Below are 72,089 nucleotides of genomic sequence, written 5' to 3' on the forward strand. Positions count from 1 at the left end.
CAGCTAATATTGTCAGAGTTAGCAAACACCAGTGTATTTTTCGTTACTATTGAATGTACTTTGTACTATACTTTGACATATCCAACTATAGGCAGTGTATAGCATGCTGAGTATGGCTTCTGATTTGTGTAGCTATGTGATCATAATAAGTCAAGTACACAGTGGTACACAACAACATAGTTGCTCTGGTATGAACTTAATATACTGTGGTTAAATATAGGTAGGGTTTCCAAATGAACTTGTTAACATAAATAGTTAGGATATATATTAACACAATTAACATGTTGGTTACCCTTACAGAAACTAAGTCAGAAGATTACTGACAAAACTTGAGAATGGGTGTTATCATTGTAATATACGTTTAAAAATATGTCATGGACGTGAAGAGAGACACAGGAAGGAAAGTTGTGTAGTTTTTATCCCCAAAAAGTACTCACATTTGCTCTAGCCCTGTGGAAAAAATAATAAGAAAAAGATGAACAAAATGGCATATTTCAGAAATTTTTAAAAAAGTACTTTTATTCATTCCTTTTGACTTCCAGTGGACCTAAACTTCTTCCAATTAACTTCTAAGGCTTCTTTTGTGATTGGGGAGCTTCCTAAGGTGGTGTTTAGGTGTGTGTTCTATTAGGATTTTGGCAAAAAACATAGGAAATCTCTATTACACCGTGGTTCATGATATGTACTTATGTGCATGCTTAACACTTATGTCATGGTTTGTCATAGCAATTAACATGCCACCTGGTATGGGCATAGCCTAGAGCTAACATACATGCTCATCGTCCATAGAATTATTTAGGGGGTTGTTTAATAAGAATAGCAATGGCACAGACCCTTAGTAGATAACTTTGAAGTAACTTAGGCTTTTCTTTCTTGATTCTGTCAGGTAAAAGGTGCAAGAAAAGCTGTGAGAATGCAGTCAATGCACTATATAGACAATCTGGGAAACACATCCAATGCTATATATGCATCATATATAAGTCTAAATTATTTTCCACCCATTGCAAATATATGGTGGTAAAGAGCTTGTAACTTGGGTTAGGGGTGTTATAGTATTCTCCTCATTGTGTCCTCAAATGTTTTCTATGTGGGAAGGTACGTAGTAGAAACAAGAAGTGTATATAGGCAATAGAAAGATAGAATTCACTAATGCTCTGTAAGACTGTAAGAAAAAGTAGAAATTGGACCTCTTCTTCTTGAACTTTGCACTTGTTACATCACCACCGTGCCAAACATCCTGCCATTCCATAATTGATATTCTGTACTTATTCATACAGTGATCCATAAAAGATCTCACAACTCAATTGGGGCTTTTGAAACCTAAAAATAACTCCTTGTAGCTAAATGTGAGCAAGTCTAAAACTGTGTTTAAAATTTGTATGCTTAGTTGCGCATGAAGAAATTTTAACACAAACATCATGCAAGTTTGCAGCTTATAACCAAATGTGTACTACCTACCCTACACAATGAGAGAAGAAGGATTGCATGAATACCTACACAGTAAGATATCAACAGATTGTATAGAAAGAAACTCATAACTGAAAAGAAAATTTTGTATTTTATATTTTGGTGCTCAATTTATGTGTGTGAGTATCTCTCCAGGGGAAGGCAGGCCAATAATGAACTTTATATTTGTCCATCATGTTCTCAGATCCCTCCTCTTCCAAAAACATTTACCTTCACGTGAAGAGAGTAATTCATCTAGTGTGGTATGCTGATGATGCCACTGCGGGTGGACAACTTGCTTCTTTATTGCATTAGTGGAAACATCTTTTGGCCTATGGCCCTATGTATGGCTACTTTCCAAATGCTGCTAAAACATGCCTCATAGTGAAGCCAGATCAACTCAATTTTGCTCAAACACTGTTTAATGGCACTAATATACAGATTTCTTGCGAGGGTCAACGTCACTTGGGTGCTGCTATTGGAACTAGATCATTTACAGAAAGCTATGTCTCTAACAAAGTAAAAATGTGGTCTGAGGAGATTTTATCTTTATCAAACATTGCTGAAACTCATCCTCATAGTGTGTACAGTGCTTTTACCCACAGTATCAAGCATCGCTGGAATTATGTAATGTGTAACATCGAATCAGTGGGTGCATTCTTTCAACCACTTGAAGAAGCTATTCACCAACACTTTCTTCCTGCTTTAACAGGTCGAATTCCCAGTTCTGAGGTGGAGAGGGAACTACTTTCACTCCCTTGTCGCTTTGGTGGACTGAACATTACCAACCCCACCTGCTGTAGTGATTCCCAGTTTTCATCATCTAGGCTGCTGAGTGCTAGTTTAGTTACTATGATACAACAGCAAACTGAGAACTTTCATATCCCTTGCCTTCAACAGGCTCACTCTACCATCCGTCAGTCCAGACAACAAATAATGACTTCTAGCTTAGCCAATATCAAGTCTCGTGTAGATCCTCCGCTTCAATGAACCATTGAATTAATCAGTGTTAAATGCTCTTCACTTTGGTTAACTGCTCTTCCACTTCAAGAGCAGAGGTTTCATTTGAACAAACAAGAATTTAGAGATGCACTGTGTCTGAGGTATGGCTGGCAACTAGCAAATATTCCAAGTCACTGTGTTTGTGGAACTTCATTTAGTGTTGATCATGCCATGATTTGTCGACATGGTGGCTTGACTTTCATCCGCCATAATGAACTTCGAAACTTAACAGCAGAATGGTTACAAGAAGTGTGTCATGATGTTACTGTTGAACCTCCATTACTGTCACTTAATGGGGAACTAATTACACCATCTTTAGCTAACTGCAGTAATACTGCAAGAGCTGACATCCATGCAAGGGGCTTCTGGGGCAGACGACAAGGTGCATTGTTTGATGTCAGGGTTTTCCATCCCAACGCACCAAGTTATCGTCAGACCCGGGTTGCTTCCCTTTTTCGTCGACATGAGCTCGAGAATATGGGGATCGTATACGCAGTATTGACTGTGAATCTTTCACTCCGCTAGTTTTTTCAACTTTTGGTGGTTTGGGCAAGGAGGCTACTGTTTTCTACAGCTGTTTGGCAGATCTTTTATCGCAGAAGCACAATACGTCTTACAACCAGACACTCTGACTCCTGGATGTGCTGTGCTTTATCATCTTCCCTATTACGTTCCGCTGTACTGGCCATTCGTGGGAGCAGAAAGCTGCAGTCAACCGAGCTCTCTGCTGTCTCCACTGAGCTGCGCTTATAGTACGTTCACGTTGAGCTGAATCCTGAAAAACGGCTAAAAATTAAAAGTGGATTTTTTCTCAACAGAGTTAACATTTCAACCAACCAGATGATTATTGCATGGTAACAGCAAAGGTGTCAACAACAGACACATACGGTTTGGCTCCATTACAAGTTCGGGAAAGGGCTGTATTGGACACTGTACTTATATGGCTTCCCCATAGGAAATGTATTGTGAAAATTTTGATTGACCATAAATACTATGTCTAACATTTGAACAATAAGATTTTGAAATATTTTTAGCGGGTCAAGCAGTACTACAATTGAGCCAAATTTCAAGATCGTGTGTAATTGCATCCATGAGTTATTACATGTTTTTGAGGGTTCAGCTCAACGTGAACATACTATAGTGCAGAGCCATATTCTTACTGATTAGAACAATTGTTTTTATGTGTTGTTAAAACGTGTTCATTAATAATGAATGAATTCATCTAGTTCTGAGGATACTGCTCGGGTTTTTGCCAGACTCATGTTTCAAGGAAAAGTGAAGGCAGCACTACGCTTTCTATCTGACCAGTCTCATGGCTCTTTTCTACCGATATCTGCGTCTGTTGGAGATTCTACTGTTTTGGAAGAACTTGTCAAGAAACATCCCTGTCCATTACCTGCCACGCCTGCCAGCTTGATAGTCACTGATTCCACCAACTACAGTAGTTGTCATCTTTGAACAACTTGATGAGCATGTCATACACCGAACCGCACTTCACCTGGGTGGTGCCGCTGGACCATCTGGGGTGGATGCTTTAGGTTGGCGCCGTTTATGTACTTCTTTCCGAGCAGCATCTACAGACCTATGCTGTTCTCTGGCTTTGGTTGCTCGACGTATTTCCACGTTGATCCCATTGCTCTTCAACCTCTCCTGAATAGTCGCCTGATTGCTCTTGACAAAAATCCAGGGGTTAGGCCTATTGGTATTGGGGAGACTTCTAGATGCTTAATAGCTAAAGCCATTCTTGCTGTGTTGAGACAGGATATTCTGAACACTTCTGGCTGTCTTCAACTGTGTACTGGCCAGCGTGGTGGCTGTGAGGTTGCCGTTCATGCTATGAAAGAGTTATTTGATGATGCTGAGTCTGAAGGGCCTTGCTAGTCGATGCATCTAATGCATTCAATTCGCTGAATCATCGCTCTGCCCTTCTGAACATGTTTGAGTTGTGTCCGTCTTTTGCTACCATTTTGACCAATATATATCATCGTATGGCATCCAACTTGTTTATTGATGGAACTTCCTTGTTGTCACGTGAAGGGACCACCCAGGGCGATCCCCTGGTAATGCCAATGCATGCCATAAGTTTAATTCCAGTAATTCAGCACTTGAGGGGTATTGCCAAGCAGGTGTGGCATGTGGACGATGCTGCTGCAGGGGGTCGTCTTTGTCAGCTTAAGAACTGGTGGGATAAGCTTTGCTCTGTTGACCATCCCTTTGGTTACAATGTTAATGCAACAAAGAGCTGGCTGGTTGTTAAGGAAGGATCTTTGCAGCCAGCTCGGTGTATTTTTACAGGGACTGGTGTTCAGATCACTTCAGTAGGTCGTCCTTATTAAGGAGCAGCTTTAGGTTTCATCTCCTTTATCAATGACTATACTTAACAACGTGTCAGTGAATGGATTGCCAGGGTATCATTTTTGTCATCTTTTGCTAACACCCAGCCTCATGCCTCATATTCTACATTCACTCATGGATATGTTTCTAAGCATTCGCACCAATTCAGGTATCTCAGCCTTGCTTTCTCCACTTGAATCAGCTGTGTGCAATCATCTACTTCCAAAGTTGGTTCCCCATGCTGTTAGTGACATAGAACGGGAGTTGTTTTCCTTTCCTGTGCGCTTTGGTGGTCTTGGGATCTGTAACCCTGTGTCAACTTCTGAGGAACAGCATGGTATTTCCTAGTGGTGTGCGATATCAGGATTTTTATTTCGATATGATATCGATACGATATTGGGGTAAATATCGAAATTTCGATACGATTTTCGATAATTTTTTATTGTGTGGGTGGTGTAATTGCGTGGGCGTCCGATATTTATAAATATGCTTGAAATACAATTTACACACAAACTATTGCACAAAACTAATAATAAGCCTAGAATACTGGTAGACAAGTTTTTAAAGTGGCTAGATAGTACAGAACCAACCTTCATTTCTAGCGTGATTGCGCAATCACACACTAAATGCTGTAGATTTATCGAAATATTCTTCGATATTTCGATAATTATCGCAAAATATTACCATTTCGATAAATATCGAAATCTGCTAAAGCAGTATCGAAAATCGATACGATAACGATATCGACAAAATTATCGTGAAATCGATATTTTTTCGATATATCGCACATCACTAGTGTGTGGTAAGGATTTTACCTTGTCTCATGCCTTTAGCTGCCCACATGGTGCCTTTCCAATTATCCGGCATAATAAAGTACGTGATTTGACTGCTAGTTTGATGACAGAAGTGTGCCATGATGTCCAGGTGGAGCCTCACTTACATGCCCTGTCTGGTGAGGTTATGCATCACCAATGCCAGAATGGATATCAGAGCATCTGGTTTTTGGAGGTGCTTACATCATCGCACCTTTTTTGATGTTCGCATATTTAATTCTTTTTTTTTAAATTAATTAATTAATTGAAATATAATAAAAAAGAAAAATCAAACAGTGGGCGCAAAGAGGCAGACTCTGCCCAATCCTGTGATGAAGGAATTGTTGCCATCACAGAAGCAGCATTGCCACGCTGAACATCGATACAACCTTCTGAATTAAAAGTTGGGTTGCCCTATTATCACCAGACTGTTCCATTACCCGGGAACAATGGTGGCCCTATAGGTCGCGCCATGCGCCAATATCTAAGGCCACTCCAAATAAATTCTCTGTTACCCGTCCTGGACTCAAGCATATTTGCATGTGGGCGGGCGGACTATTTCCATTATTCATTATAATATTGGCAGCTTTTCAAACCATTATTTGCCTGGTACAACCATTAAAAAAAGTGCATAAAAGCTCGTTCATTCCTTTTTAAGTTGCAAAAATAGCACAAACGTGAAGTTTGTGCCAACTTGATAACACTGCTGACACGTGAGCTGACATGGTTTCAAGTGAGCCTGTCAGTATGCAACAATAACCGGAAAATAATGGAAGAATACGGATTAATGGAATATCTAGAGCTGACAGTAATTAGATGCGGGCGGTGGTCGGGAAACAGAGAATTTATTTGGAGTGGCCTAAGCGACAATAACTATGCGACGATAGACGTCTTCTATGTGACGATAGGCAATAACGATGTGACGATAGAAGATAAGCGAGTAACGCTGTGCCTAGAGTCACGGCAATCACGTGAATAAAAAAAAAACTTAGACAAAAAAACCTAAGAAAACGAAAAAAAAAAGTTTGGCTAAAGCGAGGATCGAACCCAGGACGTCCCATACTCTAGCCCAGCGCTCTACCAGTGTATCACTGCGGTTCCAGCTACCCTACTCCCTTAGTTTGTACCTTATATATGTCATTCATGAAGAAGCCTATATAAATAACACCAGTAAAGAAGAAACTAAACCTGAACCCTTACCCTAACCCTAACTCTAAAGTACAAGGCGCTTCCCCTAAAGTCGAATGCTCGGGGCATACTACCAGGCGCATCCCCTAAAGTTGAATGCTCGGGGAATACTACTAGGCGCGTGCCCTAAAGTCGAATGCTCGGGGAATACTAGACTCTGCCAACCCTAGCTCGCCTCAAACACAACAAAAACTTACCTTCATACAACTACTGTGTGAATTCTGGTTGACTGCACCGTGACTTTAGCACGAGTCACGGTGCCGTGACTCTAGGCACAGCGAACAAGTAACGTTACCTATGCGACGATTGATGATAACTAAGTGACAATACAGATGTGGCGATAGTTCATAACCAAGCACTGACATACCAGGCATAAAACATGTGCAAATTATGCAGTGTGCATTAATTAGTGGTAGCTGTTGTGTTGGAAGCATTACGATGTTAAAGGAGGCTTTAATTTCGTCGCTGGTGGTGCTTATTCTTTGTAATCCTTGTCATTCTCTATCAAAAACGGATCCTAAAGTTGATGGTAATATATGTCATTAAATAATTTTCTCTATATTCCTTTTAATGCTCAACCATGTTTACAGTCGTACATGGATTTTTTGATAATGAGTAATGTTTACTTTGTCAGGGCTAATTCGGAAATACTGTTCCAGTATAAGAAAATCACAGTAATACTTGCTTACCTGCAGATTGTGCATCGTGTTTCAGTCGGGTAGAGTCACTGTTGTATGATATTTCATGAGATACACACAACACTTCCGTTGCAGTCTGACATGGTTGAAGAAGAGACTTCACAGCCTGGGATTGCACCGGAAGGGACCATTAGTTCGTTATTCAGCATTGTCCCTTGTGCAGACAGCAATTGAAGTAAGATTTAGGGAAGCTATATGTACTGATATAATGTACTACTAATACTCTTTGTTCTGTAGGTTTCTGTTTTATAGTTGTGAAGGTTTAGGTCATAGGCAAAACCTATTTTTATAGAAATCTTAGCATAGAGTTACAGTGCAGTGGATGGGTGTGCCATTAAAGCCGGTTCTTCTAGTCTATAAAAATGTGCTACTAATATAATGTACTATTTTTATGTTTGCGTTGCACTATTATTGCAGAGAGAGTTAGAAGGCTGTAGAAATAATGTGGGATACAGGCAAATGTGGATGATCCTGAAACAAAAACATCACTTAGTAGTCAAAAGGTACTCGCTGCTAGTTACTTTGCTAACTAATTATTGCTATCTGCCTTTTTCAGTGGATGGGGTATCTGCGTTTATCCATCTTGCTGTCAGAAATATTCCACATGAACCCAATGGTTAAGTGCATCTTTATTTCTGAGGTAGTATAAGAAAACTGTGTCATCAATCAAAACAATAATGATGATGGTTACAGACTTCCCATAATCACTCAGTACTGGAGAACTGTCCTTGCCACCACTATCAGTACAAAGATGGCATGTGCTGGAAAACTTCTAGTCCCTTTACCCAATAATGCAGCCTACTTCACCTGAGGCAGGTCGTGGACCTAGCTAATACCCGTATGCTCACTGCCATAGATCTTCATATTGAAAACTGCAGTGTGTATCAAATCCAAGCCAAATGCAGTGTTGCCATGGTGAGACAAGATTGGCAAAATGTCAGTAGAACACCTCTCAGCCACTTGTACACATAATCCACCTCCCAGGGTTGTTATTACTTGTGTATTGTGTGCCATATTCCAAAGGTTTTCACGCAAAGTGATATGGCTGAAAGTGATGACAACTAACAATGATCCCAGTGTCATCTTACTTCCGTACCTGTTGTCTGTGCTACAAAATAATGGTGCGGCAGGTTATAGCTGAACAAATGTATTACCTTTATTTCTTGAACAGGTTGTCCTAGTATTGTACGATCTGATCATGGCACTGAGAACACTACCTTGGCTGCATGTCATATGGCTTTGCGTCATAGTCATGATGATAAGTACAGTGGAGACAAAAGCTTTCGTTTTGGACCTTCAACAACAAACACAGTTGAGTCAATTAATTGTAGCAAATTATAAATATCTGATTGTCTAGAGAATCGAAAGCTGGTGGGCTCAGTTGCGGAATTCTGTCACCGATTGGTGGATCAACATGTTTAAGGTAATTTTAATGTATATTTAACACTCTGCGTGGATAGATCAAAGGAATTTTCAGGGCTACATATGTGATATTACCCTGCTGCCAGGGCAATATCAGTGTATTGCCTTGACCACAGAGCATAATGCCCTGATAGCCACCTTGAGCCAGTGCAGGCTGATAGCCCGTGCCACACTGAATGACTAATCACTCCAGCCAACAAGAGGGTTACCACTGGATTGCTTTTATAGACTTGGCAAAAATACCTCGATGATGGGTAGCAGAAAGTGATGTTGCTATCACGTTTGTCAAAATAAACGGGCAACTCCTGAATAATTTACGGAAATTTTTCCTCTTGTGCCACAATCAATTCGATTGTGGGTTACAAGCAAAAGTTACCCGTCCAACTGATGAGCGTCTACGTGGCTAAACTACATGCGAGTTACTTTGTTATATTAGTTTGTGTATGTACGGCTGCTAATGATTAGTGCAATTCGTGTTAGCTACCATCTGTTGCGCACATCTCCAACTGTATAGCACTCATAACAATGCTCTTAATTAACGTCTATGGTGTTACATAGCAGTTGTAACATGGGCACTTGTGGTCTACCTGATATGTACACCCTCGGCCGTGCCCATGTTACAGCTATATAATAACTTTAAAATTACTGCCAACTTGTAGGATCTTATACAAGAAGGAAACTTTAACCCACAGGATATTATTCACAGGTGAGTATATTATAAAATCACTGTGAAATCATCTCATGTGGACATACAAGTAGGCATTGCATTGGATATGTTTATGAGCCTCTGCTCAACAAGGCTCTTGAAGACTTTAAAGAACGATGGAACTCTCACCGAATCCGTCAAAATAGAGTAGCTGGGTGTCCACCGGACATTCCAGATGATCTTTATCATCTTCCTCAAATGAATGGTAAGGGAGCAATAAATGACTGATTTTATTGCTCGCACAACAGGTGTGAGATCTTATAAGTAACCACTGGATATATTGTTGTTTGGTCTCATTGCTACTTGGAGCATGCATACCTACCTCTCCCTTTTTTCCTGCTGAGTTTGAACATGCAGTGAATGCTATATTATTTACCCAGCTAAATATGAACCAGGCTGATATAACAGTTGCTAACTCTAAATTGGTATATTTACTTTTGTGTAATGTGATGTCATCTTGATGTTTAATGTTTAGTGCCGGACACTGGTTGGAGTAATAAATTGTAAAATTCTATCTGGTTCCTTAATCCAGCACTTTGACAATCCAGATGAGAATCAGACTTGCGGTTATGACACAGATTGCAGATACTTCATTGTACATTCCCTACATATCCTACATCACAGGTTAATTCAATTTACCAAACTACAGAGACTGCCATCACACTAAAATGTAGTACAGAACTAATTACTACAATTCTCCAGTGTTTTTACAATGGCACAAATTTTTGGACGCTTTAAAACATCCAGTTGGCAGCAATCTCTACAGAAGTCTTGCAGATGCAGCGGCAGGTGGTTTACATTCGGTGGTTGTGGAGCAACGTTGAAAGATCCACAAACTTTCTGCATTATTTGAGCTGTTACTAGCTCACCCCACACCTTCTTCTGGCCAAACAACTCAATCATAAGGCACCCGAAAGCATACACATCTACAGCAGTACCCCTACGGTTGGGACCGTACATTTCAGGGGCCATATAGGGGTATGTTCCCTTCATGTGAATTGTAGCTGTTGTGATGGTTGCTTCAGCTTCTCTTAGTTTGGATATTCCCATATCACAAATATAAACGCCTTCCAAGTTTGCAGTGACCTGTATGATTACGTATAAGGGAATACATTATGAAAGGTAAAACCTTACCATGATATTCAGAGGTTTGATGTCTTGGTGGATTATCACAGGATTATGGGTATGCATGAATTCGAGACCATAAGCCACCCCCTTTGCAATGTGTAACCTTTTCATGTTGGATGTCTATTTGCATCAATACGTAAAACAATAATTTAGTTTAGCACACTGCAACATACTCTGCTGATGATCTTATCCTTTCCAAAAATCATTGTGTGCAAGTTCTTTCCATTGATAAACTCCATAATAATTACGATCTCTCTTTCAGCTGTTGAGTAGCCAAGGAGGCTTACTATATTAGGATGTTTCAGTAATCTGCCAACATTAGAATTTACCACTTCAACTAGAAGCAAACCTACGTACTTTAGTGCTTTTATTTCTGCACTATTGGCTATTGTACAGGTATCTTCACCAGCAGAAATGTTAATCTTTTTCAAGGCAACTTCTCCTTTCCATACACCTCTATAAACCTCTCCAAATGTCCCTCGGCCTACGATTTCTTTAAATTCCAATTCTTTGTAAGGAACCATAAGACCTTTGAAGGGATCATACTTACAACAATAGTGGAGTACACAACTTACTATCTGATTTGCTCTTTCTTGGATAACCTACAATTCATTGCCACATAATTGTAGTAAAGTACACCACGCTCTAAAACATACCCTTAACGTCAAAAGTGATGGTCACTGCTTCAACTGTACATCTGTATTGTCCAACAGTACTGGCATACAATACACAAGTCCATGGTGGAACTCGTATAGTCTTCCACTGGTCCAAGTAGTATGATAACCTTTGTTCCCACGTGTACTGTACACTTCCGTGATTTGGAGAAATCACAACCAGAGGTACTGATGTGTTTTCTAGTATGGTAAGATACTGCTTGTTATGGACAACTCCTTTCTCTAAAGGGGAACAATTATATGTCAACCTTGCCCAGAAAGATGCAAAATAGGTAGGAAGGTAGTGAATTTGAACTATATACAGCAAAACTATTCTACGTAACCATAAATGTGAAGGAAAAAATAATTTGTGTGAGAAAGGACTACAATAAAAAGCACTGAAACCAGCAGCCGAGATGATATTTGACTGCCTTTTCAGAAACTGATCCAAAAATGTACATTAAGGTATCTGAGGTCAAAGATTTTAGCACATAGTAACTTGCAAATGGGAGACATGCACACAAAATTTACACAGAAGATGCCAGTATAGTAACTGCCATAAAGTGCTCACAAATGGACATGCAAGGGGTTGGACTTCACAATGCAATCTGAGGCTCAAACACAATATTTCCACACAGAAAATGGTATCTCCCAATACACAACAAAACCACACAGAGAAAAGGTTTGGTGAACTGCTTGAGGCCATTCACTTGTGAACCACTGTTCTAATAAAGCAAAAGACCAGCAACTACTGCTGTACACCACCCAGAAAAAAATCTATTTTAAGCAATACCAAGAGTGAATAATAAATTTCATTATTCACTCTTGTCAATACCGAGGGTAAAAATTAATAGGAAGAATCACTATCTACTGGTAGTGTTAGTGTGATTTTGCCTGATGGGTGGTAAAGATGCTGTCTAAAATCTGGTGACATTTTGGCTGATTTATTTTCATGGATCACACTTTTGTCATCCTTGCTATACAATAATGTATGATATACCCTTAAGACATAGGCGGCGGAAAGGGGGGGGCTAGGGGGCTAAAGCCCCCCCTTGGTCTGCTGAGGGGGGGCTTAGCCCCCCCTCAGAATAATATCACACCGAAATTATCTTTCTTGGAGTGGGGCTGAAAACCGTGATAAAGATCGAGATACTCTAATAGAGCAGTCACTCTAATAAAGTAGTCAGTGTGTAGCGAGCTATGAAAGGATTTTTATGTAGTTTATCAGCTAGAAATGGTAGCTGGTGAGGTGGAAAGCTCTTGTCAGTTGGTTGCGACCTTTTTTTTTTTGGTCTCACCTTACCAAACTATAGAAATAAGTCTGGGTCAGCCAGCCCCCCCTCATATCAACTACTTCCTCCGCCGCTGCCTTAAGATGAAAGGTGACTTCTTCACACAGCACTTCAAGTTTTGTATTCAGCTGAGCTTGTAAATACGCAACACCATCTACAGTATACAGATGATTCTAGACAATATTCGTTACTTCAGTTAATAGCTGAATACAGCTCTGTCAAAAAATAATTCTGTAATTCTGGCTGTTCAATCAATTCATCACTTAAAACGTCTTCATGGATTGCATGAAATTTGCAAGAACCCAGACGCCATATTCCTTCTCTGTCCTTTACAGTTATAGCTGGAATTACTTTCCCAGAAACAACAGGACAATAAGTACCTATAAGAACATGATACACAACACGTATACAAAGTATATACACACACACACACATATCTGCACACAAACACAAAAGCAAAGAGTCATACCTACAGAGTTAAACACAGGGCATCTGTGCATTTCTTAAGTGCTTGGAATTTAAGGCCTGCATAACTGCTACACAGTAGGGTATATAAGTATAACATATCTGAAAATGCTGACAGCTCCTATTCACTACCAATGCATTTCTTGCCATAAACTTACATTAGGCAAATACTTCCTTCATCAAGCTGCTTTATAAAATGAAGTTCCTCACAATACTTTATTGTTACCAATGCTTTACACTGCCTCAGCACAAGCCAACTCTTAAATCTGTTGTCTCACAGCAATAAATTTTTTGCTGCATTCCTATTGGAATTATTAAAGTTTATATGCCTAAATGGTGTTAAGGCATGAGTAGTGGAGCAGGTTAAAGAGTGAGGGGGCCAACTTGGGTGTTGAAAGCTTTCGAAAGTACAGAAAAGTGATGCATTTTAATTAGGGATTAACTTTTAGAAGCTCTTAGATTATACTTTACTGCGAATTGTTGTGAGTGATAAAATTGATGATTTTTAACACTACCGTACTTTACGATATGGTAATGCCTTACAGTAAGTAGTGTGTCCAGTCTCATCAAAATAAATCTCCATAGGATCTTCAATACTCTGACTAGAATCCAGAGGAATGGGGTTTTGCATTAATCCAGTAGCCATAGCATCATCAAACCTATGCTGTTCTAAAGTAAAAGTAGATTAACAAATGGATGAAGTCCAAACATTTAAAATCAAGTAGTTTGGCTACATAGCTAGTCTGGGTAGTGCTAAAAGCCAGAACGAACCAATTAGGGTGCGACAAACAAAACCTATATACCGTAATAAGGTTTTTACCACTCCTAACCATTACACATTGTGTAGAACTAACAATTCCTTTGCCCACAGCTGCATAGTAAGTCGCCTACACCGTGTTTTTGATGAATACTAACAAGATTTAATACCCACCAACATTTCAGAGCTCTTCTACATTTTGTTCCGTGCCTATAGCTACACCTTAGCCTACGCTACAAAACATCCTATTGACGGAATCACTCCACATAGCTAAACTGCAGCTAGCTTAAGCTGAAATAAATGTAACTACCGAAAACCAGCCTATTAGCTACACATAAAACGCTTGGATACACTCTGCAACATCTAAACACTACGGTATTTTACCTGTTGAGATCACTAAGAAATAATTTCACAATATGACTGTTTACTGGAAGGATTAAACAAAGAACACGTTCAAGCTGGCAAGCATTAAACAGAATTTTCACAAGGTATTTAATAGAAACACGGCATTACAATGTAGCTGTAGACAAAGTAAACGTTAAGCTCTGCTTAATTTTATATGGTTAGGAGTGATGTACAAGTCTATTAAGGTAGGTTTTGTTTAGTACGCACCCTAATTGGTTCCGTTCCTATTCCATTCTGGCTTTTAGCACTACCTAGCTAGTCTGTCTACAAAACCTTAGATTCTTTTTTTGATTCCATATAACAGGCAATATACATAGCTACAGAGATTTCGTACAGCCAAATTATAGCAAATACATTGAGACTAGTCACTAGAATTTATATAATACTTTGTGAACTAATCCATAATAGTGACAAACTTACTTGCAACAGATCCACTGATGATTGGATCACACTTACGTTTGTATCGCTGACTGGAAAGCTTAGGCTGAATAGATACATAAGAGTAAGATAATTGTGCAAGAAAGTAAGTAGCATACTAGTGCTCCACTTGTACTGTCCTTTCTACTATCATGATCATCATTGCTACAGGCATCTTCTTCATCCACAACAACATACGGCATATAAATGCCAAATGTTCTCTTTCCCCTAGCCTGGACACCTCCAAATTCATTCACATAGTTTCCCAGGGTCCATGGTAGATCACTAGGCAATGGGGAGTCTCTTATCAAGCCATTTGAAACAATTAAGAATAATCGCTGATGACGTAGTCAAGCCCAATCCATGAGCCCCTTTTGTAACTACTTCTTGGTAAGTGTCGATACTCGCAAACCCTGGCACCTAAACCTTTCCAGGAGGAACCATCTTGTAGCCAAAACGTCCAGACCTCTCATACTTTGCAAAATTAAGCTGCATATATAAAGGCGACATAAACAAGCAAAACATGTGGTTTTCCTTACACAAAACAAATCAGATTTCTTTTTAACTTCTCCTTTTGTTCCCTTGGTTCCTTTGCCTTTGGTTCTACTTTCTAATTGCTTGCTCTGGTAGTGCTTTACCAAGTCACTCACATCCTCAAAAGCTAGAAGAGACAGCTGTTTTGTTGCTTAACAACTGTAAAGTTTTACTTGGTTTTTCAGGCTTCTTACTACAGCAACACTACTTATCTCCTTCTGATAGATAAAGTGTTCCAAAACCTTAGCTAGCCTCTCTGCCATTCTGAAATATAGAATATAGTCCGCTAATACGTAGATATATTCGCTACCTCAAGTTTAACAATACCTTTAAGGATTGGCAAAACAAGCGTGCTCATCTCCACGTGTTCACACGCTTGGCGCACGTGCATGCTAATAAATTTGGCGCACGTGCACATATGGCTACTGTCGCTTGGTTATGTACTATCGCCGCATCACTCACCTATCATCAATCGTCGCATAGGTACCGTCACTTGCTTATCTTCTATCGTCACATCGGTATTGTCTATCGTCACATAGAATACGTCTATCGTCGCATAGTTATTGGCGCATGGCGCGACCTATAGGGCCACCGTAGGGAACCAATCCGTCTCACTAATGAGCGTGCACATGATCCCCAAGCACCCAGGGCCAGTGGCGTATCTACACCCGGGGCCTGGGCCCTAGTTAATTTGAATCGTGCCCGGGTAAATGCTATTCATCATCAATGTTGAATAACCATTTATAGCAATGATGATTGTAAAGAACAACTAGCACAACTTACGTAGCTCTAATCCATGTCAACTCAAACCTTTTTTCCAGAGGAGAACGGCGATCTTGCATTGGTTTCGATTGTGGTATATATTGCCAATGTAAGGTAGTGATGGGCGATATCAAGATTTTCAGAACGATACGATATCGATACGATATTGACTAAAATTGACCGATATTGATACTTTTCGATACGATATTGTAACATTATTTGTTCATGTAAATTGCCAGTTTTCTTACATAATTTGATAGTAGGTAGCTATAGCTATACACAATGGAGATTCCCCGCCCACATACACAAGAGTAATAGTAATTTGAAAATTGCTGAAGGTAATGGAAAGCTACAATTAACAATTAAATAAGCTAAAATACATTTTAAAAGTAAATTCAGATCACGTGATGTATCGTATCGAAATATCGGATTCTTAAAAATATATCGATACTTTTCGATATCAGCAAAAAATCTAACGATACGATATAATATCGATATATCGCCCAACACTAATGTAAGGCACTTAATAGAAGGAAGATCACATGACTATCAACTGCAGCATCGTGACAGCCAAATGAATGTGTGGTGAATAGTGCCCATTCAAGACGAAGATGTGAACAGACAAGATCAACTTTTGAGATGTGGCTGTGTGAAACTATCAAAGTTTCCTCTAGCGTACTGTGTGTGAAGAAGACGATAGTAGCTAGCGTTTGTATCAAGTAGGGTGTTATTAGTTATCCTGCATGCAGTTAACAGTGGAGTCATTCCGTGTCAAATCAACAAGGAATTTAGGGTCACCTCTCGGATTTTGACGAAACTTGGTGTGTTTGTAGTACCTATGGTGCTTACCACTCATGCAAACTTTTAGCCCCATACATTCCATAGTTTCTGATATATGACCACAAATATTTTGAATATTTCATGAAAAATTGGTCCATCTCTAGTTACAAAGTCAATTGCAACCTTACACTGTGTAAATATTTGTAAGCACAATTTTCAGTGATGGAAGACTGTTGATTGGCCTTTCCAGTGATCCCTAAATTATGGGATATCTACTTAATTATGGTTCAAAAGTACTTCACTGAAAACTTTAATCCCTTATATTTTGAAACATGCTGCTTGAAATTTTTCGAATTCTTTTGTGAATAATGATTGGGTCATGTTCTATGTTTGATAAAATTTTTGTGGTGGGACCACAATGGGCTCAAGAGATATAATGAATTATGTTGTGGTATGCGGTGGAATTTCTAGTCTATTATTGCTGTATTGGAGTGTACACCTTCAATGACCACTCGCAACAAGGCCATGCCAAGTTTGTCTTACAGAGTGAAGGTGTCTAGGTACATTGCAACTTATATTAGTGACCACCTGTATTGAAAGGCCATCTATGTGCTGCAGTTAAGTTATACTTCTTTAATGTATAGCACCAAAGCATCAACTCTTTCTAGTAAATCCAAAAATGGTCCTAATTATACAGGTTGACTATAAATTACAGATCTGACCACCATGTGTCCATGAACATCATGTAAATGTACCATCTCTTCACAAATACCTTCTTTATTAAGTTGAATACCACTGTAGTGGACTTAGCCATATTTAAGTTGTGTACGTGGCTACATAGATACATAGAACAGAACTCCTCAGAAGGGATACCTGGGTACCTTGATAACCAGGACACCTGTTTATACACTGTACTCCCACTCTAGCGGTGCACATACATTTAGACCAAGATACTTCTGTGGCTTCTGTAATATGAGCACTTTATTATGGTCCTAGCAATGGAGGGGTTTTACTATATGCATGTATTACTTGTGCCTTAATGTGTGAAATTAATTGCTACATTACTTTACATTCATGACCACTTTGAAGATCAAGTCATAAACTCATACACATACTCATATAGGACATGCTGACCACATACTTAACATTTGCCTGTACTGATCTTCAAAGCGTCAACCCAAAATACTTTGAAAAACCATTTTAGTAATTACAGTGCTATAAATCACACATTGAGGTGCAAGCAAGTATTACTAATATAAAAACTCATGGTACAAGTAATGCATCTACCGTATATAGTGTAACTATTCTATTCCCTGGACCATTGATGAAGTGTTCATTTTTGAGAAACCACAGACTTGTCTTGGGTCCAAAATGTATGTACAATTATAAAGTAAGATCATGAGGCTATTAAGGTACCCAGGTATCCTTTTTGAGGAGTACCTATGCAGCCATGTACGTAACTTGATTAGTGTAGAGTGGGGATATGTATATGAGTGCACTACGGTGAGATTTTACTTAATAAATAAGGTATAACAGAAGAGATGGTACAACATTAATGTGTTTATGGATGCATGATAATCTCATTTATAGTCAACCTGTCTATTATATATATAAGGACTATTTTTGGATTTGCTAGAAAGGGTTGATGCTTTGGTGCTATACATTAATATCCAATTAAAGTATAACTTAACTGCAGCACATAGATGGTCTTTCAATCAGCGTTGAAACCGGGTTGGGTCATCCGGGTCACATTTTCTCCAGGTCATCCGGGTCTGACCCGGTTTACAATTTATCCGGGTCTGACCCGGATTGGATCACGTGAGAAACGAAATTGTTCGTTTGACGACGTGGAAACTTATAAACGCTATCGCGTTTTTTTTTGTTTTTTTTTTTTCTCCCGGGCTTGATGGACTGCCCTTGCCTACCACCCCCAGCACATAAATGGCCTGTGCTGGACAAACCGGGACTTTCTTAGTTCACGGCAAACTGAGACTCCGCCCGAATCAGCTCCACAATTGGGGGAGTCTTAACATAGTGACCGATGGATGAGTGGGCTCCGCGGATGCGATGATATCACTGCTCTTTTAACTTGGTCAAGGGATGTTGATTTGGATTTTAGTTTAAAGAAATTTATTCATTTATCATTCAAACGTAAACTCGACACCTCTTATTCTATGTCCAATTCAATTATACCTCATGTCGATTCTCATAAAGATCTTGGATTAACATTATCTGAAGACCTAAGTTGGGATAAACATTACAAAGACATCACTGCTCGAGCATACAAAATGCTTGGACTAATTCGCCGTACTTTTTCCCCCACTCATTCACCTTCTACATTGGTTAGACTGTATGTATTATTGGTAAGATCACAGTTACTCTACTGTACGCAAGTTTGACGTCCTCACTTAATGAAAGACATTTTAAACCTTGAAAGAATACAACGTCGTGCCACTAAATACATCTTGAGTGATTACATTAGTTGTTACAAAGACCATTTGATAAATCTGAGGCTCCTCCCTTTAATGTACATATTTGAACTTCAAGACATACTGTTTGCTATTAAATCTATCAAATCACCAACTAATCAGTTCAACATCAATAACTACATCACTTTCAACTCTACCAATACTGGATCAGGCTCCAGCAACAAACTCTTGTTACCTCAACATCTTAACAACATATCGCGACATTCTTATTTCCATCATTTACCATCCCTGTGGAATGCCATACCAATTCTGGACCTAAACATGTCAGTTTGTTGGCTGAAATCTAAACTGAAATCATATCTGTGGGACCATTTCCTGACTAACTTTGATGAAAACAATAACTGCACTCTACATTACTTATGTCCATGCTCCAGAAGTCACCAAACTAAACCTCCAACTACCAATTTTAATCACTTATAATCTTAACCATGTATATTTTATGGCTGTTGGTTGCTACCAACAGACCTTTGGTGTTTTTGTTTTTTACACCATAAAGCCTAAAAGTCCTTGAAATTAGGTTAGGTAATCCTAAGGGTGCAGCACATGTTGCTGCAGACCTTCAGTGCTGGTCACTGTAAAGCATTAATACAATACAATACAATAAATAAATTTTAAAAAATAAAAATGCATTGTATGGAGGACCGCAAGAGAGAAAAAGATAGACAGCACCTTAACCACCCCATGACAACAGAGTAATCATCGCCCCACTTATTTGAAAGTTGATGAGCCAAGCGTTGATAAAAAACAGAAGCCTCATGAGCCAGACCACCAGAGGCAGACATTACCAGGGGGGTAAAAGAGGCATGCTCCTCCTCACGAATTCTCTGAGCATACGCGCGTTTCTTAATGTTCTCGTGCCTCCGATAACAGGAGGCCAGTGATGAGGACGCATTAGAAGCAGCCAGAGGGTTGAACACCCGCACATCCACAAAACATCTTTCACTTCTTCCACCCCAAAAACCATTCATGGCGATGTCAAGACGGGCACCATCTTGGATATTGGCAGAAGCAGGGTAATCCTGCTGTGAAACCGGCTGGAGCTCTGGTTCAACAGCTACCTGAGAGCATACTTCAGTCAACAGGGTAGCAGTTAGATCTCTGATCTCATTGTGTCGGATAGAGTAGCTCTTTCGTCATACTAGAAGATCTTATTTTTCGACCAGTCTGACTCATGATATTTTACATAATAGAGTTGCTATCCCATTTTCTAAGTATTTTCAATTTTCTACCACCGTCACTAGATCTCATCCAATGTCGTTATTTATTCCATCCTCCACTATTAACTCCCGGCGTTTTTCCTTTTTCATCAACTCTCCCTTCCTATGGAACTGTCACGCTGCAGATGGTCCCCCGCCGCAAGTGGTCCGGCCGGACCAACTACCGCGCCTCAAGTAGTCCGGCCGGACCATGTAAAGTTGCTGCAGATGGTCCGCCCTGCTGCAGCTGGTCCCCCCAATGAAATCTCCACTATCAGCTTCCCAGTCAGTACTAGCTCAATGCCTTGATCAAAACGCACTGCCCTCCACGAAATACGAGTCCTGGAAGCGAAATTCGAGTCAAATGCTTAAGCATATAATCGTGCATTGTTTTACATTTGCACCGGCGTGGTTTTTAATTCGTGTACGCGTTGTGGGCACCAGTGTCCCTTTCGACCCCACCTTTCAAAATACTAACAAAACATACTCTAATGGAGCAGTCAGTCAAATACTTTAATGGAACAGTCACCACTATGACATGGCTATGACATGGCTTAGTGTCATGTAGTCATCCACATACAGTTGCCAGCAGTATGTGACAGGATAACACTAAGATGCATCTCCGAAAGAGGCTACAAATAAAGCTTCTGGGAACTTCCATCACTTTGGTGTAACTTGTATAATGCTCAATTTACCATCTTCACTTACTGGAGGACATGACACACCAACAGAACAGTTGGCTATAGTTTTGTCACTTCTATAATAAAACATGAGTTAATCTCTATACTCTGATTTAGGCTGCATGGAGTATGGGTTAGACAGCTGTTCTACCAATGGTGAAAACCATTAATTTACTTGGATATATAGGCTTGGACAATGATTGGGAATTACTAGCTGCATGTTTCACGCCTCATACGCAGCTTCAATAGCTATAGACAATAATTTTTTGAAAATGCACTAAAATGTCAGTTTCATCGAAAATGGTATATACAGGCATGCAGGCTATAGCTGAAGGCTTCTATTCTAGTCTTAGTATGTAAACTTTAAATTCTCCCTAATGTAGTATAGTGACCTTACACAGCAAAAATAGTGTTCCAATACTACATATTCTAACCCCGTCTTTATTCAGTATTGGAACAACTATTTTTAAAAACTCCCTATATAACGAGACAAAACGAACCTCAAATCTATAAATGACTCTAATGTTATTCACTATTTGGGGCTGTGGTCTATTTTTGTTTGAGCCTAGGCAGAATTTTTGGACTATTAGTTCCAACACCATAACATAGACGGAATAAATACAGTCAGTATTTGTGTATGAATTATGCTGTATTAAGTGGTTCTTATAAAAGCCAATAAGTTAGTAAAGTAAAGTGTGACACATAATAATTTAATCGAATCACCGCACACAATGGTTGTATTGTTCTATCCATATCTTATACCTGTTTACTTGGTTAAACACTGCAGCATTTTTATCACAGTTTCAAAAATCAATGTGCAGGCTGTTCAAACTTGACCACCTCTCAATGTTAAAAACCAATGTTTAAATTTTGAGCTGGATTTTTGAGCACTGCTCAAAAGTTAATAGGCTATTTCCAAAGCATAATTAACTCAAGCCTAGCAGAGAATAACCAAATCTGTTATTCACTTTAGATGTGCTTTGCACTTAGAGCAACTGATTATGACAACCAGCAAGGATTAACATTTTAAGACTTACTTATGTAGAAAATCAGGTACAATTACAGCAGATACTGTATACACAGCAATGTTACTTAGCAGTTTTCAACAGATTTGTGTGCATGTATGTGTGGAGTCAGTAGAGGTGACCAAGCTGAATGAGTTGTACAAGAAAATATTGGGACAAAAGGTGGAATTGGAATTTTATTTTTATTTCAAATTATTGTGATAATGAGTCAGTGCTAGTACTTTCACACTTTCCATTTCTTGAATGCTGCATGTAGCTAGTTGAGATTCATACCAGCATTGGTAAAATTTGAATTTAGTGGGTTCTCTATAATATCCACTGTTTTACCCATAAATGTGTGAAAGCATCAGAGTTGTGACCAGACCACCCTCACTGTTGGCCAGTGTTACTGTAGGATGATTACCAATCAAGTTAAATAATTGCCAAATCTGAAAGCTCCACTTAATGTCCATGCATGTAGCTATTTAAGTTACTGTATATTTCACCATTTTACGCAGGGTCATGGGTGTCACATGGTTATATAGGAAAGGTTTCACTATGTTCATAACAACACTTCACAATAGTACTGACATACAATTCATCGTGAAGATTGTACTGGCCACTCAAAGTTGCAGGACTCTAAAAGAGTATACATGCAACATAAAATAATATTATTAATTAAGTGTGAGTAAGTTAGTTACTGATCACAATATGATCATTACAAACAATTATCCTTGAAAACGATATCTGGTATCTCTATTGCTTGATATGACATTCTCTTCTTGTGCATTATACTCCTTGACTATGCAGCATGGTCAATAGCTGTAAAGAGCTCAAATACTTTAATTATAGATGGTGAAATTGCAGTTCCAATTTACAACTGCTACATTGATTCAGATGGCACTGACCTTCCTGGTGACTTACTGACTACAATATCAGCTCATCGTGGACTGTATAGTGTTGTACATGAGATCAGTGAAGGTGTTACTGTACTTGTATAGCTCTTAATTTAATCATGCTTCATGTCAACGACATAAGATTACCTTCCAAGAACCTCTTATAATTGCATTTACGTGATGTGTATTAAGCCATTATACTTTTCATCATCATTTAGACAGCACTGTAGCTGTAATGCATGCATGTAGGTACATTATATATATAATTATATGCTCAGGTATCACAGCCGATAAAACTCCAGTAGCCTCTTGCTCTGCCAGTGGATTGTGCCAGTCAACTTCAATACTGTGAACACTAATAGTTAGCTACTAATAATAGTATCTGCTAAAATTTTGTTATTATGTCATTTATATGTAATTTATCTTGTTGGAATTAAGCTGTTTAATTGTACAGTGGAATCTTTCTAATATGGATATTGTGGAATCCAGAATTTTTGGCCACTTTTTGCAGTAATATAGAAATTTTCCTTTTTTCAGAGGTAAAAATGTATTGACCAGGCTGGTTGGGACCAAAAATTTTGTCCTTATTATGGAGGTTTTTTTCTATTGTGTCCTTAATTCGGGGAGTTTGTTAAGAGAGGTTCCACTGTATGTACTAGCTATCTATAGTGTTTTTACCCCTAATGTTTACAGCAGCTGATCCAGGGGTTATCAAAGGGGGTGCACCAGTATATGGAGTAGAGACCTGTGCCCCCCAGAAGCTAAAGCATTTTGTAGGACAAAATATCTTGAATGGTTTAGATCACACTGCTTTTTATGTGGACTATACATTAATCAAGAGTTGTATAGAGTGACAATCATGCCAGTAGATTATTATTATCATTATAGGCCTAACGAATGGCATACACAAGCTCGCATGCATTTTATTTGCAAGATATCCTTAGCAGGCTAAATGTACCAATGTAACTGTAGATGTTAGTGACTGTTCTATTAAAGCGTTGGCTGACTGCTCTATTAGAGTATCTCGCGATCTTGCATGTATAACACGTACGCATACTAGTAATTATAAGGCTATCTCGAAGGCCACAATGGAACGGGAAGCTATAGGTCGGCACAGTGGGGTACTTTGTGCCTAGCCTTACGCCTTCTCAAAGATCTATGATCGAGTTTATGATAAAGTCAGTGGGGGACCACTTATGGCAGAGGGGGACCAACTGTGGCGGCGTAAGTTGTCCGGGGGGGACAAGTTGCAGTGCTGCAAGTAGTCCGGGGGGACCAAGTATGGTTGCTGCAACTGGTCCGGGGGGACCGATTTTGGGGGGACCGGTTGTAGCATGACAGAACACCATTCCCCATCGTATTCTAAAATTGACTAATCCAGTTGCGTTCCGGACTGCACTTCGTCGTTTTCTTTTTGCATAATCTTGTAACTGTTTTGTTTTTCAATCCGTGTATTCTAATGTTATTGTTTTGTGTTTTGTTTTTGTGTTACTGTTATGTGTTTGTTTTTTGTACTTGTATGTTCTGTATGGGAAGCACGTTTGCAGGCTGTGCCTTTTGTGTACCCATGTCTTTGACAAAAATTGATAATCTAATCTAATCTAATCTTCGTGAGCCACGCCCACTTATCGCAATACCAACATATGCTCAGCCACGCTCATTTGTTAGTAAGTGTAGTATGTAGCACGAAATTGAAGGTATCTATGGTGAGGGGTAGTTATTGTCAGTAGGTGAATACCTTCTTTTTTTTTTGGTCTTCAACCTACAGCTAGGCTGAAGTTGCAATATTTACTCAACACAAATCGAACGCTCAAAATGTAGACTCGTTCGCTCGCTCGAGACTAGCCGAAACACGTCTCGGCTTTAATCAATCCGGATCAAATCCGGGTCACATCCGGGTCAAATCCGGGTCAATGGGTCAGCAGTAGTGACCCGGTTTCAACGTTGCTTTCAATACAGGTGGTCATTAACACAGGTTGCAATGCACCTAGACACCTTCATTCTGTAAGACAAACTTGGCATGGCCTTGTTGCGAGTGGTTATTGGAGGTGTACACTCCAATACAGCAATAATAGACTGAAAATTCCACCGCATACCACAACATAATTCATTATATCTCTTGAGCCCATTGTGGTCCCACCACAAAAATTTTATCAAACATAGACTATGATCCAATCATTATTCACGAAAGAATTCGAAAAATTTCATGCAGTATTTTTCAAAATATAAAGGATTAAAGTTTTCAATGAAGCACTTTTGAACCATAATTAAGTAGATATCCCATAATTTAGGGATCACTAGAAAGGTCTATCAACAGTCTTCCATCACTGAAAATTGTGTTTAAAAATATTTACACAGTACAAAGTTGCAGTTGATTTTGTAACTAGAGATGGACCAAATTTTCATGAAATATTCAAAATATTTGTGGTCATAAATCAGAAACTATGGAATGTATGGAGCTAAAACTTTGCGTGAGTGATAAGCACCACAGGTACTACAAACACACCAAGTTTCGTCAAAATCTGAGATGTGACCCTAAATTCCTTGTTGATTTGACACGGAATGACCCAGTGGCGGATTTAGATGGGTTTCGACAGAAACCCCCTTTTAAATTTAGCTTAGTGGCATTCTCAATACATAAACATTATTCTATTGACAATTTGTCATAGCAAACAACTTGCAAAACCTCGCAAGCGAGTATGTAAGTGCAATATATGTACAAAATTAATTAATATTCAGTAAGTAAGTAAAAGAGTCAATTGAAGTAGCGTTAACTATTTCAGTTGGTAATTTGTTCCATAATGCAATGGTGGCTGGGAAAAAGCTAAACTTGTATGGATCAATCCGTGTGAAGGGTACAGTAAGTTTGTAATCATGGCCTCTAGTAATTCCTGGATTGTAGTTGATATAGTTAGGTAGTTTTAAGTCTATTATATGGTGGGTAATCTTATACATCATTTGTAATCGGAGAGTATCTCTACGGCTGTGCAGGCTGTTCCATCTTAGTGTATTTATCATCTCAGTAACACTACTCGTATATCGGTAATCGCCATTTACAAATCTTGCTGCTCGTCGCTGTACCGATTCCAGTTTATCGATGTTACATTTAGTATGGGGGGCCCAGGAACAAGCAGCATATTCTAAAATTGGTCGAACATACATTAGATAAGCATCAGATTTCATTTCACATTTACATGACGACAAGTTCCTCTTTAAGAAAGCTAGAGCACTGTTTGCTTTTTTACACATCGAGTCAATATGCTTGTTAAAATTTAGCTTGGAATCGATGACAATTCCCAAATATTTAGCTTCATTTACATTTTCAAGAAAGTGATTATACAATGTATAGGAGAAAGCAAATATATTTCTTAGTGATGTCTGTAATACTTGGCACTTATCGACATTGAAGATCATCATCCACTTCTTGGCCCACTGCTCTAAATTGTGTAAATCATGTTGGAGAATTTCCTGGTCATTTTTGTTTTTTATTTGTCTATATAACAAACAGTCGTCAGCAAATAGACTACAACATGAAGAAATAGTATCGGGTAAATCATTTATGTAAACAAGAAATAACAATGGTCCTAATACAGTTCCGTGGGGAACACCACTTGTAACATTTACTGGTGCAGATGTGTAACCATTACAGACCACTCGTTGACTACGTCCACTTAGGAATGAAGATATCCATTTAAAAGTTGAGCCTCTAATACCATAATGATATAATTTATGCAATAATAGATGATGTGGTACTTTGTCAAAAGCTTTGCAAAAGTCGAGCAGAATTACATCTGTTTGCATTTTGTTGTTTAAATTTAGTGTAAGATCGTGAATAGTACGCACGGAATCCAAATTGGTTTACAGAGAGTATGTTCAGTTTTTCTAGATGTAACATGACATTTGAGTAAATAATATGTTCAAGCACCTTGCAACAGATACTGGTAAGGGAAATTGGACGGTAATTGCTTGGGTCGCTACGACTGCCCTTTTTATGAAGTGGGGTAACTAGTGCTGTCCTCCAATCCCCAGGGATGGTACTTTGGTGTAGGGAAGCCCTGAACAAGGTAGACTAGCAAGGAGCTAATTCATTTGATAATTCCTTAAGCAGTCTAGATGGTAACCCATCTGATCCCATTGCTTTAAATGGGTCAATATTACTAAGCAACTGAGCTAGGGACCCGCCGATTATGCTGGCATAATTATGAACATAATAGGTGCCTGAAAGCATTGAGCATAATGTTAGCATAATAGGTAGAATATTTTGTGACAGTATGAATTCTTGCTTATAAAAATAGCAATCGCAGAAAGATCGATATACTCTAATAGAACAATCATATAGCTGACTGTTCTATTAGAGTATATCGATCTTTTCTGTGATATGCATTTTGACAATTAAGTAAGTTTTTGCTTCAGCCACTTATTATTTATCCATAAACTGGAAATTATTAGCGGAGCATGAGAGCTATAATTGGGCATAATTTGAGCATAATAGGTAAATTTTTGAGCAGTGCAGCATAGCATAATAGGTAAAAATATGAGCATAATCGGCGGGTCCCTAAGCTGAGCAATTCCTTCATTATTTATTTCGATGCTAGGCATGGCAGGGTATGTACTATCTGGCATTTCTGGTATTATGGCATTGTGATCTTTGGTAAATACAGAGTAAAAATGTTCATTTAGTATATTTGCTTTAGAGATGTCGGTGGAGTACATAATGCCATCTTTCTCAAGCATAGGGATTCCTGCAGAATCTCTGAGTAAAGACTTCACTTGTTGAAAAATTTCTTTTTCCTGCCATTTTGATAAGGATCATATACCATATGGTGCATATAGTCATTATAAGCTTTTCGACATTCTTTTTGCATAAGTTTTTTCAATATTTTGTAATATTTCCAATGGCTATCAAGATTTGTTTGTTTTGCCAAGTTGTATTGTTTCTGTTTTCTTCGACGTAATTGCTTTACTTTTCTGTTTTTCCATGGTTTTTTGGGAGTGCCTGTTATTATTTTAGAGGGAACACACTCATTGAGAACTGATTTAGGTATATGGCATATTGAATTCCATAAGTCTTCAATTGGTGTGTCAATGGTATGATGGTTAATAAATTCTTGACTTAAATTTGTAAATTTGGATCTTACTTCATCAAAGTTAACTCTATTCCAAAGGTACACTTTTCGGTGGGGTTTCACTGGCATAGGAGATTTGATATGTATAGACACTAAAACAGTATCATGGTCGCCTATTCCAGGTTCAGTAGAGCAACTATTTGTAAGCAATGGTCTATTTGTAAAAAAAAGATCGAGGATGTTTCTATCACGAGTGGGAGAGTTTACAAGGGTGGGGTCTATTCTACGGAACGGAACGGAACGGAATGATGGACTAAACTACGGAACGGAATGCTTTCTCAAATTGAAGCTTGCAGCTTACCATTGCTGTACAAGTTATCGGTGGCACTTCCAGCTGGTAAACAAACGTACCCCAAGAAAGATAAAGATCGATTGTGGGTTCTTGCTGTTTATCTTCGGATGTATCAAGTAGGGAACTTAATGCATGACTTGTTTTTGCTAATATGTGAGTTGTTTTTGCTTACTTTGACTATAGAATGTACAATCTGGGGCTCAGCCTTTCTAATAGGCATAAATCCGGCAGTATGTAGCTACACTACAAAGGAAACAAGTATGGTGACAAGCTGAATCAACTCTGTCAGGCTAAATAGAATCTAAAGGAATTTTGTGCAGTGTGTGAAGAGCAAACATTCAGATACCTCAAGGAGGCTATATTGTGTGAACATCAATGATTCATTAACAGATTAGTGGACTACATAATGTCAGATATCTTAGCCTGAGTAGTGAGTTGAATCCAGGATGGTGTCTATTTTACAGAATGGAATGTTTTCTGAATCAAAACTTACAGCTTGTCTAGCCGCTATCATTGCTGAAGTTGTATTCATCAGTGGAACTTCCAGGAAATGGAATAGGACAATAATAAAATATTAATAGCTGTTTCATGCAGTGCATTGTTCTATTACCTGATATATCAAGCAGGTCTCTTCAATTCATTTATTGCATGACCAAGGCAAGTTTTGTTACTACAATATAGTAACTGATTGGATGTCAGTTGCTTCTGGTGATCTTGACAAGATAAATAATTTAGAAGACCACTCAATTTCTTCAGTTTCAGAGCGTAATATCCACAGAGAAATTAACTAGAAAGTTACTGGTGACAGGAAAAGTCTAGGTGATCATGACTTTATTCAGTCTAATAAACAGAATATATGGTTGATTGAGTGAGGTATCACTTGCAGAATGTTCAGACAACCAGCGATGAGATGCATGCATGGATTCATTGAATTTTTGTTACATTAAATATCCAAAATGTAAAAGGTTCCCCTGGTAGGATAGTCTCTAAAGTGCAGTTTTTAACACACAGGCAGAGAACCATCTTTATTCACAGCAGCAAACAGCAGCACAATTACAATCAACAAGTCTGTTTTTATAGTCCAAAATTACATCATAATTAAAGTAATTGTAAGGTCTCTGATTCACAAAAAGCAAACTGACTGTATAATATGAATTCACTTGCTTTATATTTTCTCAATTTTGAGCCTGTATACAAATAATTAAATTTTTCTCAGTCCTAGAATAAGATGGGAGAGAAAATTTATCATTGTTTACCTATACTGTACAACTTCAAAGGAAATGAAGAATAAAATTAGTAAAACCACAACGTGAATTACAGATTTAAATACTAAATATGAATTAGAGCCTTTATATAATTATTGTTCCAAAGCTAAATTGTAGATGGAAAAAACAAGGACTGGTGAGATCTTGGTTATTTAATGACAGCGGTTGGAGATTAAAAAGGTGGTAACTTCTTGTTCTTGAATTTGTTGCAAAGTGGAGGTACAAATCAAAATGGGATATCAATTTGTATACTTAAATAATCTAGCATTACTGTATTCATTTGTCCTCCACTTAAATATGCTACAACAGTGTCGATACATTGGCAGTCTACCTTGAAATCTCAACTCTAGAGTAGATCCAACACAGAGCAGCCCACACTGTAAGATCCCACTGTAATTTCATGGACCATGCAGCTGGACTGGGAATCACTTGAAAATAGATGAACAAATTTAACCTGTTTTGTTTGAAGTGAAGCATGTGAAATGTTACACTTAAGAAATCCTAGGATTCTTAGGTGGTATGTAATTAATGTGAGTGTTCCATTTCCGGTCTGACTAGATACATTGAAATTACACACACATCTTGGTCCAAATCACATTTGCCTGGTGGCAATGGGCATGGTTTCACATGCATAGCTAGGCTTATAAGTTGATCTTGGAGTTTTGACATTTGGCCTGATTCAAGGCTAGCAGTCAGACACATCCTTGAATTTGTGCAACAGAAAAAAATCAGTTCACTATTGAATACAGCATTGGTCCACTGCACCGGCTGTTAATAACTCCATGCATTCAACTCAGTGATGTTCGCAGAATATAGCCCTTTTGCGATCTGCCAAAATATTTGCTCCTCTCACACTGCACAAAATTCTTCAAGTTTTAATTCAGCTGGCTCTTTCCTGTTACCAGTGTCTTCCTGCTTGCTTTATTTGTACACTGACATATGACTTGAAAAGCCGGCCCAGACTGTTTTCTAGCAAACCAGCTCACATAAAGTGCCCTTCTTGGTATATCCGTAGATGAACCAAGGATGAACATCACTGATGCAGCTCATCCCACAATTAATACTCCGTTACTAATGACAACCAACAAGAACCCACAATCGATCCTTTAATTCTTTTTATCTTATGTTTAATCACCCACTGGAGGTGCCACTGATAACTCGTAAGGGCAGTTTCAGCAATGGTAAGTTGCAAGCTTCAATTTGAGAAAGCGTTCCGTTCCGTAGTTTAGTCCATCATTCCGTTCCGTTCCGTTCCGTTCCGTTCCGTAGAATAGTCCCCACCGTTTACAAGCTGTGTAAAAAAGCAGTCTGCAGACATTTTCAATAAGGATTGGTTTATAGCTAATGGGTACCTGTATCTAGAGACTGATTCAGTATCCCAGTCTATGTCTGGGAGATTAAAATCACCTGCACAACAAATAAATGAATTCGAGTTTCTAGCTGATATATTAATGATAGAATCAAACAGATTTTGTGCATAAAGTATATCTCTGTTAGGTGGTCTGTATATGCCAATAATTATCAAGGACTGATTCTCAGTTAGATGTAATTTAACTGCACACAATTCACACGATATGCTACATTCAATAATTTGGCTGTCAATTTTGTCCTTTACTGAAATAAGTACACCACCATAGCCATCGTCACGATCACGACGGTAAAGTTTGTAGCCTGATGGGATGATCTCATTATCTGTTACTGATTGATCCAACCAAGTTTCGCATGCTACAACAATATCAGGTGAATGACGTTCCAGTAGTTCCCAAAAAGCTTCTTTTTTATTAATGATGCTCTGACAATTTAGACAGATGATCATAGTACTTAGTAACTATTTACGGTTTAAAGCATTGAATGTATTGTAATTGCTAACCAAAAATAGCTTAAAATCCCTCTCAGAGCTTCTAAAATCTCAAAATTTTTCAGGAGGATTGCCATCAGATGCCTTATGTAGCTATACCAATTTTCAGAAATCCCCTTTTAAGAATCCTAGATCTGCCACTGGTTAATGTAATCACATCAAAGAAATTACCTCTATTGAACAATTTAAGAATCAAATTAATCAATTATAATTGCATAAATCCCCCCCCCCCCCCCTTCCCCCCCCCCCTCTGTGTAAAGTCTTCGCTTGCGAAGTTGACACAGTAATAATAATAAATAAATGTAGGTATAGCACATAGATAGTGATGCACAACATATTTTAGACGCTATATTGATGTCCATATGAAGATGGGCATGTGTATGTGTGTTGCTTGGCTGAGTGGCGTGCCCACCCAGTGCCATGCAGGTAAAGTAAAATGTCTAGATACGCCACTGCCCAGGGCCTCAACACATAGAGGGGAGAAGTGAAATGATGGCGTCAGAGAAGAATATTTTCTGAACTTAGCTAACTCTGCAGAGTTTGCCAGCCGGCTGGCACCACTAGCAGAAGTACTAGATAACTCAAGTTATTTTACTTGACGCGTCGGGGTTCTTGATCCACGGGTATCAGCTTTTCTTTCGCTAGCAACACCTGAGATTTCTATCCTCGCTGTAAACGGCGGAGCACCAGGTAGCTTTTGTGTGTTTATTTTGCCCGTTGTCGTCGCGTTGCGTGTATCTTTGCCAGGATCAGATTCGCTTTATTTGGAATAATGAGAAGATCAGCTCGTCTCGCTGCTCGCAAGGCTGGTTCTGATACACGGGAGGGTGAGCAGTCGGATCCTAGTGATGATGATGACCCACTGGGACCATGGTGTTCCTGTCAGCAACCTCATGATGGTAACTTTATGATTGTGTGTGATATACAGAGGGAGAACTGTCATAAGTGGTACCATGGGATGTGTGTGGGGATTTCTCCTGAGGAGGGCCGGCACATGGAAAGTCATAATGAACCATTTGTTTGTCCATCATGTGCTGGAGTTCCTGCTCTTCCTGCTTTTGTATCCGCAAACACTCTGAACTTTCTGTGGGGCTCATCTCTGAATGGGTCTGAGTTTTGTGACCGTATCTCTACTGCATATGATCACATTGTTCACTGGAGAAACAACCTTTTCATGGTGCCATTTGGAAAAGCAGGCACTAATTTTGTAACTGAACTATCAAAACTTTTTCACAATTATGGAACAGCTTCTACCATGGAGTGTATTACATTGAAGGCTGCTATGGTTATGCCTGCACTGCTGCTTCAACGCCCACATTGGAACTCTAAATGTCATGACCACGTGATGTGTCTGGAACGTCGCCTTCCATTGTGGCATGATGGTAATATACTGGATCTATTGAATGAGGGCTGCTCTATTCAGCATCGTTTGCAGACCAACAAGGGAGAGAGATCCAACTCAGAGGACACTGCCAGAAAATTTGCTAACCTTATGTTCCAGGGTAAGGTAAAGGCTGCCTTGCGCTTTGTCTCTGACAAGTCTCGTGGCTCCTTTTTGCCGATCTCTGAACAGGTTGGGGAGTCCACTGTACTGGAGGAGCTCATTAAGAAACATCCATCTCCATCTCCAGCTTCCTCTTCCAGCCTAATTGTGACTGATTCAACAAACTTTAGTCATTGTCATCCTGTCATATTTGACTGTCTTAATGACGATGTCATACGGAAGGTTGTGCTTCGAATGGAGGGCGCTGCTGGGCCATCAGGGGTGGATGCCCAAGGCTGGCGCCGCCTCTGTACATCATTTCACTCAGCATCAGTGGACTTATGCCGTTCTCTGGCCATGGTTGTTAGGCGGATTTGCACTTCTTTTGTGGATCCCTCCACTTTGCAACCTTTACTCAACAGTCGCCTTATTGCCCTGGATAAAAATCCGGGTGTTCGACCTATAGGGATAGGAGAAACCTCCAGGAGGATCATTTGTAAGGCTATCCTAAGTGTATTGAAGCAGGACATCTTAAAAACATCAGGCAGCCTTCAACTTTGTGCGGGTCAGCGTGGGGGCTGTGAGGCTGCAGTGCATGCCATGAGAGAGATTTTTAATGATTCACATTCCGAAGGGGTTCTGCTGATTGATGCTTCTAATGCTTTTAATTCCCTGAATCGTTGCTCTGCCCTTCTGAACATGTTTGATTTGTGTCATCCCTTTGCTACTGTTTTGACCAACATCTATCGTATAGCTTCAAACTTATTTATTGATGGTACATCCATATTGTCTCGAGAGGGTACTACACAAGGAGACCCGTTAGCAATGCCCATGTATGCTATCAGTTTGATTCCAGTTATTCAACGTCTAAGGGGTATTACCAAGCAAGTTTGGTATGCGGATGATGCTGCTGCTGGGGGTTCGCTTCGTCAGCTGAAGAAATGGTGAGATACATTGTGTTCTTTCAGTGGCTCTTTTGGGTATAATGTTAATGCAGTCAAGTGCTGGTTAGTTGTCAAGGAAGGTTTGTTGCAGAGGGCTAATCATGTTTTCATGGGAACTAGCGTTCAGGTCACCTCTTCTGGTCACCCATACTTGGGTGCAGCATTGGGTTCCACTACCTTTATTGACTCGTTTACTGAACAGCGTGTTGATGAATGGATTCAAGGAGTCTCTCGCCTATCTTCTTTTGCTGAGACACAGCCTCATGCATCTTATGCCGCTTTTGCCCATGGTTACCTTTCTAAGTGGAATTTTTTTTTTTGTACCACTCCAATTATTTCCAACCGGCTTTCACCACTTGAATCTGCTGTTCGCAGCCATTTTCTTCCTAAGTTGCTACTGTATCCTGTTGGTGACGTTGAGCGAGAATTGTTTGGCCTTCCTGTACGTTTTGGAGGTCTGGGCATCAGTAATCCCACCTTGACATCTGATGAGCAGTACACTTTTTCAAGGGAGCTGCTGCATGGCTTAATAGATTTGATTTACCATCAAAACCCTGCTTTGTCTGAAGATGTAGTTCAACATCAGCATGAGATTTTTCGTCATCTTTCTTCTGTCAAAGAGCGATCCTTATCTAACCAATTACAGTCCACACTTTCCAGCTGCCCTCCACCTTTGCGCTGGGCTGTTGAATGCTGCACCGAGAAAGGTTCTTCTTCTTGGCTTACTGCTCTTCTTCTAGAACAGTATGGCTTTGCACTTCATAAGGGTGAGTTCATTGATGCCATTTGTTTAAGGTATGGCTACATGCCATCACGACTTCCATCTCACTGTGTGTGTGGCAAGGAGTTTAGCCTATCCCACGCCCTTAGCTGCCCACATGGTGCCTTTCCGATTATTCGGCATAATGAAATTAGGAATCTGACAGCTAGTTTGATGTCTGAAGTCTGCCATAATGTCCAGATTGAACCACAGCTGCACCCTTTGTCTGGTGAGACCTTACATTATCGCTCTGCCATTCAAGATGATGATGCAAGGGTAGACATCAGGGCTTCCGGCTTCTGGAGGCGCCTACACCACCATACCTTCTTTGATGTGAGAGTTTTTAACTGTTTTGCAGCTTCTAATCGTTCCTCTACGCTATCTACTGCTTTTCGAAAACATGAACTAGAGAAACGTCGTGCCTATGAGGAACGGATTCGGGAGGTGGAGCATGGGAGTTTTACCCCCCTTGATTTTTCCACTTCAGGTGGCATGGGAAGGGCTGCCACCACCACTTATAAACATCTTTCCCGCCTGCTGAGCGAGAAGTGGAATTCCCCATATTCTGTGGTGATGGGCTGGCTCCGTTGTAGTTTGGGGTTTTCCTTGCTCCACTCTTCAGTTATGTGCATCAGGGGATCACGCTCAAGATCCAAGTGTCCGTGTGTGCGGGTCTTGCTGTCGCTGAGGGGCACCTGCCTGCCCATTGAACCCTGGCCATGCTGTAGGTTCTGTGTAGGTTCTTTTCTGTAGGTTATAATTAATTTTTCAAATATTTTGTTAGCATTCTATAGCGATGTGTGGAGGAAGGGAGTGCCATTAGGGCCGGAGGAAAAAAAAAACAAAAAAAAAACTAGCAGAAGTAGATAAAGTAGATGGGGCCAGGGTGTCCGAACAGATAAAATCCCAGAGCAAGGGTAAGCCCCGCGACCAAGGAATCAAAGACATACCATCTGGCCTCTTACCATCATTACGACACACACCGACCGGTTCCAAAACAGCAGGTATACCTCCAGACACCAGAGCACGATGAACAGTTTCATTCACGGCAGCATGCCGAGGAATATGGCCTCCACTACGCCTGCAAGACAAACCGTGAGTTCCAAAAACATCAACGGCTTTAATTCTTTTGCAGCTTCCAATCGCCTGAATCGGTCTACCACCTTGGCTGCCACTTTTCGTAGGCATGAGGCCGAGGGGTAGCCAACGTCTTGGGACTCTCGTACACTATCTAAGAAATCCAATTAGAAATCCATTAAATATATATATATTTTTTGATAACTCTAATTTTTTTTAAAATAATACAGTTACAATACAAATTACTTACAACTAAACTACAAACACAATTAATTACAACAGGGGTTTGGGGAAAGGAAAATCAGAGTCCTCACACTGCAAAGCCCAGTACCGTAAAATCATACGGGCATTGTTCGTCCATAAAGAAACTGAAAGTTGTTGTAACAAATGTTTACAAGCCTGTTTGGTTGATGCACCACTTCTGGCTGTGGTGCGTTCAGCGATGGTACGAAGGGTTTGAAGCACAAATGGTGACCAAAAACCAAAAGTTTCTACAACAAGTGGGACAAAGTCACACCCCGCCTCCTCTACAGCATCTTGATGTCTCTGGTCCTTGGTTAACTCACCAGCTGCAGCAGCTACCCCAGCACAAGAAGAAGAAAAAGAAATGTGAGAAGGCTGGGTAGTGCTACGAACAGACACATCAAAATAAGCTGGACGACCATGCTGAAAATCAGGGTGGTACACATCACCTGGGCGAGAATTATCTTCATAAGAAACACGTTGTTCCTTCAAAACTCCTGAGTGACTCTGGGACAAAGCATGACAAACAATGTCAACTAGAGCATCATGGCGACGAATTCTCATAGGACCATGAGAACATTCTAGAAGATGGTCACCAAATTGGTCAATAGAAGTAAGACACACACATAATGGGGAAAGTGGAACGAGCCACAAACGAAGGCCAACAACAAACTCAGGACCAGGAATAGCCAGAGCAAGGGAGACTTGAGGAATAGCTTTGAGCCATCCACTGCTAGTACCAGATGAGTGAGAGAGAGCAGTAAGTCGAGCACGGTTTCGGATGTTGAAAGAAGCAAATAGTTGGTCATACTGATTTTGATCTAACAGAGCCTGTAAGTCCTGCTGGGTAGCAGAGGATATCAGATGTAAACCTTTCAAAGGTAGCAACAGCATGTTCTTCATTTGGAAACACTAGATCATGAAAGTCCTGGGATAGAAGATGAAAAGCCAGGAGACGAACACTATTACATGAACCCAAAAAGGCCGCAGCAGCAGAAGAAAAGGATGAGCGCAAGCCCAGACCCCCCAAGCGAAATGGTAAAGTGGCTTGGCACCAAGGAAGACTACATTGTATTATGCGACGTAGGCAAGATTTAAGATTAGAATCAAACTGTTCTAAAAAGGAGTGCAATGGCACTGTGCGCAAAAGATAAATGATCTTGCAGCTTCCAAGACAGCTGCGTAGTAAATGAAGCTCGACTTGAGGGTCTTCTAAAATTGCAATGCTGTCTTGAGCAGCTGTATTGGAAGAAATATTTAGAAATCCAAATCCCGAACCACGTACAAAATAGGTTATTCTCGTTTTCGTCCCTTAGTGAGTTCAATTATGGTCGCCGCTCTATACAACGGTTCAAATTGAAAGTGCAAAGTACACCTGTGTCTCTTCTGAAGTTCCTCTCATCCCTGTCAGCTACTCTCTCAGGTGTTCCTGTACAAGTATTAGCAAAAACTCGAGGTAAAAACATCACGATAATAATCGAAATTAGAATTATGTTGTATTTACAAAATATATTTTAAATACAGAAATATTTTTGAAATACTTAAATATTGGGACTATCGTACACCATGTTGGGTTTTTGCATGGGAACTGGCTACCCCCGAATGAGGCTGAGAAGTGTCGTGCTTATGAGGAGCGTCTATGGAACTCCTTACCTGACTTTATCATTTCAGCGCCAACAGTTGCAACCTTCAAGCTGTGCTTGGATAATTTTTGGAAGCAATCTAGATATGGGCACCTTCAAAGGCCTGCGGCCTAGCCTGGCAAGTTAGCTTGCCTTGGCATCTACAAGCCCATTAAATAATAATAGTATACGCAAAGTAGAGCATGGCAGCTTTACCCCATCAGATTTTTCCTCCTCCAGTGGAATGGGGAAAGCAGCCACTACCACCTATAAGCATTTGGCTCAATTACTCAGTGAGAAGTGGAGTTCCCCATATTCAGTGGTGATGGGCTGGCTCCGTTGCAGTTTGGGATTCTCCTTGCTTCGCTCCTCCATCATGTACATCCGTGGTTCTCGATCATGCTCTAAGCGTCCTGGTGTGCCCCCGGCAATAGATCTCGCCATTGCAGAGGGGCATCTACCAGTTCACTAACATTCCCTGGGCTTCTGTAGGTCATTACAAGAAATGTACATTTCTGAACATTTGTCAAAAGTGCTGTTTGTTGTATTAGAGTATTTAAATACTTGCACACAAAAATCTATAAAGTTAACAAGTTTTTTCAAGCTACCATAATATTACACGTGTAGCATATAAGGGGGTGGGAGGGAGGGGAAGGAGAGAGGGAGGGGAGGGGAGGGGTGGGTGAGGCGCCCACGCACAAGAATTTGTAAAAGTAAAATAGCTGGCGATATTAAGCTTCACACAAAAGGCAAGGCGTCTTTATTATATCGCCACTACTATGAATTACTTTGTGAGTCATAGCTAAATTTGAATAACAAACGGAATCACAAATTGTCCCTCGCACGATATATGCATCCAGCAGTGGCGTAAAGATGCTATAGTGACGGTCTGGGATCTATTTTTCTTTATGAATTGCCTAGTCCTACGTTTGTTTGTTTGTTTGTCTGTAATTCTGTTTGCTTTACTGTGCTCATTTATTATGCTTATTCTAATCATTTAGTTCAATGTTGGAATTCTAACTGATAAGGTGCAAGGGGTGAGGATAGTGACCCCTCAATGCCCCTTCAAAAATCGTGACCCAGTTTAACTTGTACTTCACACGGATATGATTTTTGTTATTAAAGAAGTTGTCAGGGGTACAGACACAGGGGTGTAGAAACAAAATTGCTCTGTACTAAATAGCCTTGTATAAACGTACTTGAAATAAGGTGTTAATAGAAATGAATTGTGTGCTGATTTAAATGCAGCAACTCTGTCTGTGTGTGTGTGTGTGTGCGTGCATGCGTGTGTGAGTGAGTGAGTGTGTGTGTGAGTGTGTGTGAGTGAGTGAGTGAGTGAGTGAGTGAGTGAGTGAGTGAGTGAGTGAGTGAGTGAGTGAGTGAGTGAGTGAGTGAGTGAGTGAGTGAGTGAGTGAGTGAGTGAGTGAGTGAGTGAGTGAGTGAGTGAGTGAGTGAGTGAGTGAGTGAGTGAGTGAGATGAGTGCTTGCTTGCTTGCTTCTTCATATTGTTGTTTGTACACGTGACCAGTATCTGCATTCATACATTCATCTGTTATTAATGTCTGCCATAAAATAATGTCATTTATTCTTCCATAGGTTCATGAAGACTACCGACTTGCAGCTAATCTGACAGCCATTAGCTAAACTCTGATTGATTATAACTAATTATTAATTATAATAATATATGTGATCGCATGATCCCTATATAATATAGTCCTGTCTAAATGGGTTTGCTGCAAATGAGAGACGCTAAGCTGCTGGAATTTAGTTGTCTGTATTGGGCGGTCAGGACCGAGCGCCGCCAGAAATATTAAAAGCTAGACGGTGTGGAGAGAGTAATAACTGAAAACCAGGATCTAGCTAGCCTTTGTTAACAAAGACGAGATTATGTGCAAACGAAGATGATAAGGAGCTAAGTCTCTTGGATACAGACCCACGTAAGTTCGTGTTGTGTGTAGTGTATTGTGGTTAAAACCTATGCATTTCCTAAAGAATTTTAAAATTTAGTTGCCAGCCTTAGATCACCTTCAATCCGACCATTTAAGGTACTGCATGTAATGTTATGGTGCAGGTATTACTTTCAATGCAGAGCCGAGTTAATGTTTAACCTGTAGGTGTAGAATCCCATTCAGCACTGTATATTATTTTCGCTTCTCAAATATCAGGCCTACGACCCCTGATTTCTTACAATGTTCTTTTAGGTGTCTTCTGTAGGTAAATTCTTTCTTTTTCCCTTTTTATGTTTTTCTTCTAGCTTGTTTTCCATAGAGACATGTGGGTGGAAGGGAGTGCCATTAGGGCCAGAGGAAAAAATTATTATTGAGGATGGATTTAAAGAGGGCGTGGAAGTGTCATTAGGGCAGTACGTAGGTACTTGTTTGAGTGTAATGTATATAGCTTACAGTTGTACAAAGAGTCCCACTATTATAAATGTACATTACATTGTGCAAAATTGCATTTGGGATTTGGAAGGCAAGGATGGGATATATGCTAATCTTGCTATAGTGAAACATAACAGTATTATTCAGTGGAATGTTACAGCTGTTTATTTTACCAACTGGCTCTACACCTGTTTTCAAGTTCTGCTGAACTGTGTCTGTTTACGTAAACAAATGATATACACCATGACCCTTACTTGCAATAATTCTGAAATAGTACATACTGCAGTGGCGGATACAGGGGGGTTGTAATGGTTTCAGCTGAAACCCCCGCTGAAAAATGTGCGTGCCCCAAAATTATTTACAAGTCGTGAGTTATAAAATCACCAACAGTTATACATGGTGTATCACTTTGGGACCTTTTCTACTTGCCAAATTTCATACCTTTGCCTTTGAAATCACTAAAATGGCATTACAGCGTTGAAGCATGTTAAGCACCTCTAAAAATAATTAATGCTGTTTTGCTTTAAACCTTTCTGTGAAGGCCTGGATCAACTATGAAACAATGTGTTGGAGTGATTTTTTGTGATTCACTATAGATCTATGTAGCTATAGGCCACTGAGCTATAAGACTGAGTTAACAACCCCCATGCAGCTGGACTATAGCTAAGTGGCATAATAGATTATAGCTAAATGGGATCACAGTTATTGAAAACTTCCTGAACCTGAAACCCCCTCTGAAAATTCCTAGATCCAACTGTACTGATGACTATGTGTCCTGGTATACTTCTTGGTCCTATAATGTATGGTATAACTGAATAAAGTAAGGTTTCCTTAGCCATCTATATTATGTGAGTTGTTACCAATTATATTTGGTTACAATGGGATGACAGTGATCAAGAGTACGGGAAGGAAGATAGGGTGGAACCAATGAAAGGACTAATTATAATCATGCTGCTTTTCACCTTCTACCAAGTTTCATCAGGGTAAATTAGAATTGTGCTGCTATGCACATGTTTATTGTTATTCAGCGGTGGTGTTTATGTGTAGAAGTGTTATTGCATGTGTCATCATTTCAGTTTGTGTTTGTTATTACAAACAACAGGTGTTGTACTAAGTTTGGCTTTTCAAAATCTTATTGCATAGTCAACCTTAATGCTGAAGTCACAAATGAGACCAGAAAAGTCATGACCCTTGTATAACTGCATGATGCATCCACATCAGTTTAAGCTCTAATAACTTACCGCAATTCATATAAATGGTTTCAACTAGTACCAGTATAGGGCTATTTTGAAAGCCTATAATAGTACGGAGTCAGAATCTTACTATATATCGAAACTTTGTTGAATGCAGGAAACCAGTGGCAGGACCAGGTTGTATGCACTGAATTCCATATGTTTATGGCATACATTTTATTAATTTAATTTATATACGTATGTCAGACACATGGTAGAGTACCAGGTGGCCAAAAAAGCCAGCATTGCAATTGTGTGGGTAATCTGTATTGAAAGAAAGTAAAAATACATACATAGTGATAGTGCCATCTACAAATTGCGCCATTACCTACCAGGTAAGGGAAAGCCAGGCCACACACCCAACTTGTTCCAGTCATTCCAAGATATGGGTGACAATAGGTAGAGCAGTGGTTGCCAATCTCAAAAATATAATAGTGTTAGGTTGCAATAGGCTACTTTAGCATGCATAGTAAAAAAAGATACATTTTATCTTTGGAGCTGCCCATACATTTTAAAGGAGAAGATGACAAATTGAATTACAAAACCGTCTAGCAAACTGAATTGCTGTAGTTGTTTTTATAGCTGTAGGTTTGTACACATACATATACTGAGAGTAACTTTGGGGTTTATTGGATCTCACTGATCTTTGTATGGTTTGTGGTAAGCAAATATGTTTAAAAGATAATTAAAATTGTTTAAAAAGAAATCAGTGTGACAACTACTGAGTTACAAGACAAACACCAAACAAATGTAGGATTGCAGGGCAGAGCTACTCTAATAGAACAGTCATTCATTAAAGGGTTAAAAATGCATGAAAAACATTGAAAACAGTTGTTCAGAGTACAAACCAGGGACCTTCACATCTAAAACCCAAAACCTTCACCACTGAACCACTGCTGTCAAGGCTATTTAGTTAATTATTACCATTATAAATGAAAGTTCTGGATAGAATCTACTTACTAAAAAGTTCATATTTAACAATAGAAATATAATTATTCTGTAACAGAAATCCACAAATGTGCATTCTATTAACAGTTGCCTAATGCAATACGCAATACAGTAAATACAATCATAACTTCTATCTTCAATGATCATCATTGTATCTGTGGATAAGAAAAACTGTAGCACCAAAGATGGCTTATGGCTAAAGAATACAAAAAGTAGTGAAATTTACACCAAAGCAGTCAAGCTGTGAAAAAGGTGTCTCCTTTAACATCTGTGTTTTAGCTGAAAGCCTGAATAGCAGGGAGTCAGTACTGAAACTATGTTGACATATTCATCTTAACTTATGAAACACAACATTATTGCTACCTGTATAAATCACGGACTGCCCATATATGTTAACAATACTACATATACAGTATTATGGTATTATAGTTTTTATGTAACCTGCTGGGAATACATAACTGCACCAAAGGTGAGTATTTGGCAACTACATAGTACTATTATAATACAGTATGTATACCTGTGATGTACCTTATGGACTACGAGATTTGATGATGATAGTGTCAGACAACATTCATGTAAACACTGCATTACCTGTCTGATTCACTAAACTATTATAGTTCTCTTTACCATAGAATTTAAAATATTTTAATCTTATTTTTAAAAACCCAATTCACTTTTGTGTTACTTTGAATGGAAATATAAGACTGTTTGACTTAGATTTATGATTGTATTTAAATATAAGGCTGTTTGACTTAGATTTATGATTATAATGCAATCATAAGTCTAAGTGAAACAGTCTTATATTTCCAATCATTGTAAATGTATAATATGTAATATGCCAAGATAAAAACTACATGCATATAAATATAGTACCATGTAAATCCAAGGGAACAAGCTATGCTAAAATCATTGTGTAACTATTTTGCTTATACAATATATTCTGCTCATAGAAAAGAATGTGCGCTTATGCATTTATGTGTGTTTTGCCATTAAACCACATGTCCTTACTCTATTTAAAGGTATTTAAACTGGAAAGGATACGATTATGATTTTCTTCAATGTTTTGCTAAGCACAAAACTGTTAGAATACAAACCATATATTCTATCAGCTTCAGCGTTTCCAATATTCCTAGTTTTGCAAATCGCAACTTGTACTGTCTACAATGTCACACCTGATGATACTACATGTCATGATTGTCATAACCTACAACATTACCTGCTTAATACAACCAAATACTTCACCTCTAACACTCAACTACTCTTCCTATCAGGACTACATCATCTTCATACTAACCTCATCACACAAAATGTTCACAACATTTCACTCATTGGTAGTACAACTAATGGTACAACACCAGACACAGTAATCCAGTGTGACTCATCAGTTGGTATTGTAATGAACAACATCACGTCACTAACAATGAAACATCTGGTAATACAAAATTGTATAACTCAGTATAATGTGTTGCAGACAGCAGTATTGATAAATGAATGTAGCTTCCTAGAGCTATTCAATGTCCACATTTACCATACACACAATGGATCATCTCTTTTGGGAATCAATGTATTAGGTATCTCTATCATAAAGCATCTTGCATGCTATGCAGTAATATTTTCTTATCATGAAAAGCAACTAGTGATAGCACAACACATTATTTCAATTATGTATTGTGATATTATTAAGAATAACATTCAAAAACACGGAATTCAGTTTGGAATGGCCCAACTGACTTACAAATTGACCATTAAAATATCAAATGTAAATATAAAATTATCAAGGCAATATTATGTATTTTTAATTATAGTATCAACACGGAGTTCTCAAAATGAAGTGCAATTCACTGACTGTAATTTTATCAAAAACTCTTACAGCAAACAAACATTTATCACTTTAAAACATGTCAGTACATGGTTCACTAGATGTCACTTTAATGATATAGGATATCTATATGCATCATATAGCGATACCATAACTATGAGTGATTGCAAGTTTAAAAATTTCTCTTTCAGAATGAAGCACATTTCAAACATTTTCATCGAGCATTGTAAATTTACTGCCAATGTAGATAACGGTTACTGGTACTATTATATAGAAAGTACTGTAATTATTCAAAACACGACATTTTTCAATTATACTGGTAAAAAGTCCGTCATTTTGCTTAAGTTCGTAGATGCTGAGCTGCTACTAATAGGTCCAGTAATATTTAATAACATCAAATTAAAAATAGGGGCCATGATTAATTTGGAAAACAGCACAATTACTGTTTATCACTATTTAGAATTTTCTCAGAATGATCTTGCTTTGCTATTTATGTATATTTGTAAAAAAAGCGAATGCTTTTACATGAGTGTTGCTAATGATACAACTGTCAACTTTACTGGAAATATAATAGGAGAAATCTCTATTAGTAAATGGCTGAAAATTCCATATTACAAGTTTTATTTGCCTTGTTTTTTCCAGTACATTGGTATGAGTAATAAACATACTTTAGTTTTGTTCAATAATAATAGAAAAAGCTTTAAAAGAGTGTATCAATTTATAAAGATTAGAGCACGTAGCAAATATGATGGAGGAAATTATTATGAATACAGAATACACATCACTCATTGTTACTGGATTTCACAATCAGTATTTCACAATATTATTTCCATTGATGTTAACCAGAAATACTTACAAGTCAACAATTCAAAGCAGCTTGCGTTAAATGAACAATCACTTTGCTACTGTAATAAAATGAAACTAGACTGCTATAAAAACGAATTTGGCTCTTTGTATCCGGGACAGACCATAACAGAATCCTTTACATTTGCCTTACCAATTGTAGGTGCAGAAGTTATAGTAGAAACAGACACAAATCAAACTTATTTTACATCTTGCATAGTGTATAAACCAAAAGAGAATGTGCAACTTATCGGCAGAAGCTGCACAAAACTGACCTACACAATAGCATTTCCTACTGACAGCTGGTGTGAATTGTTTTTAAAGGTTCCACAGACATCGGGTATTGACTACAGCATCTTTTACATTAGACAACTTCCTTGCCCTCTTGGTTTTGTTAAAAGAGATAACATATGTAAGTGCTACCCATTTTTAAATTTAGTTGGTATTACTGATTGTGATATCAACAGAAGAGCTATACGACGTTCTGCCAACAGTTGGATATCAATTTTGAATCATGAAAATATATATGTGTCCAAAAATTGTCCATTTAACTACTGCAAAGCAAATACTTTTTACCTCAATATTTCCAATTCTGATTTACAATGTCAGTTCAAAAGATCTGGTGTTTTGTGTGGTCACTGTAAAAGCGGTCTTAGCACTATGTTTGGCTCCTTTCATTGCCAATATTGTTCTGATATTTACATATTTTTAATTATACCAATCGCAATTGCTGGTCTTCTCTTAGTATTACTACTCTTTCTTCTCAACCTTACAGTAACTGATGGATCCATTAATGCATTCATTTTGTATGTCAACATCATCAGTATTAATAGTACAGTCTTCTTTCCTCATCAACATACTGTCTCACCTGCTTACATATTCATCTCATTGGCTAACTTTGATTTAGGTATTCAAACATGTTTCTATAATGGTATGGATGACTATGCTAAGATGTGGTTACAATTAACATTTCCCTTCTACCTCATCTTCCTAGCTACACTACTCATCATAACAAGTCGTTACTCCACTACAATACAAAGACTAACAGCAAACAGAGCACTACCAGTACTTGCTACACTATTTCTATTATCCTATACTAAGATTTTACGGACTGTTTCCATGGTCTTGTTCTTCTACTCATCAATCACTCACTTACCCTCTCAACATACTACACAAGTGTGGTCAGTTGATGCTAATATTCCTCTGTTTGGAGTGAAGTTTACTATAATATTTATTGTGTGTCTTCTCCTATTCCTGATCCTGGTACTATTTAATTTTATCTTGTTGTTCACAAGAACATTATCAAGGTTTAAAGTTATAAACAGATTCAAGCCACTGTTAGATGCTTATCAAGGACCATACAAAATTAAATTCTACTACTGGACTGGTTTACAACTTGCAATGAGAGTAGTGTTTTTTGGTATATCATCATTGGATAGAACAATTAACCTAACCATTGGTGGTATTATTCTCATAATTGTCAACTCAGTGAATGCAGGTTGCAAACCATTTAAAAATAAAGTCCACAATTATCATGAAGTAATTCTTTGCCTGAATCAACTTGTGTTGTATATTTTCACCTTGTCATCTCCTAGTATTGTAAGTATGACTGCTGCCAATATAATGGTTTCCATAGCTGCAGTTCACTTCAGTTTCATTGTGATAAATCATATACTTCCCTACATTGCAAGTAGCATAATCATGAATAAATTGATATCAAGAGCTAACAGTTGTATTTTAGTACAATTCATGAAGAGGCTATATAAGAAGCCATATGCCCAAGATTTTGAGCTTCAAAATAACACAGCACATCTTAATGTGCCAAGTGTAACCTATAACTATCACGAGTATCAAGAGCCTCTAATTGGGAGTGACTACTGCAAGTGATTATTAATGTACATGTGCAAAACTGAGTCAAAATTGTTTGTGCATTCAACATGCACAATGTATGCATGTACTGTGCAACATTACACACAGAGTAGATACATATTATGTAGTTTACATTTTCATTGTAATTCTTTTAAATTTAAATAGTGTCAAAAGAATTAAGATGTTCCTGCTCCCTTGCAACAGCATACCACTAGTATAGCTAGGCATTAGAATAAATAGTATGCATTAAAATGGAAGATCTAAGATTTTTAAAAGGGGTTTCTGAATATTAATGAAAAACATAGTAGGACATGCCTCTGGAGTTAGGAGTTAACAATCATAGTAAATAAATAACTGAATTAATATTACTCTTATAGCTTTTGCCCTCCTCCACCACATGTGCCTTGACACAGGGTAGAATCTGGAGGACACTAGCACCCAGTCAATGATTGGGTGGTGGTTTGGTAGATGTACAGAAGGTTCCAGCTTCAGGGGGCCTATTGAATCAGGCAAGAATGTGTAAACTGCCTACGCAGCAGGAAGGAACATAATGCTTAGGTGCAAAATGGGCTATTTGGGGAATTTATGTTTCATTTATACCAAAAATAGGCCAACTTAAAGGGCATGCAGCTGCCTAAGTGAACCTAGACTGTACTATCTAATTCCTGCTATTGAGGAATAGACGATATGCTAACCGCAGAACAACTCCTATTGCCATTAAGGAGTTCTGCACCAAGTTTTTTGTCTCTGTAGAGACTTCCTACTACCGCTAGGAGACGACAGAAGACAGTGTACCCGAAACACCCTATTATACCAAGTAGGGGTCCACACAACCACACTTGTAGTTACCTGTACCTTCATATCTTCCTACTATCATGTAGGAAAAGACGGGGATGATGTGTCCTGAGCACTGCACAAACACCTACTATACCAAGTAGGGATACACACCAACAACACTTATTCATTTTGGTGCCATCCTACTATCATGTAGGAGAGGGATAAATAGATACAATAAAAGGGAGTTATAAATTTGTCTTTGTTGTCATTGTTTATTAAATATTGTCTACACTGAAAATTATCTACAAAGAACTACTACATACCAGTAAACATATATCTAAACCAAAACAGCCAAGCTGTAAAAAAAGCGTGGCCCCCAAAAGGCCGGGATGAAAAAAAGATTTGAAATCCTAGGTGGCAGCCAAGAAATGGCTGTGATGGTAGGTTAATGGCAAAAATTTTAATTACGACAATTCAGGTGAATTTGCGTTGCCTCCTCCTAGGATTCTGCACCAAATTCACCTGAATTGTTGTAATTAAAATTTTTGCAATTAACCTATACTATCACAGCCATTTCTTGGCCGCCACCTTGGATTTCACATCTTTTTTCATTCTGGCCTTTTTGGGGGCTGCACTCTTTTTTTACAGCTTGGCTGTTTTGGTTTAGACATCACTTCTTTTTGTATTGCAAGCCACAAAGCCGGTTATTAACTGGCTTTGGTGCTTCCTTCTAACTTGTTTTTTTTTCTTTTCTGCAGGAATTGTGGAACAAACGAAGAAATATTGTGTACAGTTTTTTTTGTCTCATTAAAAATATTTGTATATTTAACAATAAAAGATAATCATATTGTAGGTAATAAGGTGACTTCTTATGCATAACTGAACTGTAGCTGAAATTCCCATTGTTTATAGCTGAACTCTTTTCAGAGTGACTTGTTTCTAGCTGAACTCTCTACATTGTGATTTGTTTTCGATACATATTTCTACAGGGTGATTTGTTTGTAGCTGATCCCTATAAGGTAACTTGTATGTAGCTGATATCTCTACAGCAATGGCGGATCCAGGATGGGGCATTTGGGGCAAACCCCCCCCCTCAAGAAATTGCATACAAGATCGAGATACTCTAATAGAGCAGTCATTTACTCTAATAAAACAGTCACAATGTTCATGAGGCAGTGTAGCTTACCTATGAGCTATAAATAAGGATTTTATTTTACATAACATAAGTGATAGAATATATTTGGTAAAGGATAACTAGCTATTATTGTTGTGACCTTTTTTTTTTTTGCTCTTTAACTTTTTTCAGCAAGGTGCACCCCCTCTTTCCAAACTCTGGATCCGCCCCTGTACAGGGTGACTTGTTTGTTGCTGAACTCTCTACATGATGGTTTCTTTGTAGCTGACCTCGGTGACTTGTTTATGCATGTCATAATTTTAACAATGTTTAACAAGGGTTAAACTTGCAAATAACCAAACCTTAAGGCAAAAGTTGCAACTAAGCTATTACTTCGATTTCTCTATTGGAGTAGCTACTTGACTGCTCTATTAGAGTATCTTGATAGTTTTAATCCAGTGGGACAGAGGTGAAAAGTAAAGTGTTACTGAGGGTATATGTTAGCTAAATACAAATGTATTGTATGTCATTGTGAAATACAAAATTTTTACTATGATAAATTGTCAACTATGATAAAGCGATGATAAAGCTGTATTGGACAGCTGTTATTCTAATTTCAACTCCTCAGCTAATACAGTAATGTGCATATATGGTGATCTGAAAATAAGCACACCTGTGTATGCTTGTCTTCTTGCATAAGCAACTACATATGTATGTAACCATAGCCTTTATACTGATCAACACATAGCTTTGTTCCATTGTGAAAATACATCTACACATAACAGTGTGTACATGTAGTTAGTATTGTTTATTGCATTGCCATATATTATGTGATCAAATATTTTCACAATATACACACAACTTACATCATCACTTCTACAATGCAATACATACATAAGCATGCACATGCATGTGACAGTTCCAAGAGATTGCATAGCAGCTAAAACTTCAATTTGTGGAGATATAGGTAAGAAAGGTTCAAGTATGAAAATTATTACCAATGTATATGCATAATTATTATTGTATATTGCTGTGGCACTTAATTGCTCTGCTAAAATACTGTGGAACCTCTGATACAAAACCTTCTATGTAAAGGACGTTTTACATTAATCCCCTTATATAGGACAGTTTCTGAAGCCCTATACCAAATAATGTAATTTTACCTCTAATGGGACAACCTTCAGCGAGGGGTCCTTCACGAGTCACGACCCTAGAAACCTGTACGAGATTCCAAATCCCACGAAATTCCAGGCAAGATTCCAGATTCCAAGCAAAATTCAGGAATCCAGATATCCATGCAGTTACAGCTAGCTATGGAACTAGCTGTAAAAAGCTCAGTAATACTCTAGTAGGCGAGATAGAAGGTTTTCTGAGCGAAAGGATGATCCAGAAAGCTGCTTTTTATCTTGTAACAAGCAAGTAACGAGCTATATAGATCTAATGTCGGCTTTACAAACTTAGTATAAAATCAAAACAGAATATTAAAATTCAATAATAGCACAATGACAATTAGCTACCTCGACAATTACAAATACATGATGTGTTATGCAATAATGTAAGCACATAGCTATAAATGTTAGTTACCTAAAAACTGCGGCGTGGAAATTCAAACGAGGACCCAGAACTAGTAGGTAAGAACTTGCTGTGCATGCTAGGATCATGTAAAATTGTTTCTCTGTATACAAATGTTTCTATTGTTTTAACAGAATCTGCATCCATGTAGCTAAGCAATTGATTCTTCCGTGTGAAATCCTGATGTAAGAAAACATTTCTGTACATATTCTGGTAACTTTTCTTTCATCAATAATAACAACTCGGGTGAAGAAATATCCGAGGCAAAATCAGAATCACTACGAACAAAAACTAGCTAAATAAAAAGCCATCACAAATAAATTTTAAAAATGCTTACCACCACTGCATGGCCACTGAGCTAGTGAGGGGCGAGGCTGCTAGCTACTGGTATCTCGAGAGAATATATATATTTTTTCAATCTAAGAAAATAATAGCATAAACACAAAGTAGCTACAGAACAAAAACACAGCTACGCAATCAACCACGTCGTGGACCACGTGCACGTTCTTCTTAAATCCGTAAAAAGTTAATACAGAAAACTATGATGATCATAACACACGTACATACTGAAAACTACAACATACTACTACTTATTACCTAACTATATACTTATTACTACCTATACGCACTTAACTTAACCAATGTCAAAGTCAGGAAATTCGTCCTCAGCAGTAAGCGAATACTGGCGGAGTATCATTTTTGCATTGTACCTCCACAAAGTCACAGACAGTTGCTGGAGAAGTTGGCGCCTAGCAAACTTTCGAGGTAAACCGTTTCTAACAGTTGTTCTGTCAGCTATGGATCCTAAAATTGATAGGGCATATGGTGACCAAACACCAAAGGTCTCACATACAAGAGGGATAAAATCTCCTCCATCATCATTCACAATGTCCTGGTATTGGTTGTCCTTAGCTATCTCACCAACAGCAGCGGCCACCCCAGCCTGAGAAGAAGCAGAAGATATGACAGCAGACTGAGTGGTACTCCTGACGGAGAGATCAAAATAGGCAGGACGACCAAGATGAAAGTCAGGGTGGTATATGTCGCCAGGACGAGATCGATCAGATGGAATACCTTGCTCCCTAAGAACACCAGGGTGATCTTGGAGCAAGGCATGGTGTACAACAGACACTAAAGCATTATGACGCTGGATCCTCAAGGGACCATGAGAGCACCCCAGCAGATGATCACCAAACTGGTCAATGACAGATAGACAATCCGTAAAAAGTCAGCTCAAACACTTTGAAGTAAACGTTCAAAGTGAGGTTCAAAGAACAACATGGGCAGAACAGGCTAGAATGCAGAGCGTAGGCGTGCGCTATCAAAGTATCCGGAAGTCTCTTGAAATAAACGGACTTCTATCGAGCCAAAGATTCCAGATTCCAAGGCAAGATTCCCGATTCTGTGTGGGATTCCTAGGGATTCCAAACTAGTTGTACGGGAGCAAGTGAGAATTCGTTCAATTTCTGCTGACCCCTGTACCAGTTCATGACTTCGGGCCATTCCTTGTGATTCTTTAGGCCTATCCATGTCCTCACAGGAGTTTGTATGTTCTCTTCGATACTGGCTTGGTGTCCCTCTCTTTTCTGCCACTTCTCCAGTTCGCTGCCCATGTGCTAGTGTTGTTGATCAATTTGGTGATCATCTGCTGGGCTGTGGACATGGACCCATGCGTATACGTAGGCACGATGCTTTATGTGATGTGATATATCATGCTTTACTTCAGGACAACACTGGTTGCCGTAAAGAGCAACGGTGTGCTGGCTCCCGATTGGATCGCCCGGGTGATTTTTTCACCCTGACTTTGTGCATGGGAAGCCTGCGTACTGTGCGTTGTCCATTACAGGAATCTTTGTTGAGTCGGTCTGCAATTTCAGCAGGTGTGGCTGCTGCTAAGGGAGAAGAAGACAAGGATGCTCACCATGATGAGCTTGTACAGGCTGCTGGAAGTGTCTTTGTCCCCCTGGTGTTTGAATCCTTGGGTGTGTGGTCTGCTGCTAGTTGTCCTGTCTTGCAGGACATTGCTTTGAGGACAACCACCAGGAGTGGCATTTCTCGTGGCCTAGCGTACCGCCATCTGCTAGAGCAACTCTGTTTGTCTGTGGCGCCACAATGTCCGGACATTTTTACATCTATTTAGCCTGTTGCCTGGCAGTCCTTTGTGGGACTGTTTCATGCTCCCACCCCCTGCAGTTTGGTCAGTAGTCTGCAGGGCTTTCTTCTTAAGGCCCCTAGGCCTGTCCGGGGGTTTTGCTGTGTGTATGCTGGCGATCCATGCGGTGTTTTTGTAGGTCTGTGTAGGCTCTGTAGGTTTAGCTGCTTTTTTCCGCTTTTTGTCTTTTATAAATTAAATTAGGTTTAACTTCTAGCTAGAGATCGGGGAGGATGGGAGTGCCACTAGGGCCGGAATAAATGTTGTACGGTAGTCCAGTTCGTGTCGGACCCCAGACCTTCAGAGGCTTTTCTGTTATCTGTATTACAAAGTAGTCTAGTTATTAAGAAATTGTGCAAAGCAAGTTGATATTATATTAGTATAGAAGCTGAGTATTTACTGAAAGCAACAAAGTATGATCAAGGAAATTTAAATATAGTGTGGGGCTAATGTACCGTATACGGCAAAATTTTCGAGAGGGAAAACATTCGCGGTTTTCGCGATTATACTGCCAACCGCAAATTTTTTTCCCCTCGAATATTTTGTGTGCAAAAAGCCTAAAAACTATACCTTTTGCATTTTGTAGGTCTTCACAGCCAGAGCAGTGGCTTTGCAAGCTCACACATTTGACGTTCTTTAATTGGAGATAGTGTCTGTTTGGGAACGCTCCATTTTTTAACGCTCAACACATGGCGCTGCTTAAGTATGTCAAGCTCAAGAAACCGACTTTGCCAGATCTGGAAGGTTCCTTAAGGTGGCGATAAAGCAATGACGCGAACAGGAAGCCATAGCAAATACACATGCCGTAGCATATCATATACTACGCAATTTGTGGTAAATCAGGCGGGGGCTAATTCGGCGCTACACCATAATAAACTTACCAAGCGTAAAAACAGCCACGAATAACAGGTGAGTTGTTAGCAAAAACAACAAGCGGCTGCTGTTACACAGTTGAGGTGGAATGTAACTCACCTTTACAACAAATTAACAACCTTGACAACGTGAAAACAAACGCCACTAATAATTATTATTTGTTTCGACTCGCCTTACAGCCTGTTACAAACATTAACTTTTCTTTGTAGACACGAGTTGAACAGCCACGAAACTTCGTAAGAATGGTAAGCAATAGTGTCTGAATAATTATACGTATCGGTATATCATATATCCATTCTATGGCTTCTTCGCTTGTGCGAACGGTGGAACAAGGCTCTCATCTGCTTGTAAACGCCATATATTTCAACTTGTAAATCGCTTCCACCTATTGATACGTAGAATGATTCTTGTAATAGTATGCTTTCATCATGCAAAGTATTGGAGCTAAAACTTGAGGTTATTGAGAGATAACGCGTCTTCTGTGGTCCACTAAGTACCACCGATTTCTTGGTTTCAGAGCAGTTCTACGCTTTATACTCTCTACGAATGATAGATTCCTGTATGCATAGTTTATTTGTATGCAAAATTAAGTACTAACTTTCAATATGTCTTAAATTGGGACCATGTTGAGACACAACAGATTGTTGTCAAGAATGCGCGTTATTGCTTTAGCGCCACCTTAAGTGCTTATCACCTTTCACCAGGTGCTTACCCACTATCCGCGAATGTTTTCCTCGTGAATTGCAAGATTTCTATGCAAAAGCGAACATTTTCCCGCGAATTGCAATGCTTCTGTGCATCCGCGAAAGTTTTGCCGTATACGGTATTTCGCGGACTGGACTGACGCACTAAGCTGGAAACAGCTTTTAAATAATAATCCAGATATTATCCATCCCTTGCAACACTGGAGACACCACTATCCAGCTACAACTGCTGATACACTCTTCCTTACAAGCAAACAAACTAGTACATGCACTAATTAATTAGAATACACTTACGATACGCGAGTACCACCAGTGATAAAGCGCTATATTGATTGTAGCATAGGTGTTTTCCTTCATTGCTTTAGCACTAGTGCTAGGGCTGTAGAGTTGAGCCAGTAATAATTCTTAGCAGGGTAGGCACCCCCCGGAGATGATGGGCATTACCCGAAATTTACATACATATCTGGTCATTGAGTGCTCTATTAGGGTGCTCATTATCCTTGGATAAATTTCAACACAAACATGATAGATTGAGAATATCTCTTTTAAAATGTGTTTATTTTATTTATTACTGCATCTGAGTTCGGTATATTTGCAAGACACACAACAAAAGAAGATGTATTGCTGTATGTTATATTAGAGTGTATTACCTTTTGATGGATATCTGTACTTGTAAATACACTGTGCTTTAGCTATAGGTCAAAAAGCCATTTTCCACTAGTACTTCAACACTTGTGATAGTTTATTTTATAATAACCACATTAATCACTGTGGCAAACTGAAGCCTATTCATAATAGAATAAAAACCAAAACTAGAAATTTAAAACATTGAATTTTTTCTTGATCAAATGAAAGGAAATATATGTAAGAAAATATTTTTACCTATTATAAGATGTCACTAATTAAGATTGTTGAGATATTGAAGAAAAACTGCTCAAACTTTCTAATTAAACAATCGAAGCCATGCAACCGTCAATGACCAACTATTTCTGGTAATGGGCTATGCAAATAAACTGGCTCGTCACTACAGCCCTAACACTAGTGCTAAGTACTGGAGCAACAAAAGAAAAACATCTAAGCTACAACAATAGCCTCTACCACATTTTATCACTGCTAGTTAAGTATTCGTATATCGTAAGTGTATTCTAATTAATATCCTGCGCACTTCTCCATCCTGGAGGGTTCCTGGACTTTTAGAGAAGTTTGATGAGTTAATCCACACTTCCCTCCAGACTATTACCAACATAAACATCAGTTCTTCTGCGTGGGCTCAGTCTATTCTCCCTGCTACCAAAGGAGGTTTGGGAATCCGTAGTGCTATTGATTTAAGTCTGCCCAGTTATCTTTCTTCCCTTCATAGTACCTCCGAACTAGTTTCTTCCATCTTGGCTCCTTCCGGGTTAACTTTTGAATCTTCTCTCCTCCACGAGGCTCTTGACCAATGGTCTGCTGAATATCCTATTCCCCCTGAAGACAGCAGACATTATCAACATAGTTGGGACGAACTGCTGTACGAACACCATTTTTCATCTCTTTTGGACTCTGCCTCTGATGCTAGAACAAAGGCTCGTCTACTGTCAGTTTCCTCCTCAGAGTCTGGTGCATGGCTTGGTGCTCTACCTGTACCTTCCTTGGGCACTAAGCTGGACAATGAATCTTTCAGGATTGCTCTTGGTCTATGTCTCGGTGTTCCCATCGTTGTCGAGCATATGTGTGTTTGTGGCAGTAAAGTTGATGTTTTTGGAACTCACGGTTTGTCTTGCAGGCATAGTGGAGGCCGTATTCCTTGGCACGCTGCAGTGAATGAAACTATTTGTCGTGCTCTGGTGTCTGGAGGTGTTCCTGCTGTTTTGGAGCCAGTCGGTGTGTGTCGTAACGATGGTAAGAGGCCAGATGGCATGTCATTGATTTCTTGGACACGGGGCTTACCCTTGCTCTGGGACTTTACCTGTTCAGACACCCTGGCCCCATCTAATTTATCTACTTCTGCAAGTAGTGCCAGCCGGCTGGCAAACTCTGCAGAGTCAGCTAAGTGCAGAAAGTATTCTTCTCTGATTCCATCATTTCACTTCTCCCCTTTATGTGTTGAGACCTTGGGTGCTTGGGGATCATGTGCACGCTCATTAGTGAGGCGGATAGGTTCCCGGGTGATGGAACAGTCTGGTGATAATAGGGCCACCCAATTTTTGATTCAGAAGGTTGCCATTGATGTTCAACGTGGCAATGCTGCTTCTGTAATGGCAACAATACCATCATCCCAGGACTGGCCTCTCTGCCCACTGTTTAAGTGTTTATTTATATTATCATTGTCTTAGTATCTTAAAAAAAATTTTTAATTAATTAGTGTACGCACTAATTTGTTGACTTGTAAGGAAGAGCAGTATCAGCAGTTGTAGCTGGATAGTGGTGTTTCCAGTGTTGCAAGAGATTGTTAATGTCTGGACTATTGTTTAAAAACTGTTTCCAGCCCAGTGCGTGAATCCAGTCCGCGAGTCCAGTCCGCGAAACACATTAGGCCTGTAGTGTGAGTGTTTTATGGACTTATTTGTTTTAGCATAATAATTATCACAAAAGTTCTTGGAAAACTCCCTGGTATAGCATGATGATGCTAATTCCACCACACTTGAATGTGTAGCAAACGGTCTGTAGCTATTCATGTTACTAATTTGTGATAGATATAGATGCATAAGATAAAGGAATCATGCACACACACACACACACACACACACACACACACACACACACACACACACACACACACACACACACACACACACGCACACACACACACACACACACGCTCACACATGTATGCACACACTCATGCACACACACACACATACATATATACGTACTGTACATTATTTTATTGTTTCAGATACTGACATATATACATTGAATGAGAATGTTATTACTATTCTTTACACTGAGTGTGTCATCACTGATTTATATCACAACATGTACCATCTACAATGTTACACCTGATGATACTACATGTTATCATTGTCATAGCCTACAACACTACTTGCTCAATACAACCAAATACTTCACCACTAACACTCAACTACTCTTCCTACCAGGACTACATCACCTTCATACTAACTTCATCATACAAAATGTTCACAACATTTCACTCATTGGTAGTACAACTAATGGTACAACACTTGACACAGTCATCCAGTGTGGCCCATCAGTTGGTATAGTAATGAAGAACATTACATCATTACGTATAATGAGCATGCGATTCCAAAAATGTTCAACCAAGTATCGCTCACTAAAACCAGCCATCGTGATAATAGAGTGTACATTTATACAACTATATTTGACATACATACAACGAAACAACAATCAGCCTTCTCTAGTAGGAGTTAACATCTTAGGCCACTCTACCTTAGCTAACGTCACATGTTATGCACTTCACCTATACTACTATGAATTAAATATGACACACTTAAACCATAGCATTTCAATTGAACAGTTTTCATTAATTCCAAATACTGGGGGTAAATATGGATTATATGTTTCTATGAAACAGTATTCCTATGCAGTCACATTTCAGCTATCAAATATAGTTATTCATTACCTTCAGAGGACCAATTTCTTATATGTGACATCCGATAAAAAAGCTAATAGCAACAACAAGGTAATTATCAAAGATTGTCACTTTAAATATACTGTTAAGAGATATAAACTATGGCTAATCAAGTTATTTTATGTGATGAACATCAAAATATATATGAGGAACTGTGAATTCTCTGATAACACAGGTTTCATAGGAGTCATAACAGCAGTGAACAGCCTGTTCCTAGAAGTTGATCAATGCACATTTCACTCAAATCGTGTATCAATAATTGGTCGGAATGATCAAGGACTTATAACAACAAGAAATGTTTTAAATTTAATAATTCAACACTGCTATGTTTATAACAATAGCGGAGAGGTCTTGATGTTTAATGTCCATAACAGTGACTTCTTATCCAAGAAGCTCATTACCACTGCCATTATTCAAAACATGACAATTTCTACATCATCGATTCCACCTTGGCCATATAATGTACTAAATGTTTTCAATACAAACCTATCACTCATAGGACCAGTAGTATTTAGTAACATTGATGGCTATGATGGTTGCATCATTGAATTGGTAAACAGCATCATCACAGTATACCATTATGTGGAATTCTCATACAATACGATATTCAACATTGTTACCTACCACTGTACTGTGGATAAATGCTTCACAATGAGCCTTGCTGGCAACACAGTTATTAACATTACTAATAATACAATGCATACTTACTTTAGTGCTGGTTTGGGAACACCATTAGTACACAAGTTGTATTATCCCTTCTGTTTCTTCCAGTACTTCTATGACAGCAACAATGTGGATAACAAAAACTCAGTGATATTCAGTGCAAACAGGTATAAAAATTCATCTAATATCGTGAAGTTATTAATTCAAGATATTTTGAAGGGTACCCACCTACGCAATTATGTCCATTACATCTCTATCATGCACTGTCATTGGTTGCCATCATCTGCATTTAACAATACTTTTGATAGCACTTTGGATGTGAACAGACAAGTTGTACATTATGCTGACAACTCAAAGTTACAGCTCACTTCAGAAAAGACATTGTGCTATTGTGCTAATGAAACACACTATGACTGTATGAAAGATGACCTTGGTCCTGCTTATCCTGGACAGACCATAATGTTACCACTACATACACAATTGACTTTCATCTTTAACACAGACATCGTAGCAGAGATTCGAAACCAGACTTACATTGCCTCATGCAATGTTTCTCATCCAAATGAGATCATTCAACGTATTGGCAGAAATTGCACAGAAACTTATTACACAATTGCATTTCCCACAGATGGTTGGTGTGAACTTTTTTTGAAGGCACCACGAGACAATACTATGGAGTACAGCATTTTTTACATTAGGCAACTGAAATGTCCACTTGGATTTGTAAAAATTAATGGAACATGTCAGTGCTATCCTATGTTTACCCGGTTTGGGTTTACCAAATGTGACATAAACCGACAAGCTATACTTCGTCCTCCAAATGGCTGGATATATCTTTTACACAATAAGTCTCATTCTTACTACATTTCTCAGCACTGTCCACTATCCTACTGTTTTCCTTTTTCAATGTATGTTCATTTGTCCTCTCCTGATTTACAGTGCCAGTTTAATAGAACAGGTCCTTTGTGTGGACACTGCAAACATGGTCTAAGTACTGTTTTTGGGTCCAACAAGTGTCAAAATTGTTCCAACATTTATCTTCTCCTGCTTATAGCATTTGCAATAGTAGGACTCTTTGCAATATTGTTATTATGTCTTCTCAATCTAACTGTGACAGATGGGTCTATTAATAGCTATATTTTATATTTTAACATTATTGGATGCAGCACAGAAGTATTTTTTCCAAGTGATCACCAAACCACTTTCATTTACACAATTGCATCCTTTGGTAATCTTAACTTGGGTATAACAACTTGCTTTTATAGTGGAATGGATGATTACATTAAAGTGTGGTTACAACTGCTGTTTCCTTCATACCTGATTCTTCTAACTATATTACTCATCATAACAAGCCATTACTCCACTACAGTACATAGGCTCACAGCACGAAGAGGCTTATCAGTTCTTTCTACACTATTTGTGTTGTCCTACATGAAGATCTTAAGTACAGTATCCAGTGTCTTGTTTAATTATTCATCCATCACTCACATTCCCAGCAAGAAAACTATACACACATGGTCAGTGGATGCCAACATACCTGTACTGGGAATTAAGTTCATTAGCTTGTTTATTGTATGTCTCATTCCGTTTGCAATGGTACTGCTGTTCAATATCATGGTACTGTTCAGTAAAGCACTTGTAAAGTACAAGTGTATCAACAAATTCAAGCCACTGTTAGATGCTTATCCAAGACCATACAAAACCAAATTCTATTATTGGATTGGCCTACAACTTGTTATCAGAGCAGTGTTCTTTGGTATATCATCACTGGATAGGAATATCAACCTTACTGTCAGCATTATTATCCTCAGTGTAATGAATATGCTGCATGGACTGTGTAGGCCATTCAAAAACAAAGCAAAAAATTATCAAGAACTCCTTCTAATTATAAACCTGTTAGTGCTACATGTATTAGTACTATCTGGTCTTGGCACAACCAGTACAGTTGTCACTATTATGATTGCCATAGCCACCTTTCAATTACTGTTCACCATCACATATCACATCATATTTTATTTGTGCAATGAAGTTGTTCAGCGACATAAGTGTGAGTGGATCAAATTATTTAAGAGGGCAGTTATGGACAGGCAAACAACAAGCCGTAATTGACATTTGACAAAACGATAAATCAATGTTTTTCATAACACACATACATAGTATATAATGCATACAGATAATTACTACTACATTTCAATTTTGCACATATATATTGTGTAGTAGCTATTATGTAAGCATGCATCATCATCATCATCATCATCATCATCATCATCATTATTATTGTTAAGTAATCATACAAATAAGACAAACAAGGGGAAAGGGGATAAGATAACTACCCCATAAATTATCTTTTCTAGGATAAATTCAGTAGATTACATCTATGGATTATTCGGTGAAACAAAATTTGGACCATACACTAAAGCATTCACAGTTAATACGTAGTATGAATTAGAAGCAGTAGATGCATAGCAATGCCTTACATTGTACTTACATATACACAATTTTAAAGGCACTGGCTATTTAATGTTATGCAGAATCACATTTTATTAGTGGTGTTTGTTCAAACTTACTCCTGGTACACTAACAAAAAGACACAGTTAGCAAGTAAACAAACAAAATCCAATGCTTGGAAACATTAATAATAAGGTAAGCCTCCAAAAACTAACCAGTGTTCACTTATACTCCTGATAGTAAAATGATAATCTAACACACCTTACTCCTTCTATATGCTGTACAGTAGTAATATCTCTTCATCGTAGCTTTATGTGCTGTAGATATTGTAGTGATGAAATATTCCGCATGTAATATTGATAGATGAGCAATGTTATGAGGCCATATAGTAAAGATTAGTTCACTGCCGAAGTCAAGCTGCTTGATACAGCTAAGAACTTGCTATAGCAATAGAGATACAGTAGCTGGCTTCTTCAGATGCGGACACACTTAGAACCTATAACTAGCATCCAGCAATGTCTTTGACTGCCCAATTTAATCCCTAACTATTTCTAGTGCATGCCATGTAGCAGGAGTGCATGTGGATCAAGCTGACATACAATGTTAATCCGTACATAAAGTTCTAGAAGTTCTGGAGTGCAACCAAGCACTTAGCTTGCTACTGAATATCTGTATCACAGCCACACTAATCATAAGGATTGAATGACTGCAGTCAAACTGTCAAACTATGCAAACTACTTTATAAGGTTTCAGCAAATACTACAATTAATCTACAGTCCAGTCCTTGACAAGTAGTGAGTATGGACTAGAATGTGTATAGATATTCATTTAAAAATAATTAAGTGGCAACTGGTCAAGCACATGCAGACGCTAAAGTTTTTTTCAATCTTTATATCTGAGAATAGCACCTCTGTTGCTTTGTTGGAAAAGGCATCTTCATTTAACTAGTCTTTCAGCTAGTTGCTGAGGCAAGAATTAACAAAACAGTAAAATTTAGAATGATAGCAAAGTTACTATAGTGCACCACGGCATAAACTTCCAAAAATTAATAAAGTGTATATCTCCCAGTTACATTGAGTAATCAAATCAGTTCTTGGTGTGGGAGCACCCTGTAGCACAACCTAACTGTTGCACCTTTAGTTGCCATGGAAACCTTTATTAAATGGCGGATAATTTTGAAATACCATTTTTGTAGTTTTTGTAAGTGGTTCTATGTTTTACATCAGAATTTTAAAAACTATGTACCACATGAATTGTTATTGATGTCTCCCTGATTCTTACTGATCAAATTTTGAAAATTTATTAATTTTTGATTCAAGTTTAGTACAGATTATGTGTTTTTCAGGTAATTTCGTAAAAATGTATGTAGGGTTTCAAAAATTAATTAATTGTATTCAAATTATTATCACCTTTTCCCTAAAAGAATGCTTAACAAAACTTACAGAATAGATTTCCCATTTTTAATCTGGCCTAAAAGTTGTCAACAGTTATTTTTAAACAATATAAAAATCAAACATAATTTCTATTTAGTGCACATCATCTAAACAGCCATACTAATGAATTTTCAATATACTTTTGGACATAACTGATCACTACAATAAATACTATTTATTGCAATGCTATAGCACAAAGATAAGGAATGATATGTAATTTTAAAAATGCATGCCTGAACTGGATTTTGGAAGTTTATGCCTTGGCGCACCGTATAAAGCCATCATTTTTCAGGTTTTTTGAGTTGTCACGTGGGAACATTTAGTGCAAAACCTCAGTTATACAATTGTATTTATTGACATAATATTATTGTACTGAATAACACATGCAGACTTTCACACCTCATGTTCACTTCGATGGGAAGGGAAGGTGTATAAATGCCTGTTGCATTCCTTGAGCATATGCCCATATATCAGGCAAATCATTCATACCCATGTTACAGTTATTACTTGTAATAACTGCCAGTTGCCACCATCCCAGTATTTGTTGAGTGTTGATCCAAAAGACTTAAATCACTAATAGTTACTAAGGTTACCAACAGTTGTTGGCCATCACTTATTCAACTTTGTTTACTGTGTATGTTACTAGGTCAATGCACAACATCTTCTCCATAAAATTACACCTGAATGAAGAAAGTGAAATCAGCAAGAGTCAAATATAGAGTTGAGGGCACAACCATATTTTGCAGTGTCCTAGAAACATACAGTAAACAAAGTTCACAGATAAACAAAGCTCAGAGATTCCCAAAACGTAAACATGTTATTTTTGAAATGGTTAAGTTTAGATAATACACCTCTTGTGTTATCTGTTGGTAATGCAATGGCCTTTTCATAAACACCAATCCAGTTTAATTGTTGCTTCTTTATAAATATCAAGTAATTAAGAATCCTAGCTGTAACAATTTCTTTTAGCTAATACAAATTGGATACCTCAAATAGTACATTTAGTAGTGGTCTAATGCACTGTAGATTTTCTTCCAGGCAGGTTAAGACTCTTTGCTACATAATACATTAGTTATACAATTGTTTACTTTCAGTTAACCATTGGCTTTTGACTTTATGATCAGGCAAGCAGTGCTACATTACTTTGCTATATACAATGTAATGGAGTGAAGTAATTATAATGCAATACATACGTATACAGTATTGACATGATGTGAGAGTTAATGTACGTACATCATAGAAGCTGTATAAATGCCGTCACAATGATATAAATTAGTTAATTATAATAGATCTTTCATACACGTGTGTGTGTATACATTTTCATTGTGCATCTAAAGTAATATGTGACCTGGTCTGCGAAAAGGGGTCTCATAGCCTTTCCAAATTGTCAAGTTTTACTAATCATAACTCCTCATGTTTTCAACCTATCGTCGTCATACTACACCAAACCATAGTGTTATGTTAGGGGTATAATGGGACTAACTTTCAGGGTAATACCACATTCACAAGTCAAGTTACAGATTGTCAAGTACATGTAACTGAAAAGGCTATAAGACCCCTTTTTGCAGACTATACTATATTGCAGCAGACAGAGACTATGTAAACTATACTCTTATCGATAATGAAACAGGAAACCAACATTATTTAATCACCTGAGAATAGTTATTACCGGTTATTTGGCATTCCAGAAAACACTATTTTTTTTAAATATAAGCCATTAACATTTGCTGTAAGTCTAGTAGTTTGTTTGAGTATAGTTACATACTCAGTAACTATACAGCAAGATTTAAGGTGAGTGGATACTTTCTAGTTTTGCATGTTATGGCATATACTTGTAATGTGCATATGATATGGTTGATCGTCAAACATCTTGTAATATTACTTGTAAGCCTTATCAATACATCCTTTCAATGAAGTTCCAAGGAAAGCTAAGCAAATATATAGCTACTTGCTTTAGCAGTAGTAATACTATTATTTTGTTTTTGTAGTGCATTAAGGTCAGTCACTGACTTTAAAAGGAGACGGATTAAACCATATTAGTTACAAAAGGAAAAGACATGTCAATATGTAAAATGCAAAAACGGTACACCTGTTTTTTTATGTTTGTATTCTCATTGCTAATGTACATCACAACATGTACTGTCTACAATGTCACACCTGATGATACTACATGTCATCATTGTCATAACCTACAACACTACCTGCTCAATACAACCAAATACTTCCCCTCTAACACTCAACTACTCTTCCTACCAGGACTGCATCACCTTCATACTAACCTCATCATACAAAATGTTTACAACATTTCACTCATTGGTAGTGCAACTAATGGTACAAAACCAGACACAGTAATCCAGTGTGGCTCATCAGTTGGTATTGTAATGAACAACATTACTTCATTGATAATAAAGAATGTGGTAATAAAAAGTTGTACAACAGCATATTACCATATGCAAACAGCTATACTTATAAATGGATGTAGTTTCGTAGAACTGCTTAGTGTTCATATTTACCATACACACAATGGAACTTCTCTTCTAGGAATCAATGCTTTAGGTATCTCTAAAATAAAACACCTCATATTGTTTGCAGCAAAGTTTCTGTATGAAGAAAAACATGTGGTAACAAAGCAACATGTTATTACAGTAGAAAACTGTATCATCACTGAAAGTAGCGCACATCACTACGGAATAATTGTTGACATGAAACAAGTATCATACAAAGTAACCTTTATACTGTCCAAAATAACAGGAGAACTGCAGAAAAGTAAATTGTTAAGTGTGGTATCACAATCTGTTAATCACAGTGAGGTGATTATTGCTGACTGCTTGATTATGGAAAAGTTAAACAACACAATTGACACTATCATTTTCTTCTTTGCCAATGTAACTACACATCTTACAAAGTCCCATTTTAAAAATTTCAGTCGAGTATCACTGATAACAATGATGTATGGGAATATGACAATAAGTCACTGTGAATTTGTGTTCAACAACATTTTGAATAATAAAATGTCTATAATTGCAGTTATAAATGTTCCACAAACAACTATTAAGCACAGTAGGTTTCAAGGTAACAAAGGATCGGTCTTATTAGCACGACCAACAACAAGCAAATATTACCCTTCCATGGTGACTATTGAAAACACAACTTTTTCTACAAGAACATCTGATAGAGCTTGTTTGCTACTATGGATAATAAATGCTGATCTATTATTAATAGGCCCAGTAGTATTTCACAAAGTCAATTATAAAGATGCATCCGCCTTAATTGCTTTAACAAATAGCACAATAACTGTTTCTCATTATATAGAATTCTCTTACAATGATGTGTACTGTTTTTTAGTTTATGACTGTAAAAAGGATGAATGTTTCTTTGTAAATATTGGTGATAACACAATCATCAATGTTACTAATAATTTAGTGGCAACATTTTTTCGTGGTATATGGTGGAAATATCCACAACGAATTTACACAATTTATCCACCTTGTTTCTTCCAATATGTGGGCTCTGACAATCATAAAACGTCAATCATGTTTAATAACAATGCTGTAAATTTCCAAAGGGGTTATGAAAGTGTGTCAGATAAATTTACTAGTAAACTTACATTTGGAATGTATAAAATGTATATAACTCAATGCTATTGGATGCCAAAATCAAGACTAAATAACACGTTTCCTCCAGACGTGAATAAAGAGCACCTGCAATTAAATGACACTCATCTCTTGCTACAGGAAACTTGGAACATAAAGACTCTTTGTGTCTGTAATAATAACAAAGAAGATTGTTACAAAGATGAACTTGGTCCTTTATATCCAGGACAAGCACTAAGTCTATCCTTTAGTTTTGCTCTTTTTGCATTGAATGTTGAAGTCATAGCAGAAACAGATACAAATCAAACATATTTCACACCTTGTATAGTTAAACCAGAAGAAAATGTTCAACTTATTGGCACTGGCTGTGCCAATCTAAACTACACCATAGCATTTCCCACCAACAGCTGGTGTGAATTGTTTTTGAAAGTGCCACAGAAGTCAGGAATGTGGTACAATCTTTTTTATATCAGGCAGCTTCCATGTCCTCTTGGGTTCATTAAGTTAAATGGCACATGTCAGTGTTACCAATTCTTAAAGCTTTTTGACATTACTGATTGTGACATAAACAAAAAGGCTTTATTACGCCCTGCAAGTAGCTGGATAGTGGTTATTAGCCATGAAAGTGTACATGTGTCCAAAGAATGTCCATTTAACTATTGCAAACCACATGCTTTCTACCTTTGCTTGTCCACTCCTGATTTACAGTGTCAATTTGAAAGATCTGGTATGCTGTGTGGTGGCTGTAAAGCAGGCCTTAGTACAGTTTTTGGTTCTTATCATTGTCAGCGCTGTTCCAATATTTACATATTATTGATTATACCTATTGGAGTAGCTGGTCTTCTCTTAGTATTACTACTCTTTCTTCTCAATCTTACAGTAACCGATGGATCCATTAATGCATTTATTTTATATGTTAACATCATCAGTATTAATAGTACAGTGTTCTTTCCTCATCAACATACTGTCTCACCTGCTTACATATTCATCTCATTGGCTAACCTTGATTTAGGTATTCAAACATGTTTCTATAATGGTATGGATGACTATGCTAAGATGTAGTTACAATTAACATTTCCCTTCTACCTCATCTTCCTAGCTACACTACTCATCATAACAAGTCGTTACTCCACTACAATACAGAGACTAACAGCAAACAGAGCACTACCAGTACTTGCTACACTATTCCTATTATCCTATACAAAGATTTTACGAACTGTTTCCATGGTCTTGTTCTTCTACTCATCAATTACTCACTTACCCTCTCAACATACTACACAAGTGTGGTCAGTTGATGCTAATATTCCTCTGTTTGGAGTGAAGTTTACTATAATATTTATTTTGTGTCTCGTCCTCTTCCTATTACTAGTACCATTTAATATCATCTTGTTGTTCACAAGAACATTGTCAAGGTTCAATGTAATAAGCAAGTTTAAGCCACTGTTGGATGCATATCAAGGGCCATACAAAACAAAATTCTACTACTGGACTGGTTTACAACTAGCAGTCAGGGCAGTGTTTTTTGGCATATCATCTCTGGATAGAACCATCAACCTCACAGTTGGCATTATTGTTCTAATTATTATTAACTCAATGAATACATCTTGTAAACCATTCAAAAATAAGTACAAAAATTATCAAGAAATGTACTTATTTTTAAATCAAATTGTGCTATATAACCTCACCCTTTATACTTACAGTACATCTACTGTCAATATAATGGTTTTCATGGTTGCAGTTCACTTCAGTTTAATTGTTTTGTACCACATACTTACCTACACGACTGGTGATATTACAAAGGTAAAACTGAAGGATGGAGTGAGAAAGTGCATAATTGTACAGTTTGTGAAGAGAATGTATGGGAAGTCACGTGTCCAACAGTTTGAGCTCAGAAATAACATGGCACATCTTAATGTACCAAATGTGACATACAATTATCGAGAATATCAAGAGCCACTAATTGGATCAGATTATAAGTGATTTTAATACTCTTTAGTTGAATGATGATCACTATGAGAATCCAAGATATATTAATCCTTACAGATACTTTTAATAATTTAATCCTTTAACTGTTGCACATACATACATATACATACTTCAGCACTTCAAGCATATATACACACCCCTATACATTCACAATGATATGAGGTTATATATTTAACACGCATAGAGTTTTAATTTGTGATATAATAAAACAAAATTACAAAGAATTGCAATGGTATGGCTTGGTTCCATTATTGAGAATGTCCACTGGTAGTTGTAACTATAATTTATACTAACAGTTAGCAGAACTGTGATTAATATTACAAGCTTTCACAAGCTGATATCACAATCACTATAGTACTAACCCTATATAGTTACTTACAAATTTTTCATGTATGGTATGTAATTATTATGAATTATATATAACAAGTTTCAGGATTTTTGTGCTTTTTATTTCTGAGGATCACTCCGGTTACCTACTGTAATTTGCTTTTTTCGTTGTAAAATAATTTGCACAAAAATGTCTTACAAGAAAACTTTTATACAAGATCAAACTACTCAAATAGAGAGTACTCATTCACGTAAATCATATGAAAATATTTTTACACAAAATTGTTATCATGGATTTTTTTTTCCACAAAAATAAAGTGAATTGCGGTATTATATAGCATGGAGCCAATCCTGACAGTTGTTGATTTTTGAGGATAAAATTTCATGGATAGCCAAGCAACTGCAGAAATTATGTTCCTTAAAAATCTGTACGCATACAGTACATTTTCCTGCACATTATGTGGTGGCAACTTGTTGAGCTGATTTGTCAAAAACATACATATGTGAGTGGACCTTGAAGTTAGGCTCATTTGTAGTACTACTTGATCCACTAAATCTATTTCAAAATCTTTCCATTCAACTATATTTATACAACCCACCAAAGTGTTGCCCATACATTCCTATGGGGAAATTATAAAATGCACATTGTGGTAGCTACAGACCTTCCCGAAACGTGTTGTGGAGCATCTACTCTTCACAGCTTCAATGTCACTACTAAACCACATATCATTGCCACACTATTTGTTTTGTACCTCACCACACACCATTTGTAATTTTTTCCCATGCTGTAACACAATAATAAAGTGGCTAAAATTCTGTGTGAATGAATCACTTAATATAGGAGATAAGGATATTTTCAGATTAGGAAACTGGATAGTACCACAATAGGGTTCAGTTTATGTGGGTATTAGCAAGGGTGCCCCATTATATATTCTTGGTATTAGCTGTCAAGAGCTGTTGCATAATGGTATAAGGCAACAGGGTATGGTTTACTAGGTCATGTGTTCAATCACTGGTGGTATAATGTACCGTACTTTTTAAACAACAATATTTAATTCCACACATCCCACCAATCGTTACTCTGTCTATACTTAAATTTTCATGTGCAAGTTTGTCATTAATTGGTCTGATAATAATTAGGAAAATTAATAAGGCTGAACCCTTAGAAAACAAATAAAAAAGAAAAATGATTTTTTTTTCTCAAGAGACATCACATTTCAACCAACTATAGTGAAGTTTGGCTCCATCAGTTACAAGTTTGGAAAAGGGTTATAACAGATGTGTGCTTTTTATATTTTCCCATAGGAACTGTATGGTGAAACCTTTGAATGTCATAAATAATGTGTCGGTAATTTGAGGGAAAAGATTTTGAAATATTTTTAGTGGGTCAAGCAGTACTACATACAATGAGCCAAAATTTCAAGTATTTGTGTAATTCAACAAAGAACTATTAAACGTAAAGGGCTCAGCTCAACATGTATATACTATAGCAAGGGCAGATCTAGGATTTTTTGAAAGGAGTAGCTAAGCTAGATAGGGACATAGGTAACTAGCCAGACATTAGGAGATACCAAGCCTTCTCACCATGCCCTAGTTGTAAGAATCATGTAGTATCCATGGTCAAATTAGCTATTTGGAATAGTGACTACATTAGTGTGCAAAGAACACTAGCATGCGAAGCATGCCAACCTAGGGGGCCTGGAGGCATGCCCCCGCCCAGGAAATTTTTGAAAATTAGGCCCTCTAAAGGTGAATCTGAGAGTATTTTTAGCAGTAAAATAATGGAATTTCGGTTTATTATATATCATTCAAATTTTATTTTTCCATTAAATCAAGACTGATTGCAATATGCATTGTGTATAGCTATCATGCATGCATGATAACAGGGGTGTAGCTAGAAATTTAAAATAAGTGAGGCAGGCCTTGCAATGCTTTATGCTTGCCATGCACTCTATTGTGTAAGTACAATTGGCATGCATAGCATGCTCCAGCTAGGGGGTCTGGGGGCATGCCCCCCAGGAAAGTTTTAAAAATTAAGAGTTACAAGATTGAGTCTGGAGGCAATTTTAGTCCTACTATTATGGTAATTGCAAAGAATGCACATTACCCTGGGAAGGTTAGACCATCTGAGATTGATTGTGAGAGCAATTTAATTACAAAACTATCATGTTAAAAGTTTGCTTCACTGTTCTATTAGGGTAAGTACTCTATTAGAGTATGTTGATCTTGCTTGACCAGTTTCTGAAAACCTCAGTAGCTAACCACCTACAGGGGCGGATCCAGACTTTTAAAAAGGGGGGTTCTACTTTGGAATTGCAACTTCAGCCTAACTGTAAGTTGAAGACAAAAAAAAAAAAAAGAAAGGTCATCACCTACTGACAATAGCTACCCCTCACCATAGATGCCCTCACCAACTACATTTCCTTATTTATAACTAGCTTGCTACACAGCTCCTCAAAAGACTACTGTGACTGCTCTATTAGAGTATCTCGATTTGACTGCTCTATCAGAGTGTCTCGAGTAAGAGAGGCTCTTTCAAAATGGGAGTTCCATGGAATCCTTTGAACCCCCCCTGGATCTGCCCCTGCCCTAGAGTTTCCCCTGGGTGGACACCTACAAATTGAACTAAACAGCATATAAACTTTGTTAATGCAAGCTTTCAATGTATCTAAAAGGTCCAATGTAGCACTGAGTTCAGTGACTTCAGTCACCAATATTTGGTGAGGTAACTGCCTCACCTGCCTACATTGTAGCTATGCCTCTGGATAATCTTTTCAGTTGTAGCTACCAAGCATTTAGATATAGCTACCATAATGTATCAGCTCCTCTTAGCCATGCTCTAATCAGCTAAATATGTGAGGAAAAAACATGTATAGCTAAGTAGTAACATCACAATTATTAGTATGCACGCTCCTTAGCCTAGTGACACTTTGTTAGCCACAATACCAATAAAGTGTACTGAAAACCAGAATGCAGTGAAGGGTACTAGTAGCTATTAGCTAGTCCACTGGCAAATCCTAGCAATGTGCAAGCAACTACATTACGGGCTTTCTGAATTTGTTGTTGTTGTGATACTCAACTTATTATATCTGCCGGGTTAAGAAGACTGAACTATAGGCTAGCCACAAATGCCAGCACCATAACCCACAGCATGGGGTCATATCAGAAGGTAACTGATACAGATTTTACATTCAAAGACAAAAGTGGGTGAATATGCTATAGCTGCCTTATGAGACTGCAAATTACCAAAAGACTACAGTTTGCTAAATGGTTGAGTTGGTAGCTAGCTACATGTTATACTGAAGCTGATAAATCTATCTAATTAAACCAACTAACACTTTTTCAATCATATATATAATTCATTTATAAAATCACCTCTTATAGCCATAGTGGAAAACACTGCATCATATGAATAAAACAAAACCCACAATTAAAACTTTTGTAACTGGAGATGCAACCCACAATCGAAACTTGTTTTTGAAGAACTCTTGAGGAAAAGGAAACTATGTTCTCCTGGGACAGAGTTGAACAATAGGTATAGTTACATAGACATTATTTGTGTTGGTAGTGATGCATAGTTCCTGAAATAAGTCTGCTTTTGATACACATAAAAGATTTAGGGTTTTATTGGCCAAGTACTAACTTAAAAGGAAGGGGGGCTACAGCCCCCTTATCCCCCCCCCCCCCCCCCCCCCCCCCAAATCCGCCCCTGTATAGGTACAAAAACTAATCGTAACTGCATCTTAGAATATAATCATCCATTCCATTGTAAAAGGGTGCTGTCATACTCTGCTCAAAGAAGCCGATATGCAGGCCCGCCCACAGGGGGCAACTGGGGCATTTTTCCCCGGGCTCCAGCCTGAAAGGGGCCCCAGGAGGCCCCATGAAGGGCCCCTTGAATACCTGTTTAAAAGATCGATATGCTCTAATAGAGCAGTCACAGTATTCTTCAGAGGAGCAGTGTAGCAAGCTTATAAAAATATAGAGATATGGTTGGTGAGGGCAGCTATTTGTCATTGTCAGCATG

At 38.2% G+C, this 72,089-nt stretch overlaps 2 protein-coding genes and 1 long non-coding RNA gene across 7 annotated transcripts; 2 read left to right on the forward strand and 1 right to left on the reverse strand.

Moving 5' to 3' along the window:
• The first annotated feature begins 7,068 nt into the window (after positions 1-7,068).
• On the forward strand, positions 7,069-10,120 carry LOC136242990 (uncharacterized). Of its 3 annotated transcripts, none has more exons than XM_066034498.1 (10): positions 7,069-7,311; positions 7,417-7,655; positions 7,898-7,983; positions 8,037-8,120; positions 8,174-8,601; positions 8,652-8,791; positions 8,838-8,903; positions 9,562-9,608; positions 9,662-9,813; positions 9,857-10,120. In XM_066034498.1, the coding sequence occupies exons 5-10, from the start codon at positions 8,415-8,417 to the stop codon at positions 9,874-9,876; spliced, it is 612 nt and encodes a 203-aa protein (XP_065890570.1). In that variant the 5' UTR covers positions 7,069-7,311; positions 7,417-7,655; positions 7,898-7,983; positions 8,037-8,120; positions 8,174-8,414; the 3' UTR covers positions 9,877-10,120. The 3 variants fall into 3 exon arrangements, with proteins under 3 accessions (XP_065890570.1, XP_065890571.1, XP_065890572.1); XM_066034499.1 differs by lacking the exon at positions 7,069-7,311 and having other exon boundaries at positions 7,335-7,655; positions 8,174-8,416; positions 8,504-8,601; XM_066034500.1 differs by lacking the exon at positions 7,069-7,311 and having other exon boundaries at positions 7,335-7,655; positions 8,174-8,395; positions 8,504-8,601.
• Positions 10,121-10,175: 55 nt separating this feature from the next.
• Positions 10,176-16,122, reverse strand: LOC136242989 (uncharacterized). Of its 2 annotated transcripts, XM_066034495.1 has the most exons (11): positions 14,845-14,967; positions 14,729-14,792; positions 13,690-13,815; positions 12,885-13,061; positions 12,758-12,835; positions 11,393-11,632; positions 11,312-11,338; positions 11,094-11,265; positions 10,910-11,045; positions 10,743-10,856; positions 10,176-10,694 (listed from the first exon to the last, which is right to left on the reverse strand). In XM_066034495.1, the coding sequence occupies exons 1-11, from the start codon at positions 14,926-14,928 to the stop codon at positions 10,290-10,292; spliced, it is 1,623 nt and encodes a 540-aa protein (XP_065890567.1). In that variant the 5' UTR covers positions 14,929-14,967; the 3' UTR covers positions 10,176-10,289. The 2 variants fall into 2 exon arrangements, with proteins under 2 accessions (XP_065890567.1, XP_065890569.1); XM_066034497.1 differs by lacking the exons at positions 14,729-14,792; positions 14,845-14,967 and adding an exon at positions 16,043-16,122.
• Positions 16,123-32,111: 15,989 nt separating this feature from the next.
• Positions 32,112-44,048, forward strand: LOC136242997 (uncharacterized). Of its 2 annotated transcripts, XR_010694695.1 has the most exons (3): positions 32,113-32,506; positions 39,333-39,673; positions 43,317-44,048. It is a non-coding gene; the product is annotated as an uncharacterized lncRNA (long non-coding RNA). The 2 variants fall into 2 exon arrangements; XR_010694696.1 differs by lacking the exon at positions 43,317-44,048 and having other exon boundaries at positions 32,112-32,506.
• The last annotated feature ends 28,041 nt before the right edge of the window (positions 44,049-72,089 follow it).

Source organism: Dysidea avara, chromosome 13 (genome assembly GCF_963678975.1).
Source record: "Dysidea avara chromosome 13, odDysAvar1.4, whole genome shotgun sequence".
In the NCBI taxonomy this organism is placed as follows: Eukaryota; Metazoa; Porifera; class Demospongiae; order Dictyoceratida; family Dysideidae; genus Dysidea; species Dysidea avara.

What these genes read in the sequence shown, in the direction of transcription:
- LOC136242990 (XM_066034498.1), top strand. Translation starts at nt 8,415, where the DNA reads ATGTCAGTAGAACACCTCTCAGCCACTTGTACACATAATCCACCTCCC. An exon ending in GTCTGTGCTACAAAATAATG is followed by an intron (nt 8,602 to 8,651) that starts GTGCGGCAGGTT and finishes TTTCTTGAACAG; the next exon opens with GTTGTCCTAGTATTGTACGA. An exon ending in TCATCTTCCTCAAATGAATG is followed by an intron (nt 9,814 to 9,856) that starts GTAAGGGAGCAA and finishes CTCGCACAACAG; the next exon opens with GTGTGAGATCTTATAAGTAA.
- LOC136242989 (XM_066034495.1), bottom strand. Translation starts at nt 14,928, where the DNA reads ATGCCGTATGTTGTTGTGGATGAAGAAGATGCCTGTAGCAATGATGAT. An exon ending in CATCAGTGGATCTGTTGCAA is followed by an intron (nt 13,816 to 14,728) that starts GTAAGTTTGTCA and finishes CTTTTACTTTAG; the next exon opens with AACAGCATAGGTTTGATGAT. An exon ending in AAGAAAGAGCAAATCAGATA is followed by an intron (nt 11,266 to 11,311) that starts GTAAGTTGTGTA and finishes ATCCCTTCAAAG; the next exon opens with GTCTTATGGTTCCTTACAAA.